The sequence below is a fragment of the Gopherus evgoodei genome, chromosome 5 (assembly GCF_007399415.2).
Source record: "Gopherus evgoodei ecotype Sinaloan lineage chromosome 5, rGopEvg1_v1.p, whole genome shotgun sequence".
NCBI lineage: Eukaryota > Metazoa > Chordata > Testudines > Testudinidae > Gopherus > Gopherus evgoodei.
In genome coordinates this window covers 101,018,419-101,090,507 of record NC_044326.1, presented here as the reverse complement: position 1 = coordinate 101,090,507, position 72,089 = coordinate 101,018,419, and the positions used below count along the sequence as shown (strand labels likewise).

The 72,089-nt window shown below is 38.5% G+C and overlaps 1 protein-coding gene across 1 annotated transcript; it reads right to left on the bottom strand.

Moving 5' to 3' along the window:
* Positions 1 to 13,996: 13,996 nt before the first annotated feature.
* ANKRD50 (ankyrin repeat domain 50) lies at positions 13,997 to 63,297 on the bottom strand. Its single transcript, XM_030564194.1, is given in 9 exon segments — positions 13,997 to 14,748; positions 19,024 to 20,186; positions 20,189 to 22,573; positions 37,969 to 38,198; positions 60,835 to 60,910; positions 60,913 to 61,194; positions 61,197 to 61,223; positions 61,226 to 62,054; positions 63,175 to 63,297. Coding segments are annotated over 7 exon segments (4,323 nt in total). The 5' UTR covers positions 61,389 to 62,054; positions 63,175 to 63,297; the 3' UTR covers positions 13,997 to 14,748; positions 19,024 to 19,026.
* Between the last annotated feature and the right edge of the window lie 8,792 nt (positions 63,298 to 72,089).

The following is a 72,089-nucleotide window of genomic DNA, read 5'->3' as shown; positions in this document are numbered from 1 at the left end:
TTGGAAATAGGAATTACCTTTCCCTTAAAGCTGATTTTCAACAAGGTATATGTAGAACAGTTTAATATCCACAGCATGGAACATCATTATAAAATATGAATGAATAGCTTAGCATCGCATAGACAAGCAATACAATTAGTGCATTTGCTTAAATGTAGGAGAAAGTGACTCATTTGCACAAACCTATTCACAACTGTACATATTAAATGGGAGAGGCAATATAAATTAGTGTAAATCTAGAGCATCCCCACTGATTTCAGTTAAGATTTTTTGCAGAAGTGAGAGTAAAATTTGGTCCATTGTATTTGTTTCTTTCAAACAGAATTATCTATTGTTAAAATCAAAAGTAATTCTTTTACATTTCCCAGAAACTCCAGTTTCCCAGAAACTCCAGCAACAAACTGTGGCTGAAATACATAGCTTTAGAAGCCTTTCTGACTCTGCACTGAGCATAATATCATCTGAGCGACTAAACATTTTTATCCCTAGACAACTTATGAGTCACGTAAGCAGCTGTATAAGCAGCTATAAATAGTTGGAACCATACACAGTCCAAATTACATTATAGTCCATTGGTCCAGAATCACCTGAGAAACTGCTTTGTAGTTTGGATGCTGGGGGATAGTGAAGGAAGCTTTGTTCAATTTTGTATTTGCTAGAACTCTGCACTCTTTAAATATTGCAACAAACGTAGGGCAGAGTTTACACTTTAAAATATTATTGTGACTGTAGATGGTTGTTAAAGAATGTGTTGACTGGCACAATGCTGAACATGGTTCAGCAGTCAGCATAGACCAGGATAAAGAGATTAGGGTTTGATCACAATTAGCTGACACAATGGTGAACATGATTTGACCTACCATGGTAGCATTTAATTTCAAAAAGGGGAACTACACATAAATGAGGAAGTTAGTTAAATTAAAATTAAAAGGAACAGTCATGAGAGTGAAATGCCTGAAAACTGCGTAGAACCAATTTTAAAACACCACAATAGAGGCTCAAACTAAACGAACACCCCAAATTAAAAAAAAAAAAGTAAGAGGGCAAAAAATGCCATTGTAATTAAACAGCAGAGTAAAAGAGGCAGTTAGAGGCAAAAAGATGTCCTTTAAAAATTGTCAAGTATCAGAGGGGTAGCTGTGTTAGTCTGGATCTGTAAAAGCAGCAAAGAGTCCTATGGCACCTTATAGACTAACACATATTGGAGCATGAGCTTTCATGGGTGAATCCGAAGAAATGTGTATTCATTCACCAAAGCTCATGCACCAATATGTCGGTTAGTCTATAAGGTGCCACAGGACTCTTTGCTGCTTTAAAAATTGGAAGTCAAACTGTAATGAGGAATACAGAAAGGAGCACAAACTCTGGAAAGTCAAATGGAAAAGTATAATTAGGCAGGCCAAAAAAGAATTTGATGAGCAACTAGCAAAAGACACAAAAACTAACCATAACTTTTTTTTAAGTACATCAGAAGCAGGAAACCTGACAAACAATCACTACAATCACTGGACAACCAAGGGATTAAAAAGTACTCAAAGAAATTAAGACCACTATGGACAAGCTAAATGAATTCTTTGCATCGGTCTTCACTGAAGAGAATATGAGAGAGATTCCCACATCTGAGCCATTCTTTTAAGGTGATAAATCTGAGGAACTTCTCCAGACTGAGGTGTCAATAGAGGAAGTTTTGGAACAAACTGATAAATTAAAAAGTAATATCACGAGGACCAGTCAGTATTCGCCCAAGAGTTCTGAAGGAACTCTAATATGAAATTGCAGAACTACTAACTGTGTCAACCTGTGGAACTCATTTCCAGGGGATGTTGTGAAGGCCAAAAGTATAACTGTGTTAAAAAATAGAATTAGATAAATTCATGGAGGATAGGTCCATCAATGGCTGTTAGCCAAGATGGTCAGGGACACAATCCCATGCGCTGGGGTTCCTAAGCCACACACCCTGGCATGAAGTGGTTTCCATTATATACAGTGTTTACAGTTTGGTTCAGTGGCTCTCAGCACCCCAACGATACAAATTGTTCCAGCAGCTCTGTCTCAGACTGGATGACAGGGGGTGGATCACTTGATAATTGCCCTGTTCTGTACATTCCCTCTGATGCATCGGGCACCTGGCAATGTTGGAAGACAGGATACTGGGCTAGATGGATCATTGGTCTGTCCCAGTATGGCCATTCTTATATCCTGGTTTTCACCAACTGCAAAGCCACATTCAGCATTGCATCAGTTAACCTGAATATTCACAACAGCTTCCAGCTATGGCAAACTACTGCAGTGTAAACCAAGCCTAATAGGGCCGAATCACCAAGTGAAAATAGAGTTTATTCAGCTTTGACCTGGAGTCTAGGTCAAAGTGGTAGCAATCTGCCAGAGCAGGCTCTTATTTCATGTAGTTAAGAAAGCCTACAAGGAGGGTGGAACCAGTGGGGAACATCACTGTGAATACTGACTGAGTGAGAACTGCAGGGTTTTACCCTATAATTATGTTGCAAGATCGAAATACAACACAAATTTAGTGCAGTACCACAGCAGGGACTAACTGATGATTACAGCCTGAGCATATTTCTTCTTTTATGAACAATATCTTTTGTTTCTTTAAACCTGGTTAGAGTATATGTCGGTCAGCATAAAATAGAAGGATAAAATTTAAGGAAATTGAAGTCAGCTTCTCATCTTTCACTGAATACGTGAGTCATTGACTTTCATGGTAGAGAAGCGTGAATGCTAAAGCAGTGTGTACAGTCTCAAGTAGAATGATTATCCAAACACAGAAAGGACTCCGACGTTATCTGTCACATAGCTAACAGTTATTATAATTGTTTCTGGACTGGAGAGGAAAATATTGCAATTATAGTGGAGTACCAGTTTTGTAACTTGTAAAACTATACCATGAATAACAACCAATAATAAAACAATTTGATCAGTAAACTGCTGATAAATGATTGACAAAGTTAATGAACATGGATGCACTGTTCCAAAACAGTAAGCAGAAAATGGAATAGGTAATGGAAGTGGTTAAAGTGATTTGTACACTTTCTGTGTCCCTTTTTGGACAAATACTTTGAACATCATTAGTTACTACAACACAAATTAAGATAAATCAATGGTCATGTGTTGAGCTTGGATGCTTAAAAAGCCCAGTTTGCATTGATATGGATATTTTTGCTCTGTAGAATAGTCAGCTTATTCTACATTTTCAAGATTTTTTATCTTTCGCCAATCACTGATGGGGTTATTTAGTAACAGTTAGCTAAGAGTATTCAGTCATTCTACATTTGGATTGTCTTAAAGTAAACTAATCTCTGACTTCACAGTAAACATGACTTTGAACAGATATTTCAGGATTAAATGGCATAGAAAATGAGTAGATGTATTGTTAGCTTTCTCCTAAACAACATAATTACAGAGGGAGAATTCTGCCAAAAGTTGATAACTAGGTACCTCAAAAAGAAAGCAGAGACAGGCTCCATGCTAATCACAGTACACACCTCTTGCTGGAAACTAACCTTTCTTGTGAGCCACAGATACATGGATCAGATCTAGACAAACTAAAAAGTTGGCTCAAAGTCTATATAGAATATAGTCAGTGTTTCTTTGTAAGTAACTTTAAACTGCTGCTTTTCACATCAACTGTAGCAATGCCACAAAACATAGCATAATTTAGCAGTCCTGATTCATTGCCCAGCTCCAGGCCCTTTACACCTCTGATGGCGTTCATGGGTTGTAAACTGGCTGCATGCATCTCATACCTCAGGAATGCCTCCAATTTACAGGGCTGCCTTAGGAAGCACAGGGCTGCTGGAATAACTCTCAGCTGCACCCCCTCCTCGCTGCAGTCCTGAGTAGAGGTGGTATACTGGGAGCATAACCAGGGAAGATGTGGGGGGCTGGAGTGCTAATGCACTGCAGCTATTTTTAGCTACAGAGTTACTTTAGTGTTGCTGTAGCTGAATGTGGCTTAGAGCAAGCAAGAGGCTGCTCTAAAGTGTACTGAGAGTCTAGCCAGTCTGCCCAAGGAAGCACAATGTATAATCTTAAACTAACAAAAGCATGGATGACAGTCCATATTCCAGAGGAATAGTTGCAACCATCTGGCCATTGCTGCTACCTGATCTTACAGTAGTGGTTGGGAATCCTACCAGATTGCTTATATTATAACTCTGAACAACAAATGGTGCAGATCTACCCTGAATTGAAGAGACAATATCCACTACCCTGAAACTAAGCCAGCTAGCTCTTATCCATGCCTCAGTCTCACACTGATACTGACTGAAGTAATTGACTCCTTTGGGTGGGTCAGCCAACATGGAGGCATAAACTTGTGTGTCATCAACATATTAAGGCACCTCAGCATTCCAAACAGCACCATATATACATTGAACTAGAGGAGGCAAGATGGAAGAGCACTCACACATTAAGCAACTACTTTGAAAATCTGGCCTTCAATATTATTTTACTGGATGCCACATAGTATAAATAATTTAAAATATCAAAGCCACATGCTAATCATTTACCAATATATATTCAATACGATGTGCAGAATTTTAGTTACATGACTTTCATTATAAGTAACGAGAGCTTCACATGTGAAATTACATGCAGTGCTTTGAAAGTGGATTAATAACTTGTATGTGTTTTAAGTATCCTCTGATTTGGGTTAGGCAGTGAGTTCTCCTAGTGTCAATTGTTGAGTAAAAGACAAAAGTATTGGTCATGGTTGAAACTTTTGACAGGAAAAAAAATCTGGGACAAAGTTTGCTCCCAATTACAGTGGTTCCTCTCTATTGAAGTCAATGGATAGAACTGGAATAATTTGGCCATATGATGGACATTTATCAGACAAAATGATTCTTCTTGAATTGGAAGGCTGGAAGAGTGAGGAATGATTTGAATTTGGCAATATTTCAGCCTTGGGGAGTCTTATTTTTAAAGGAATAAACAGACTGCCGGGAACATCAAGCTTAAAACATTTTGACACTAGCTGGCAACTGCCAATCGTCATTAAAGTCATTTACAAAAAAATTAAACAGCTTAGAGTAAAATGGAAACATACTGAAAAAACCAATGACATTGTTTACATAGAGCAGATATTTGCTTTCAAAAATGTGGCTTGGTGAATCTAAGGCACAGGAAATGAAGAACAGCATGAATCTGTCAGACTCTTTTCCTCTTAATCCAGCTGCTAATATATTGTACATACTTTATAGAGTGGAGTGGCCCTTCTCTATTTGCCTCTGTGAACCACTTTTTCATTTAGAATTGTTACTGCATAGCAGTTGCATATGCTGTAGAAGTTTGTTCGTTATTTTCTGTTTACTGGTGAATAAAAAGTGAATCGAGCAGAACTGGCAACTGTCTCCGTTCCTTCATAGCAAATACTGTGACACTCCCATTCACAAACTCTTATTCCGTGTAAGAGCAGGGCGGCCACAAGCTCCAAATGATCTCATGATCTGTGCTTTTGAAGTACATTTGATATCTCCCCTAGAGAATGGGTTGTGGCTAGGCTTTAAATTGGATCATACTGCTCAAACCAGTTTTTATAAAAGATAGTGAAACTTGTCTTAAGTGACTGCCCAAGGAACTAATAAAACCTTAATAGATCTGTTGTTCTAATAAAACTAGAGGAGACAAATTGTCATATGAGATACAAGATGTCTACATATATAATAAGAATATTTTACATAAACTCAGGAACTGTACAATAGATTATTTCAATATGGCAAACTTTAGAAATGTTAGAGGGACATCTTTAGCTTTCTTAATTATTGCTTGAGATCAGATGCATTCCTTTCACATTGGCCTGGCTGAAGTTTGGCAATCTTCTTCCTTCTGCTAACCCTGCTAATGGTTTGGCAGATTTGAAAGTGTATCTGAATACTGAATTGCAGACAATTTTCTAACATAGGTTTTTTGTGCCTGACTAGGTTGGATAGAGAGTCATCTGCATTTTTGCTACCAGGCACAATTTCAAATAAGTCTCCAGTTTCTTAACCTCTTTTATTTTGCAATATTTGCACTCACATTTTTCCCTTTGGAAACATCTAGGTTTGGCAGAGTGTGCACTTGTATGACCTCTCTTCAGTGTTGTGCTGACCAGCATTTGAAAATTTAGTGGCTCATATACTAATTAAGTTTTGATGTATAAATTGCCCTCCCTTGGTTTGGTTTGTTGGGTTGTCTGGCTCTGATGTGAAGTCATTGTCCCCTGATGTCTGGCAAGTAAGGACAATTAAATATGCATTTCTTTCTCTTGGGAGTGTTTTTTGTCTCTTTGCTAAAAGGACTCAGTTGTTCCTAACTTTCTGGGTACATAAGACTCTGCAGTACTCATGCATTTTCTTGTTTGCTGTAAAACAAGTTTTCACTGAATATGTTTGGAAGTTCTTTGTTTCAAGGAGCATTTTCCCCCTTTCTATACTGATAATATTAATATAAATTACCCTAAATGCATGCCATGGCAAACATGATTGCTTAAACACATGCAGTTGGGACTTAATTGCCAGAGGATCTTGATATCAAAACACCTGTTAATAATAATAAAAGCCTTTTATGGCTAAGTCACTTCTCTGATCTGATGCAGGTCAGTGGTGACCAAAAGTAGTAGTCATCAGCATCATCATTTGACAGCTGTTTAGCAGCCTTTATATAATGAGCTGGCAGTTTCAAGCCAGTTCCTAGTGAACAGACAAAATAAAAATCACCACCATAATTATCATAAGTCCTAGCTGAACAATATTCATTGAGACAGGTTTCAGAGAGGTAGCCATATTAGTCTGTATCAGTAGAGATGAGGAGTCCTTGTGGCTACAACCCATTTCATCCATGCATCTGATGAAGTGGGTTATAGCCCACGAAAGCTTATGCTCAAATAAATTTGTTAGTCTCTAAGGTGCCACAAGGACTCCTCATTGTTTTTAATATTTATTGAGGGTCAGATGCTGCCACCCTTACTGCAAATAGAACCTTACTGTTAGTAGCCCTATTGAAATCCATGTGACCATTTGAGAAGCAAGATACTACTTAACATAAATAAGAATAGCCCTGAGTAACTTAATTTCACATCTTAAAAAAATTATTAGATGAATCATTTTAAAAACTATTTCAAACAGGTCTGAATCTCCAGAGGTTACAGGGAATGAACTACATTTCCTCCACCCAGAAAAGAGTAACAAGACAGAGTGGGAGGTTTGCACTCTTATCTTCACTGAATATATTCTGTGGACAAAATGACTTAATTTACATTTGCTATCAATTATGTATCTATCACTGGCATTAACATTCATTTTTATGATAATCACTTCTGGAGAGGGCAGATAGTGAATTGAACAAAAGTAAAATTAAATAAATAAATAACTTCTTCCTTTTAATCATGCCTGTTCTTTAACGGTTCATCACACTCTTTCTCTACTGTTTACAGATAAGAATAAGTGGAAGGACACACAAATCTCCCTGCAGAGACTCTTGCCCTGTCCTATGTCTGAAAAACTTCAGATCTCAAGATTCATTATCCTATATAAAATCTTGTCTCTCATATTGTGACTCTGTCTTAACTGACAGTATCAAACATTAAATACAGATAATTAAGTCTACACAAAGTTAGACATCTAATCAAGATGAGGGAACTATTAGAAATTACCAGGACAGGAACTCCACATATTATTTTGATTTCTATTGCATTAATAACAAAATATAAGAAAGAAATGGCACAAAAATGAAGGTTGAGATGCACAGTTCATATCATTTGCCATATAGTTTTGAAAAACCCAAACACTGGGGAGGGGGGCAATGCTGTTATAGTATAAAACTGCATTAAAATGGATGTAAAGAGGTCTTTATGTAACTGAGAATCAGGCCCTATTATGTATAAATGAAGGTTACTTACTTGTAACCAAGATTCTTCACACTGGACTATGCACATTCAGCATATGTGGCAACAGGTGCCGTTGAACAGCACAGCCTTCTACTAGCAATGCCTGATTAATCACTCAAGCACCCCTGTCTGCCTTGCCCTCCATGTCCAAAAACATTCTGAGGGTATGGCTATATAAGAGAGTGCAGCCCCTTCCAGCGCTAATGCTGAACCATGAGTAGATGAGACTCTGCAGAAGAGGGGAAGGAGAGCAGGAAATACGAATATGCTGAGTCCATCTGAAAAAAACCTTGGTTAGAGGTAAGTAACCATTTCTTCCAGTGTCCTCAGCATATTCCCAGTCTTGGGGTAGTTTAGTCAGTAATATAAAGAGATTGGATGGAGGGTAAGGAGTCCTAACTGAACAAAAATTGAAGAGATGATATCCCAAATGTAGCATCAGACTTAGCTGTAGTATTTAACACATAATGTTCAGTAAAACATGAATTCCATGTGGCCACTTTGCAAATCTCACTGAATAGAACCTGTTTTAGACATAGTCGTGGCCACTATTCTAGTGGAGTATGCTGTCAACATAACAGGGAGTGATTGTGAGGGATAATAAGCTTCTATTATACATAGTTTGACTCACCTAAATAACTTTTGTGCTGAAATGGAATTCCCTTTACAGTATCCACACATGAGACAAATCTAAAATCCTTAGTCCTAACTAAATTGATAACAATCTTTTAAAGTCCAAACAATGTAGTTTTGCTTCATACTTATCTGAATGCCCTTTGGGAAAGAACACTGGTAGAGTAATGGATTGGTTAACATAAAAGTCCAAAATTACTTTTAATATAAACTTTGAGTGAGGATGAAGTACCAGTACTTTGTCTTTATGAAGAACTGTAAATTGGGGGGAATCAACCATCCAGGCATGAAGTTCACTAGCCCTCCTCGCTTATGTTTTTCTATGATGAAAGCCGTCTAATTGAAAGGTGAAACAGAACAATCAGATAATGGTTCAAATGGAGGCGATATAATTTGTGAAAGCGCAACGTTTAATTTCCAGGCTGGAACAGGCTTCGCTTTTGGAGGATACAGATTTAGTAAACCTTTCATAAATCTCTTAACAATCTGATGAGAGAATACTGATTTACCATCTACAGAATTTACCTCTAGGGTTTAAAGTAAGCACAAACTATTGGCTGAAGTTCTTTGACCTGTGTTATGTGAGAAGTCAGACTTCTTGCCTTAATAACAATAATAAAAAAAAAATCTATGAATTGACACCATTTGCCAATAGAGGAGTAGTATCTCAGATCTAACCAATGGTCCAGCTAGATTAGTTTCCTGTCTAACAGGGGCAAGATGTAGCTGCAGAGGAACCTCCACAAGGGACAATCATGCAGTAACATACCTTTGCCAGTAGTTTCCACAGGCATAGCATAGCACTTCTTCATAAGTGTGCTGCTTTGAGGGATAGTCTCTAGTTTGTGATAATAGATGAGACTCTAATGTACTAGATAACTCTTGACACAAAAAGTAGTTACAGTACTTTTTGAAGGTGAGTTTAATGAGGTATTTCTTTCCCCTTCCTCCCCCCCGTGATGTAGTCGAAAGGAGGTCAGCATTTCCCACTTCTAACCAGCATCACTTTAGGTTATGTCTAAAGGTAGCTGCAGCTCTTGTAGACATACCAGAGCTAGCTTTGATCTGGCGAGATCAAGGCTAGCTAACAAAAGGAGCAGAAAATAGGCTCATCTACCCAGCTGGGGAGTCTCATTCAAGCATAGAGTTGGCATAGCCAGCTCCTACAACAGGCTGGAGGCATTGGTGGAAAGGAGGAATCTAGCATACCTGGAGCATATTGTGGAAGGCACATTATAGTGGCACGGTTGGAGCAACTGGAGAAGTTTAGAGCAGCCCCCAGGAGAGTGCAGACACAGAACATGCAGAAAATCAGCAAAATGGTTGCACTTACATCTCTTGTAGAGAAGGGAGGGAAGGAACAACCATTAGCACAGACAGGAAGTAACTTCAGAAGCACTCTGCACCCTTTTAACTTGCAAAGCTCCATTTGCAGGACACAAAGCTTAACTGAGTACAGAAGACAAAAAAGGAATAGTGCAAGAATTTTTGGAAGTTTAATTTCTGTAGGCATAAAATGTACCTCAGTTTCAAGATTCAGCTTGTCTATTGTAAACTTACAATAATAAAAGTGAAAGGTCTTTCTGGGATGTAAATAATTAAACCTTCATGATTAAGGTTGATATGATTACACAGAATTTTTGAGAATCCTTTAATAAAACTATTGGCACACTAGTAGGATTTTTTCAGTCTACCTTATTTCTGACACTGTAAATTTTCTACAGTGGAGACAGTTCCAATCTAGATCAATGCCAACTTCTTACTGCTATTTGGCACTGGTGAGGCCACATCTGGAGTATTACATCCAGTTTTGGGGCCCCACTACAGAAAGAATGTGGACAAATTGGAGAAAGTCCAGCGGAAGGCAACAAAAATGATTAGGGGGTTGAGACACATGATTTATGAGGAGAGGCTGAGGGAACTGGACTTATTAGTCTGCAGGAGATAAGAGTCAGGGGGGATTTGATTGCAGCCTTCAACTACCTGAAGGGGGTGGAGGGGTTTCAAAGAGGACGGAGTTAGGCTGTTCTCAGTGGTGGCAGATGACAGATCAAGCAACAATGGTTTCAAGTTGCAGTGGGGGAGGTCTAGTTGGGTATTAGGAAACACTATTTTACTAGGAGGGTGGTGAAGCACTGGAATGGGTTACTAGGAGGTGGTGGAATCTCCTTCCTTAGTGGTTTTTAAGGCCCAGCTTGACTGGGATGATTTAGTTGGGGTTGGTCCTGCTTTGATCAGGGAGTTAGACTAGATGACCTCCTGAAGTCTCTTCCAACCTTAATCTTCTATGATTCTATTATTCTCACAGGCCTTCAGTTGTAAAAGCTTTGCTTAGTTTACTCTGCCAACTAGTCCCAAACTGCCTTTTGGAAAAATGCATGTAACTCACAAGTGAAATTGGTCCCGAAGAGTGTATAGAAGATTTGAAGCATTAGTTTATCTGACTTTACATATTCCTCAAAATCAGAGATTAAAACAGGTGTTCAATAATTTGTTTAAATATGATTATGGAAGAAAATGTGTGACTGTGGAACATCATAGTCTTTAGAGATTATTCACAAGAAATACTTTGCTGTCTTTGTAAAAAATAGCCACAATGCATATGCTGTTATTCCTTGGCATAAAGAGCATACAAAAGTGGGTCAATGGTTAGAGGAAATGCACAGAAATAGTATACAAAAGGTAAATGAAGAACTTCTTACAGTAATTATATTGCCCTTCTGCCCCCATTCCTACAAAGGACTTTGCTAAGTTTGGACCTATAATCATTGTTCCGATAGATCTCAAAACACATCTCCAGACTTAACTGCTTGTAGTTGACTTGAAATGGATGTGCAATCACTTGAATGAAAAAAATGGGTAGTAACCTGTTCTGTAACTGTTATTTGAGATGTGTTGCACATATTCATTCCATCCTTCTTCCCCTTTATATTGGCATCTGTCCCGTAAGAAGGAACTGAAGGTGATCCAAGGTGGCTCCACCCTTTATAACATTGTGTAGCAGCATGAGATTGCTGAGGATGCATATATACCTAAGGGATACACTTAGGAAAAAAAATCTCTGACTCTAGTGTGCTGGGCATGCACCACATCTGAACAAAAATGGACATGGACAATGTGTCTCGAAGGACAAGTTACAGAACAGACTAATAACTTTTTTATTCCTGCTAGTTTCAAGGCCTTGAAAGAATGTGAAATATTAAATCTGAAGTCAGTGGAAGCTGCTGAGAACTCAGCAGTTTTGAAATAGCAGGACATAAACAGGTGTCTAAATATGAACTTAGGAGCTAAACTTCAGACATCCCAGTTTTGAAAATGTTGGCCTAAAATGCTTATGACCTTTTAAAATCATATTCTAATTTCCGTTAGGTTTTATTAGAAACTTAACAAATGCTAGTCAAGTATTCCTAATTTTTCAGAACCTTTTCCTGAAATGTCGCAAGAAAGAGTTGTAAAATAAAACAGATTGCTGCTGAAAAGCAAATATATTTATTATGCACTTTCATATACATAGGGTTTTTCGCTTAATATAATACAAGGAATAAAATAATTTTACAATGTGAAATTCATTCAATGTACATTATAGGCTATATACAACCCAATCCAGGAAAAAAAAACAAAAAAACAAAACAAAACAGTTATCTTCAAACCAAGTTAACTGAACAGATCAGATGGAGGATATTAAGAATAACACACATTTGCATAGCAGAGTAATGAGGGAAACAGACGTTTTTAAATCAATGGTAATACTTTCAATACTGATCACAAGGAGTACAAAAGGGCATCACTGTACCTCAATACTTTTTTAGGTCTGACAAATTTCAATACTTTTCTCTTTGAAGACTTTCTCCACAAGTATATGGTACTGTTAATGTTCACAAGACAGTCCTTTCTCTAGCTTTCCCATCATGAATTTGTGATCACTTCTGGAGATGGTTGTTGGAGAGACTACGTGAAATGTGAGGAGGAGGAGGAGATAGCACTAGTCGCATAGTGGCTTATGAACAACAAAATCTGAAACAGAGAAAGATTTGACAAGCTAAATTCTGGTCTGAGTTACAAGTGTGCAACCCCACTGACTTCTGTGTGATTGTAGAGACAGCAGGACATCACTCAACATTTTAAAAGTCCAATTGAATTGCTTATATTTGGGGGATATTAGTTTTACTTTCTTAGCCATGGTACAGACCACATAAGGTGTAATATTAAAATCACACACAAAACCAACGGGGAATGTCTCACACACCCTCATCAAAGTGGATATTTTAACAGAGTAGTTCATGCAATATTCCAAAGCAATACTGAAAAGCTATAGGAACTGTTATTTTGATTCAGAAAGTAACCTTTCAACAGGTCGTCTTTCAGTTGATTATATGTGGGGTTTACCCACCAACTGTTTCACATGTAAATAGTATTTATACAAAAACTTGAAGCTGTCTGGAAACTGTAGCCCATTGTGAAATGGGCCCTCTGACCCAATGTGCACTTTGTAACAAACAAAAAACAATAAAATTAAATAAATATAATCCCAACGACAATCAAGTAGTAGAAAATGTAAGCCTTCAGGGATATCTTTCTACAGAACAAAACATACACCCAATAAAAAGAGAAAGTTGTGTTCTTGCACAGTATTGCAAATGCACTATACTTAAGGTTCATAACAAGTTTGCTGAAACTTTCTGGTACTCTCTTTTTACTGAACCATTAACATTCTTAAGCTATTCTGCAAGAGTTTCATTATGTTTATTTGATATATATCCCACAGGGACAAGAAATTAAATACTCAAAACATTCACTTCAGAATTATCAATATTGCTATGGTGTAAATTCTAACATTACATTTTACTACAGATCATATGCCTATGAAAGATCTTCTTTTTACATTTGATAATGAGTGAATAAGAAGGAGGTGCTTTAATTAAAAAAATCAATTTTAATTATGTTCTGATGACTATTCACCATAGTAGTAAGCTATCAAGATCTTCAGTGACTGGAATATACAATGTATATGCATCCAAGGGCCATTTATCTAAATTTATAAATACATTACCATCATAACTTTGGATCACACTATTCAGGGAATGAACAGAATTGCTATATGAGAAAAGTTGAATTCAAGTCTTTAGAGGAATACTTTAGATAATAAAAGTTAACGTTTCTACATGAGTCAGACTATATAACAGTGAATGGTGCAATATACTTTGTAGTTTCAGGTGTTAATCAGTTCTATGACTCATGAGTGATAGAGTTAGAGTTGTGCATGTTCATCCCTTGTAATTGGAGAAAATTTCCATAGTGGACACTGTTACAAACAATAGACCTGTTTTTGCTTGCTTGCACAAATATTACACAGATGTAAATTCACTTACTTTAATGGAGTTATTCCTGAGTTCTTACGGAGGCATAAATGAAAGCAGAATCAGGCCTTACATTTTAGCACATTGTATTTAAGCACCTAATATTGATTTTTTTTTGGTCATACTAGACTATTTACTATGGGCTAAGTTTTGCCTGTGGATGCATATGCATAGCTCCTATCGTTTTCAGTGGTACCCAGTCTGTACATCCAGATATCAAGCTGTAATTGTAGAAATTAGATTTTATTACAAAAAATCCCAGAGGTGTGGTGTATGGTTATAATCTTGCATCACTACCATTGAACGGAGTAGTTTTACAGACAGAACATACAAGTACTGTAAATTCATCAAATACTATTACCAGATTTGTTTTTCTTGAGAGAACTTTTGAAATACACAGGAAAATGACCATACATTACAGCAATGCAAATAGGGTATAAACTGAATGTTTAGTTTCTTTTGCCACAAGAAAATAAAATAAATACAAAAAGCACTGTCCTCCCATATATAGTTCATTGTGGCACATGCACATTTATCAAGCCTTTTGGAATAGGATATCAAAAATCCTTGCTCTTACAATTTTTCAGATGTTGTCAGGGAAACACAGCATATATTCTGCAATTAAGAAAAAAGTGTTTATTCTGTGTATTATGTACAAAGTACACAAATAAACTTCTGAAGCGCAGAGAGTTACACTGAGAAGGCAGCCTTAAAATTTAGGCACATTACAGTAATTAAGGTAATTGTACTGCAGTAATCACATTCTTAGTTTTCTAGATGGACTACCAAGCATTATATGCTTTCATCCCTGGCAGCTGATTAAACCATTCCAGGCAGAAACTCTTCTGTTCATAGCATCATGGAATTGGCCTAAAAGTGCAAAATTAAAAAGTTAAATTCGTGAATATTCCATATACATACAGCATATATAGAAAGACAACTATACACAGTTTCTAACTAAAGATATTTAGAAATATGAGTCCTGAAATAAAGATTTCTTTAAAAACAAAAATACACAATTGCATTCACTATCCATCCTGGCTCCAATACCTACAGAACTTTTGAAAATATTGCCCAAAAAGGCAACAAGTGGTGAGAGCTGGAGTTCCATTCCTGGAAATCCTTGGAGATTAGATTGGCAATGAGTTTCTCCATGATGAAGCAATATTTCTAACACGATGTTCCATAGGTAATTCACTCAAAATAATCAAGATTAATCTGTGAAATATTTTCAGGGAAGGCACTGAGATGAACTTCAAGAAGTATTCGATCTCTGTTTTGTTGGTTAGTGGATTTTTTTTTTTTAATTGGGATGTGGCAAAGATATAGAGAAGACATCAAAGTAAAAGATACTTTTGAGGCTGCACCATGTAGGTAACTGTCACCACAACAAATGATATGCAAGTTTACATTTAAAACATAATTGTAAAAAAGGATTAAAAAGAATGCAAAAGCTACTCTTTGGTCATATTTCACTGTAACACTATGCAGGTTGGCAGGTGTTAAATTGGAAAAGAGCTAATGAATAGAGTCAACATGTAGTTATAAAATTATACATGGGGGTATTTCCATAAACTTTTCTTATATTTTAATTGCATTTAAGTCAGACAATTCTAAAGAGTTAGCAAATTGAATGATTTTATCTATGCTCCTGCACAGTTTTGTTCTGGTGGACTCCTTGACATAGCTTCCACAGTTCCATCATGTTGTTTGAATTTCATTTCACTTAATTATTGTTCAAAAGACAGTGTTTGGGGTGCTCACATTATAAAAGAGTTATGAAACGAAGAGACTGATTATGCAGTATGTTAACCTTATAAAATATTATATGGAGCAGGAGTAAAATTTTCAAAAACACAAAAGTGCCTTAGGAACCTAAGTCCCATTTTCAAAAAGGACTAGCACACTTTGTAAAAGCAGCAAAGAGTCCTTGGCACCTTATAGACTAACAGACGTTTGGAGCATGAGCTTTCGTGGGTGAATACCCACTTCGTCAGATGCATGTAGTGGAAATTTTCAGGGGCAGGTATATATATGCAGGCAAGCTAGAGATAATGAGGTAGTTCAATCAGGGAGGATGAGGCCCTGTTCTAGCAGTTGAGGTGTGAAAACCAAGGGCGGAGAAACTGGTTCTGTAATTGGCAAGCCATTCTGGACAATCACTACGGAAAGGATAAACGGACACAAATCAGATATTAGGAATGGCAATATACAAAAACCTGTAGGAGAACACTTCAACCTTCCTGGCCACACTACAGCAGACCTTAAGGTGGCCATCCTGCAGCAAAAAAACTTCAGGACCAGACTTCAAAGGGAAACTGCTGAGCTTCAGTTCATCTGCAAATTTGACACCATCAGCTCAGGATTAAACAAAAACTGTGAATGGCTTGCCAATTACAGAACCAGTTTCTCCTCCCTTGGTTTTCACACCTCAACTGCTAGAACAGGGCCTCATCCTCCCTGATTGAACTACCTCATTATCTCTAGCTTGCCTGCATATATATACCTGCCCCTGGAAATTTCCACTACATGCATCTGACAAAGTGGGTATTCACCCACGAAAGCTCATGCTCCAAAATGTCTGTTAGTCTATAAGGTGCCACAGGACTCTTCGCTGCTTTTACATATCCAGACTAACACGGCTACCCCTCTGATGCTTAGCACACTTTGGAGTCTAAGTCCTGCTGACTACTAATGAGAGTTAGGCTCCTAAGTGACGCAGGAAAATTATACCCCAAGACATCTACTAGAAACAAGGTGGCAACTATAGTTGCTATATAATTTAAGATAGTTTACTAAAAATAGTAATACTAAAGTTTTATATATAGAGGCAAGCTCTGAATGGCCCTTGTCTGAACCATCATGTTGTTTTTAACTGGTTAGCATTAGAGTTGCATCAAACATTTGGGGAAGCAGCTTAGGATTTTGTATAATACTTTGGGTTTCTTCCCTTTACAATAAACCTCAGGAACTAAACTTGTAGCCTAGGAATAGTAGGAAGGGACACACGTCAGTGAAAATGACTTCTACATTCCAAGGCAGCCTGGGATAAAACCCTCTTCTTTCTTTTGCTAGAGCAAGATGTATGAATGTCTAACTATCAGATGATTGATACAAAACTAATAAGCAACTGTTCACAAAAAAAATCCTTGTTGACTTGCTGCAAGACTAAGCCAGCTAACAAGAACATTTTTTTTCTAAGAAGGAACAATCTGGTCTGTCAAATTCTAATATTAATATAAACAAAAGAAATATGATGGGAAATAAGCAATGTATACGAAGCTTTTGCATTTCAGGAAGATGCTGCTTCTCTGAAACTCAAATGTTTATTGGGATCATTATTAATAAAGTCACTATCTTAACAAAAACTCAAACTTCATCAGGATGTTGCGAGTATAAGGGTTGGAGGAGAGTGAATTAACTATAACTAACTCCTGGATAATTTCTGTAAAAAAACTATTGAAAGCTGCAGAATTTCTGGTTGAAAATGTATTATGTAGAGAGTGAGAAACCAAAATTAATTTCATTTGGAGTCTTAAATTATACTTAAGAACTTCTGTATGAATACACAATTCCCACACTCAGAAAACTGGTCCCATAAACCAATCCTACAATGAGATGCATGAAGGCCATTCAGAATCCCATATCCTTTAAAAGGGCATTGTTCTGTACTTCTTTCACTGCAGGATATAGGCCACATTAAATATTTCAATTTAAAGTTGTAGAGAACTTATTCCTGTAACTTGAAAGAATATTTTACAGTTTCTTGAAGAGTGTATATTGTGACCGACCCAGACCAGTGGGGTACAGGAGTCTGGTAGAAGGCAAATATACTGGCCACTGGATGAACAATTTTCTGTTCCCTGAGTAATCAGAGCAGGGGCTGCCCTAGAGCAATCAGGAACCTGCTAGAACCAATTAAGATAGGCAAACTAATCAAGATACTTAGTTTAAAAAAGGACCTCCCATCAGTTAGTAGGTGGGTGTGCAAGGAGCAGGGAGTGAGGTGTGTGATGCTGCTGGAGTGAAGAGTTCAAGCATGATCAGGCTTCAGGAGGAAGATCCTGCAGTAAGGATAAAGAAGGTGCTGGAGAAGGCCCTGAGGAAGTAATCCAGGGAGTTGTCGCTGTCACGCAGCTGACACAGGGAACATTATAGACAGCTGCTATCCACAGGGCCTTGGGCTGGAAACCTGTGTAGAGGGTGGGCCCGGGTTCCCCCCAACTCTTGATTGGACACAGGAGGAGCTGACCTGGTCTGTGAGAAACACCAGAAGAGAAGGTCTAAATCGGAAAGGGATCTTCCCTTTCCCCGACCCATTAGTTGGGATACAGACTATGGGGATTGTTCTCCATTTCCCCCATGCTGGCCAGTGACAAGGTTAGCTGAGTGGAAGGCAGGTTTGAGCCACCAGCAAAAGTGGCCAACCTGAGGGCTGCCGTGAATCTCTGAGGCAAGCAAATCCACCTATAAGCATAGGACCCACCAAGGCAGAGGAGGAACTGTGTCACAGTATGTAAACAAATGAATTTCAGCATAGCACTTAAAATATAGCAAGGTATTTTAATGTTAGCCTTTCAACTGAAAATAATGCTGTGAATTATGTATGTATGAAACATGATACACATTCAGCTACTTATCAAAAGTACTGGAGCAACACCTTGCCTTTAGCTTTATATCAATTTCCAAGAAAGTGTACTGATCATCCAATTGTTTTACGCTGATGTTTTGAAAAACATTTTATAATGTAGAAATCCAATTTGACACTTCACAATTTTGATTAAAAATTCATGATTTAAAAAAAATTACACGAGTTATATTTTATTTATTTAAAATGCACATATTTTGTCTATGGGTTGTCTATGTGGTGCATTACTGTGTACCAGCTAAGATGCAAATTCTAGTGAATACCAGTGTATTATACGCTGTCCATGTGGACCCTGCAGGCGTGCATTAAAAGCTCCCCAGTGTGCAGTGACATAATACTATTTGGGACTATGTCAACATGCACTAAGGAATTTTTAGTGTGTGCAAGCGGGGTCTACATGGCCCGTTCAATATAATGTGTGCACTAGAACTTACACCCCAGCTGATGCACACTAATGCACCATGCAGAAAAGCCCTATGTGATGATAAGCAGTTTACCTATTACAGTGGTGTTTCCTTCTTGTAGTTGAAGCTTGGGTCAGTTCCCTCAAGCTGAAGTTTTAAGGCTTGCTTAAGGCTTAGTTCTGTCTCTGCAGGAGGATAGCCTTCCAAAACTTCCTGAAGTCCTCTCTCCTGTCCTGTTCGTGGGACGGAAACCCTACCAAGAAAAACCTGATTGCTTTGAAGATGATAATTTGGGTTTGTCATTATTCCATTTCGCTTCTTCTGTTCCCCACTCTGTTGGTGAATTAGGAACTGTTGCTGAGGTCGACAAACTTCTTGCTGAGATGGAGGGACCAAAATTTTGCACTGTGGCTCTGCTGGCATTGATTTAAGTGGCACACTGGTTCCAGATTTGGCAACAGGTATTCGTTTATCAAACTGAGTCATTTCATATTCTAAAACTTGTGGTTGAGAGGAGCTGCTCTGCTTGATTTTTTTCCCAGCAGATCCAGATTTGCTGGAGTTTTCTGTTTTCCCCCCTTTGTTTGCTTTAGTTGATTTCAAACTAGGTTTTATTTGGCTCCATTCAAATTCACTACTTGGTGAATTATGATTCTGACTTAAGGAATGAGTTGTGGAAGAAGGAGAAACAATGGACTGCCTGCTTCTGCTACGAGGCAGTGAATGCTGCTGTATTTGTTCGGTAAATGACATACTATGGAAACTATCAATAGGCACTGTCTGGGCAGTTGCTGTAGATGACGTAGTACGCAGAGAAGAGTTTTTGGAACTTTTCAGAGAGTTGTTTGATAAAGACGACTTCTGGCGGTCCACTGTAGAATCTGGAGATTCTGAGGGAGAACTAAAAGCATGAGCAGGCCCATTAGACAAACCACGCATAGTAGGCTGCATATCTCCTCCACCAGTGCTCCCTGAACTATTTGATTTTATTGTTAATGACTGTAGTTTTGAAGAGACTGACTGCAAGGGTTTTTGCTCCATTGTGTGGACTGGTGATGGAGTGCAGCCATTTAGACTAGATGCACCATATTTTTCCAGTAATTTAATAATCTGAGAATGTCCATTTTTTGCTGCAACACGCATAGCAGTACGTCCAAATTGATCTGCATGATTTGGATCAGCACCATGCTCCAGTAATATCTGCACAACATCAATGTGTCCTTCCTGTGCTGCAATGCAGAGCGCAGTAGCACCTGATTACAGGTGTGGTCAACTAAGGCTCCATGCTCAATCAAAAGCCGAACTACTTTCACATGGCCTTGCCAAGCAGCAGACTGCAAAGCGGATCGCTTCTCATTGTCTGCAGCATTCACATCAGCATGGTATGTTATCAGTATCTGCACCATCTCCAAATGGCCCTGCCAGCAGGAAACATGGAGTGCTGTCCTTCCTTCTGCATCGCTTGCTTCTACGTTTGCACCGTTTTCTAAAAAATACTCAGCCATTGTAAGCTGGTTTTCTAATGCCAAGATGTAAAGTGTTGGCCGGCCATCAGCATCTTTGTAGTTTACATCTGCTCCATGGCTGAAAAGTAGTTCAACTATATCTCTATGACCTTCTAAAGCAGCAACTCGGAGAGAATTTCTCCCATCATAGCCTCTCTGATCAATGTTAGATTTATTTTCCAGTAATATCTGTACACAATCATAGTGACCTTCTTGTGCAGCCAGTATGAAAGGTATACGTCCATCATTATCAATTTCATTTGTTCTGGCACCTTGTTCTATAAGTGCTTCACATATCAACCTGTGACCTTCAAAAGCTGCCATGTGCAAAGGTGTCCATCCTGCATCATCTCTATGATTTTCATCTAGACCTCTGTCCAGCAGAGTCCGTACTACTTCAACATTACCTTGGGCAGAGGCTATACTAAGAACTGTTCGCCCTTCACTATCAATGCTGTCCACAGCAGCACCCCAAAATAAAAGAGTATTTACAACTGAAGCATGGCCCATAGAGGCTGCTGCCAGAAGGGGTGTACGACCATTATTGTCAGTGTGATCCACATCAGCTCCTCCTTCTAGAAGTAAGTCAACTACATCTACATGCCCTTCGTAGGCAGCTACCAGTAGCGGAGTCATACCATCTTTGTCACAATGATCTACTTCAGCACCACGGTCAATTAAAAGGCTAACCACTGAAGCATGCCCCTTACTAGCAGGTACACAAAGTGCAGCAACAGACAGAGCAGTCCTTCCATCCACATCCTCATGATTTACCTCTGCACCATGGTCAAGGAGGTGCTCCACAATCTCTTTATGTCCCATGTATGCTGCCGCAATCAAAGCCGTTCTACCTTCATTATCAGCTTTGTTGACTTCAGCTCCATGTTGTAGCAGATTCAGCACTATATCTTCATGTCCTCCCCATGCCGCTGCTCTCAAGGCTGTCCGACTGTCAGCATCTGCACAATCCACTTTGACTCCAGCATAGAGGAGTGCAGAAACCACCTCGGTGTGTCCACCCCAAGCTGCAGATCGTAGTGCTGTCCAGCCATCATGATCAGTGTGATTTACATTAGCCCCACATCCAATCAAACAATTGACAACCTTGGTATGTCCTTGTCGAGCAGCTAAAGTAAGTGCTGTCTGCCCATGAGTATCTTCTATTTCTAAATCTGCTCCTCTAGAAACAAGTAAGTTAACAACATCAAGATTGCCACTATATGCAGCATTAGCTAACAATGTTCTCCCATTTGAATCACACTGATTTACTGATGCTCCATTATCTAACAGGGTCCGAATGGAATCTTCTCTTTCAAGAGCTTGTCGTACAATGCAAGATGTACGGTCATCTTCACTGTTGACATGAGCACCAGCTTTTACTAGCAGCTGTAGTACTTCCTGCTCTTTTGGGATTAAAGTGGACAAAGAGTCTTTGACTGGTGTGCCATTCCATATCATCCACAAAGCCAACTCAGAAGTCTCTAACTGCAAATTTGAATTAATTAGATGCAATGCAAATTCTTGGGCCTCTAATGGTGTCAAATCCTTTGCTCGACAAGTGTAACTCATTGCTAACATTCTGTGTCCCTCTGCTGCATTACATAAATATTTCTGTGTACAGTGCTTTACATCCAGCAACCATTCTGCAAAACTGTAATGAAACAAAATTTTAGTATTTCCTAGCCCATCAACAAGAACTTTTGACAGAACATCTAGTTTGCGTTGAAAGTCTTCCATAGTCAATGTCATGTTTTTGGTCCAGACTGCATGATACAATTCTGTTGTAGTCAATGGCCTACAAGCTGCAAGAATTACATTCAGAATGGGCTGGACCTTTGCAAACTGTTTTCTGACAAAAAGCCTCTGACAAAGCCAGAGATATAGGCCATTTAGTGTTCCAGGAATGTCACGGATCTCTCTTAGCATGATAAAGTTTTCCACAACTCCATCTAGGACACGTTCTAGATATAAAAAGCAACCACTGCTTTTGATGTGAAGCTGGTTAAGCATTTCTGCAGTTTCTTTTGTGAGATGTTGTCTCAGTGCTTCTTCTTGATCTAAACGATGGAGAATATACTGCTGCACATCTTTCACGATATATGCCTTTCGGAGATCATCTAGGCTTATTTTTCGAAAACCTATTTAAAAGAGAAAAGATAAAGGTCAACGAACAATTCTGCGGTTTAGTTTTCTACTAGTTTTGGTTGTTCAATATTACAAAAGAAAAAGAAGGCTTTTGGAGAGGAAGTTTGGGAAACAGGAGAAATGATGTATGTATCAACACAGCATATCTGAAATTCAGTGACATATAGCTAATAGTAGCTGAGAACTGTGCTATAATATATAAAGCTGCATAATTTTTCAAATTCAACAAAAAAGAGAAATGTACATTAATGAATAAAGCTGAACTGGACCATGGGACAGGGATTGTGACACTGTCAGACAATGCCAAGCACACTGACAGCACATAAATAAATAATTAGAAATAGTAAAAAACTGATCTGCACCCTTAACATATCCCGTTCTATATTAGGAATATGAGAAATTTAGGAACAGTTGTTTGTGTTTGTTTGTTTGATGGACCATCTAGCCCAACAGCTCAGACTTTTTATTTTGGTTCATCTTAACTCCACTCCCTGCTTTTTAAGAACTCTCTTTAATTCATTTGAGAGCTGAACTCTAATCTTAGCTTCACAATCATCTACACAATAATTTTAATATATTTATTATCCTTTGTGTGACAGAGTTCTGCCCAAATTTCCATTTACTCAAACTTTCTTAACTTTCAGATTATGACATTTAATTTTCAACCTCTTAGAAGTCTATAATTAATAGTGATTAATCTCTTTCAAAATTTGGGGACTTTCTATTAGGTTGGCTTGAGGCCGCTTTTTGAACAAGAAAGACTTTATTTAATTTAGATTCTTTAGACCTGTTCACTTCCCCTCTCCTCCCCCAACCTACACTGAAAGCAAAAAACTATGATACCACAATGACTTTGACTTAAGCAAATGAGTAGCCTTACTAAAGTCAAGGGGTACTCAGAGTATACAAAAGTCAACAGATACAATGATGAATTCACATTATATGAGGATGATGAAATAATTTCCAGTTCACTAACTGAGGAGGATGTTACACTTCATTTACTAAGGATAATCATTTAAAAATCAGTAAGACTGGATAATTTGCACCCAAGAGTCCTAAAAAGAGTTGGCCGAGGAAATTTCTGGCCCACTGATATTTTTAATAAATCTTGGTGTAATAGGGAAATCTTGGTGTAACGTGCCAATATTAAAAAAGGTAAGCATGATGACCCAGATTATAATAAACCTGATTTCATTTTTTGATGAAATTACAAATGTAGCTGATAAAGGTAACTGCGTAGGTATAATATGCATACATTTTTGATTTAGCACCACACAAAACATTATGATTAAAATAAAATAAGTACTCTGGAGTACTGACAGAGCACATGTGAAATAGATTAAAAACTAGCCATTTGACAGATATCAAAAAATTGTCGTCAATGGGGAATCATCATCAAATGAAGTGTTTCTAGTGGGGTTCTACAGGGATCAATACTAAGCCCAATCCTATTCAATATTTTCATCAATGATCTGCACGTAAATCTAACATCAGTGTTGATAAAATTTGCAGATGACAGACTGGTGGATTGGTAAGTAATGATGTCAGTCATACAGAGTGATTGAATCACTTGGTAACTTGGGCTCATTCAAAGAAAATACATGTGAAAAAGATATCCCTTGAGCAATACAAGTTACATTATCCTAAGCACTGTTCACACCACTGCTATGTTGGCAGGAGAGCATCTCCTACCGACATAGCTTCCGCCTCTCGTAGAGGTGGAGTAATTATGCATCTTCACCACATGCACTACAGCTGTGCCAATATAGCACTGTAATATAGACTTTCCATGAGAGACTTAAATCTGTTTAATTAATCAAAAGAAGAATGAGAGTGACTCAATTACAGTCCGAAAGTACCAAGTTCTAAAGGGCTCTTTAATCTAGTGGATGAAGGCATGACAAGAATCAATGGCAGTAAACTGAAGCCAAACAAATTTCAATTAGAAATCAGGTCTTTTAATTTTTTTATTTTTTTTTTAAAACAGTGATAGCGATAACCATTGAAACAAACTACTATGGGATTCCCCACCTTTTGATATCTTCAGATCAAGATGATGTCTTTTTGGAAGATATAGTTTAGTCAAAAACAAATTACTGAGCTCATACTGGGTGAAATTTAATGGTCTCTGATATACAGCAGGTCAGATGAGGCCTTAAAAACTCTATGAAGCTATGACTATTCCTGTGTTTAAATCTTTGCAGGCCCAGGGATCTGACATGATGACCTGTGTGTAAGTGTAAAAGTACAAGTAGGATCTAAAAAAGTACCTAACACAATAACAATATTATTACTTATTTATCTTCCTCATTTAAAACATAGTAAGCTGTTTGCCTTTTTAAAAATTACTAAAAACTGGGGTGAAGATTTCAGTACTTCCCCACTATTTTGTATTACCTAAATAACCTTGTTCTTTAAACTGCTGACTGATTTCTGTATCTAGCAAAAATAAAATTTCAACAGAAGTACTAAAAACCTCTATAAAAAGGATGATTAATCTGAATCTTAAATTATCCAGGCAGGTAAGAACAATTATAATTACTAGTATTGCCCTCTGAAAATTAAAATTTTAATATATTCTAACGCTGAGAGTTGAATACACTGTACATTTCAGAAAGAATTAAGCATATCATTTTAATATTTTACTCAATTCTTGTTTGAAATTAATGCAGCTATTTCAATTTGGAATAACGTTACAGTTATATACTGTAGAAAAAGATAATTCACTCACATTAGAGGAAATTATGGTTAACAACAAATGCATAATGATGGAGAATTTCCAAGTTAAAAATAAATACAATTTACTGCTGGTAGTGTGATCACCTTAATCTCCTTTAACAGCCTTCAAAATATTGAAAGTGAACACTGTCAGAGATATATTTAACTATCTTTTTAATCCTGTAAATTGTACAGTATATGATTCTGCAAATGAAGGTTGTAATGTAGATCAATTTCCAACTTTTTCAGTAGTACAACAAACCAGGTTTCCTCAATGTCATGTCGTCCCTTTGTTTTCTTCTCTGTTCTTAAGAGGAAGAAGGGAAATCATTATACATACAAGAATGCTATACTTGGAAATGTGTTAAAACTGTACTCTTGGAAGTTTTAGTAGGCTGCTGATTCCCAGAACATAGCAGACATAGAAAGTAGTGTATAAAAAAATTCAGTTACATGTAGCACACAACTGGTCTCTGTCATTTGAAACATCAGTCTTGACAGTGCCAAGTTTTGTATTTGCCACAGATCGTTTTTTTCTAACAATAAAACATAACAAATGCTTGCATACCACTTTTCTGGAAGTACAGAACTCTAAAAGTCACAGAAACAGCAATTTAAGTTGCTGAGTAAAAAATAAAAAATAGTTTAGGCCACAATTGTACCTCACTATTCCAGTGAGGGACAGTAACCTCATCCATCCACAATAACAACATGCACACATTTTATAGAGTCAGCTAATCTGCCTTAAAAACTTTTTTTTGGAAACCAAAAGTGGTCATCAAACCACAAATTGTCTTGGGGGAGAAGCAATCCTGTGGTAACCAGTTCAATCCAGTTTTGACCATTATTCCACAGAGCTAATAGTCTGAAGTAATACAATTAAAAATGGCATTGTTTGGATCTATGTTTGTGTTTAACATGACTTCCAGATCTAAATACTCAGTTGACAAATTTTGTTCTAGCTGCAAATTCAACCTGGATTCTAAGACTTAAGATGGATTCTCTCCTTTTCAAAACAGCCTCACTAAAGTTTCTGCATCCCATATTAGGCCCTCTGTGGTACCTATGCAACCCCAATTACCTTCATTGGGGCTGCATAAATAATACTGACTAGATTTTAGTGAACAAGTCTGTTAATATTGCTGAAGAAAAATGTAGTCTAGCTTAGGGATCCAGTTTCATTCCTTTTGGAGCTTAGGACTGGACCTAACTACACACACTGACATGAGATGCAGCTATTTCTAGAGTGGAGGGTGGCAGCAAGCCAGCACACAGCATGCATCATCACAGTGCTATAGTGATGGACAGATATTCTGGCTCAAGTAATCAGACGAAAACCTTGATAAAGGACCCACAATATCTTTCACCTCCAAAAAAAACAGCAGAAAGGATCCTCCAACTTCCACCCCATTTTTTTAAGGTGTCATATGAAAGCAGACAGCAGAATACTTAAATTAATGGCCTTGAAAGGATGATGGACTGAGCTGTCTCTGTCAGGATCTTAACCCCATACTTCCATAGACATATAGGTATTTTAAATTGAAACTCAGACTATGACATCCTCTTTATCATGTATAAATGCCATTCTGAAAAATAACTGAAAAAAGTTAGAGTTCAAAGCCAGGAGAAACCACCAGATCATCTAGTCTGACGTCCTAACATCACAGGACACCAGCACCCACACACTAAAACTAACAACTAAAATTAGGCCAAAGTATTACAGCCAACAGGAAACTAGTCTATTATATGTCACAGGCAGAGAACAGGAAGGACAGGGGTGCAACCAGTGCCAGAGTCTCCTGCAATGGCAGCAAAACGATTAAATTAAATATGCCCAGATAATCCCAGCAAGTGACTAGCACTCCATGATGCAGAGGAAGGTGAAAAAATCCTATAGTCACAGCCAATTTGACTTGTGGGAGAATTCCTTCCCAACCCTACATATGGAAATCAGTTAGACCTCAGCATGAAAGCAAGAGCCATCCAACTGAGAGAACACACTTGGAGCCACCTCAGAGCACTGACCCACCCCATCCAGTGTCCCATCTCCAGCCATGGGCATCTCTGATGCTTCAGAGGAAAAAGAAAATAAAACCCACCAGAATACATGCGGGGGTGAGGGGGAAGAAGAGGAAATCCCTTCTTGATCCCTACAGGCGACCAGCTGAAGCTTTGAAGTATGAGCTTTTTGTAACACAAGACATAAAGCAGAAGGGACCACTATCATCATGAGCCACTCCATCATACAATCCCATTCATAATTTGTTCAGCTCTCTGAAAACTAATTATGTTGCTTGTCCCACAACTTCTACTGGGAGGCTGTTTCAGAACCTGACTCCTCTGATCGTCAGACAATTTCTTGTCACTTCCATCATGAATTTGCTCACAGCCAATTTATATCCATTTGTTTCCTGTGCCAACAGTAAGCTTTAATTTAAGTAGCTCTTCCACCCCTCCTTGCCCTGGTATTTACCTCTCTCAAATGTCTTTATAAAGCACAATCACATCCACTCTCAGCATTCTTTTTGCTGAGCTCTTCTAGTCTTGTCTCAAACTAAATGCTCTCCATTTCCCTTTGTAATAAGCTTTATACACAAAAAATTAGAATTACAAGAATTGAGATTCTAAAATTTACATTGCTAGCTCAGACTGAAGGACTAAATTAAACAAAGTTGTGATATTTTCTAAACATTTATCTAAAAGGAAGACATTTTACGTGTCTAAACAAAAATCCTACAAACTTGCTTTCCAACCACATCTGACACAATAAGCCACTTTCATTAGGCTGTCATGGATGAAAAGCATTAAAACATTATGAAAAAGCTCATTTTGTTTCAGATACACTTCCATTACCTTCTTGAGCTCAGCAAAACAGGAGAGCAGCAGACACAACTTACGGTCCCACGACCCTGCTTTTGCATTGTTCAGATTTTTCTTACAACACATAATTTTCTGTCTAATATGGATTTCCCTGATTTAGTAAGTTCCCTGGCAGCTCTCTAAACAGTTCAGTTACAAATTTAATTCTTGGCATCCAACTGAGGTCTTGGGTCATTAAAAAAATAAAATAAAAAGGGATCTTTGCTATAGAGATACTTTAAGAGTAAAAGGACCCCTTTTGAACCTTAGTACAACGAATATATGTTCTGAACAAATTGTGTTAAATACCCTATTTTATCCTCTCAAATATTTATCTTAATCATTTTATTAAATACAAATTTAAACTAAACATATATGTGTGTTCATGTATCTCTCTCTCTCTATATATATATATATGCACACACACACACGCATATATATTTCTTTCACTTAACTGAAAGCATTTTAAATATTTATGATGAAAGAGAAATACAATATTTTAGCTATGAATAATTTACACTGCTGATCTAAAAAGGATTTCAGTTAGGGATTTATATGAACTTTTATGCATAACCTCCTCATAAGGAGCTGTGTGATTCATAGAAAATCATCCACCTGAAAACTGAAAAAACGCATTTCACTTTTTTTCCCTAACCATGTGCAGCACACTGTACATTCCATCACACTCTTTCCAGACACACCTGCAATATCAAAATATGACAATGAGTTAGAGCAGCCTCAACTTTGAATTCTGTTGCTTTCATAACCCTGCATCACTGCATAAATATTTATTTATTCCTTAAAACTTCATAAGGAGAACACAGGCTCTTTAGAACATCTTACCTCCCCCAACCTGTAAGAACTATTAATTGCTTGCATAAAATAATATTAGGGAGTTTTTACAAATGCATACAGAACTTCATGTTAGTTAATATATTATATTCCATGAGATCAACCTGTGCAATGTTAATCAGAGAAGTGCAAGAAGAGGAGGGGAACATCAAAAAGCTAATTAAAAATCTACCCACTGGCGGGCACTGTCCCCAATTTTAGCCTCCAAACCTAAAAGTAAAAGTTTAAAAATTTTAGTATAAGAGTACGAAAACTTCACAATTATACAGATATGAGACAAAAGACGTCTTCTAATCAAACTGTATAATTTCACACAGTGAAATCCACTACTTGTGAAGCCTTTTCTATAACATGAAAACTATTTAAAAAGTACTTCTTTAACCTCTAATACGAACTGTAGGATAACAGATTTCCTTCTCATTAAGGAATTTCTCTTGATATCTATATAATAAGATAGTAATATTGGGTGTCATTCTAAAGCCTATACTATCTGCAGAGTCAGTATCATGCGATGGAAGCATAGATGAGGGCTCTTTTTATTCATAATATCACCATCTTCAGTCATTAGTGGGATTAGTGGTCTGTTACCATCCAACTTTTCTGTTTACACCCATTTTGATTTTATAACTTACACCAGTGAGACAGCAAGGAGACAGCAAGCATCTATGCCCATGATGAGTCCTAGACCATCATGATAGCAGAGCAATTGCCACACTTATTCTATAGCTAATTTTGCATGCTACAGTTTTATTCGTTGTATGAGGAAGTCTGCACAGATGGAGAATTACTTGACTCAACTGCCACAGTTCTTCAAAACAATGCACACAACACAATAACTCAAACACATAGAGCACCTCACTGCAGCACCTACCCATCATTTGCTCACCTGTACAAATCCACACAACTCTCCCACTACAGCACAACCCAGGCACCAGTCAACACAACCACCCACATAACACAATCAGCAAACATAACCCCAAACATCACTCAGAAGCCTACAACGCCTGTTGAATAAGTGTGAAGCAATAAAAACTGCTACAAGCATGACTGAGAGCTTTTTGTTTAGAACAGCACCAGGTTCAACCACCATTGAGATTCATGGCCTGTTACCATCTAATTTTTTTACTTCTTAGGCTTTTTAAAAAAACACCCAAAAAACAGGAATTTAGGAGTTACATCCATGCAACAGCATGGGCTTTCAGTTGCTTTTATCAATTTTCTTTTTGATGTGGATGCCTGAAAGAGGAAATTTCAGCTCCACAAGGGACAATCGATTTTATTAGTAGAATTTAGGAGTAGGATAGACAAAGTAGTTAAGAGTCAGAAATAAGTTGGAATTTTTAAATTCAGTAAAACCCGATGATAATTTTTACCATATTTCTCCTTAATTGTTAAGCACCTTTTCATTTCCTAATTTTAGCCAGGATCACAACTGGAAGGACTAAAATACTGGAAGACAGGCTATTCTCAACATCCTACCCAACCAGAACCAGGAAGTAGTAGAAAATGTATTAGAAAGACTATGCTCCCTAGATTTCTAGCCCAGAAGGTGTTCAGATAAACTTCAGAATTTTTTAATCATGACCCAAACATCTGAACCAAATTCTGGATAAACTAAAGAGCAAACAATCTTGCAGTATTCCAGAGGAGGCAGAAACTTTGCATGAACCACAGCGGTGGAAAGGAAGGGGTGGATTCAGATTTGTTTTAGAAAGAGAAGCCTGCAGAGATGTTTGGGCCACTAACTGCGCCTTAGATACCAAGGATCTTAGCTCCTCCCTCTGATCTAATGGAAGCTTCTCAATGCATGGCAACATCTTGCCCAGTTCAAATCTCTGTCGTTTAAGAATATTGCCCAGTAATAGTAAATACGCATCTGGAGACCAGCTGAGGAACAGATCTTCCTGCCAAATAAATCAAGCTTTTTAGGTTTCTTTTTTCCCTAGGAGTCATCTTGGGAGGCCTATGTTGCTTGGATCTTTCATGTTAGTAACATTACTTGTAAAATTAATTCCATTCAAATTCCATGAAATTTAATACTTTGCCATTTACACTGTTGTGAATTTTCTAAAAAATAAAAATAATTATTCCCATGACCCTAGCTATAAAACATGCTTTCCAATCTTCTACTCTTTCTTGCATCTTTTCTCTGAAACCTCTCCAATGTATCACTAACCTTCCTGAATTGTGGACACCAGAACTAGACACAGTATTCCAGGAGCAGTTACACCAGCGCCACATACAGATGTTAAAAATCTCTTACACCTACTTGAGATTCCCCTGCTTATGCATCCAAGGATTGCACTGGCCTTTTTGGCCACAGTGTTGCACTAAGAGCTCATAGTCAGCTAATTAACCACAATGACCCCCAAATCTTTTTCAGTATCACTGCTTCCCAAGTGAGTCTGTAAATTGGCTTACATTATTTTTTTTCTAGATGTAAAACTTTATACTTGGCTGAATTAAAACATATTATTGATTGCTTGTGCTCAGGTTACCAAGTGATCCAGATCACTATGTATCAGTGAACTGTCCTCAGTATTATTTACCATTCCCCCAATTTTTGTCTCATCTGCAAACTTTATCAGTAATGATTTTATGTTCTCTTTTAGGTCATTAATAAAAATATTAAACAGTATAGGGCCAAGAAACAATCCATGCAAGACCCAGCTAGAAATACTTGCTCAGTGATGATTCCCCAATTATATTCAGAATTATCAGCCAATGTTTAATTAACTGTGTGTCATGTCAATTTTGTATCGTTTTCATTCTTTAAGCAAACTATTAAGTGGTACCGAGTCAAATGCCATACAGAAGTCTATTACATCAACACCATTACCATTATCAACCAAATTTATAATCTCAAAGAAATAAAGTTAGGCATAATCTATTTTCCATAAACCCATGTTAATAGGCAATAATAATTATATAATACTCCTTTATTTCTTTATTAATTGAGTCTTGTATCAGCCATTCCATTATCTCACCCTGGATCGATATCAGACTAACAGGCTTATTACTACCTGGGTCATCTCATTTACCTTTTAAAATATTAGTACAACATTAGCTGTGAAACCTCCCTAGTGTTCCATAAGTTACTGAAAATCAAAATCAAAGCTCTAGAGAACTTCTTGGCTAACTTCTTTGACACTTCTGAATTCAAGTTATTTGCAGCAGCTGATTTTAAAATGTCTAACTTTAGTAGCTGCTGTTTAACATCCTGGGATGGAAAAAAGTGTTTCATTATCATCAGATCATATGAATACATCATCTGTTCCTTCACCCTCAAATACAGAACAGACATATTTATTAAACTCTTCTGCCTCTTATGCATTATTATTGATAATTCTACCATTTCTATCTAGTTATGGACCAATACCATGGTAAGGATTCTTTTTGGTCCTAATGTATTTAAAAAACTTGTTCTTATTGTTCTTAACTCTAGCCAAAGATTTCTCCTTGAGTCAGTTTTCTAAAATTCCAAGCTTTCTTATAATTTCTAAATGATTTTATGTATTCTAATTTATAAAACCCAGAACCGCAATGGTACTGGAGTTTGGGAGAGATGGAGGAGAGGGAACAGAAGACTGTCATTATTTGAGCCATTTCAACAATATACGTATAGAAACAGGGTCCACATTTCTTTGAATTCATATAATTGCTCTCCATGACAATAAGTTATTCTTCCTTTGTCTGCTAACTCAGAAAGGTCTGAAAACCATTACACTATTCTGAATATAATATGTGTTTGTTATCTAACAAATAATGTTAACAAAAAGCCAATTTGTATTTTAAAAAAGTGTTGATCTCAATACTGGAAAAAAAATGTTTAATCTAGTAAAACATGAATAATTATGCTATAGTTATCTTCCAACTGTCACAACTGTGATCTAAACATAGGGATAGTTGTTTTCTACCTGTAGTCTAAAAACAAAAATTGAGTAAATACATACCTAAAAATCTGGCCCTTTGAAACAACAGTTAGCAACTTATTTGTAAGCAGAAATATTAAAAAATTAAATGGCAAAGTAAAAGGTCATGAAAATTAAATTTTAAATATGGGTAAGTATCGGCTTCTCAATGCCAAGTATCTTTAAATAAAACTGCTTTGTTTTAAAATACCTAAAGCTATTAAGTCTATTAAGTAGCTGAAAACCTATGGTATTGCATAGGTGTGGTTCATAAAGTCACACGTAAAAAAAGGCCAAACATGGCTAAAACTTAAAAATTGGATGGTAACAGACTGCCAATCCAAGTGATGATTGAAGCTGGTGATAGTCTCAACAACAAAAAAAAAGCTTTCCATTGCTTCTCACTGACTCAGACATTTTAGACTTCAGAGTGACATACAGTGACAGTCCTGGAATCTTATATAGATATCATGGATTAATTACTTGCCAAATGCCACATTTATAAACCCTAATAAACCCTAAGCAGTTTATTCTTAGAAGGCCAACCACCATATTTTTATCAGTTAGAGGATTTTTTCCTTTAAAATGATGTTAGCACTTATCAGATGAAGTGCTTTTTTTGCTTTGGAAAGTAAACACAAAAAAAATATGTTTAGCCTTTCATGGTCTATGCACTGAGCACATTAGAAATACCTAAAAACATTCTACAGAATCTATAAAGGAATGCGAAAAATTCCTAACAACTCCTAGCAAGTATAGGGAAAAGACTTCTGCCATTCACTTGCTCAGTATTTAGATATTTATAATTAGACTATAGGGGAGGTGCACATGAGAGGTGATGAGCATTATGGGAGTGGGGAGAATGAATGGGAAAAAGCAGAATGTTGAGTATATGAGAAGGGGGAGCAGCCATGTGAGGAAAGCTACTGGTGGCATGCACAAGAGAAGGAGGCAGGGGAACATTGCCTCTTCCCTGACTTTTCCAATCAGTGAACTGACATTGGCTCCCCATGGAAGGGAGTCACTGTGACGGCAGGTCAGTTATGTGGATCTGCTAATGCTCCCTCTCTTCCAAGGTCCCATATTCTTTTTCACTTCTCAAGCCTCTACTTCAGTCCACTTTCCCTCAATTTCCCTTGCCCCATATGACTCAGCATAGCTACTTCCACACATTTATGCCTCTCAAAGTTCCACTCATGTCCAACATCTGCATCCTTATGGCCCCTTGCCCACACACTTGCTCACTCCTCACTTCCCATGTCCCCAACCCAAACGCATCTTCTCCAGAAATTTTTTGAGCCAGAACAGCCATATACCAATCTACTGCCTCTCCTTTACGCACCAGTTTTTGGTGTCCCCAAGCCCCGTGGATTCACCATGTCCACTTATTGATGATATCCCCACCCACAACCTCCCCAGTCCATTGCCAATACCACTTAATCATCTATCACTACTGTGAGGTTGAAGATAGATAGAACCCTTTGTTCAAATTTCTAAATTCCATCAATTCTCATTGGTGCTGCTTCCTATTACTCAAGAGGGATCTGAAACCCACCACTCTAGCTTGGTAGATCTGAAGGTAGATAAAATAGCCTAAGGCCTAATTCTCCCTCACTTGGGGCTACCTCTGAGGTAGAGTAGAACAGAACATGTACATGGGTAGGAGAATTGTGAAACAAAATAAGAACAGAAATACTAGTAGTTGGAGACTAAGGTCAAAAACTTCAAATGTGCTTGCTCATGAAACTATATTTCCAATTTAAACATGTAAATACTACTATGACCATGCACAAGTTGGGGTTTAAGCACACAACCTGGACATATATTCAGCATAAGAGTGTTTGCATGCACACTTTGTGGATAGCCAATTGGATAAAATTTTTAGTGAAGTGATGTAGGGATAAATCTAATGTACAAAATGTTGCAAAATCAAAAATGGGTTAGTTCCATTGTTTTTTGTTTCACCTTTGTCTTTCCCTATATGCACAAACACACATTCACAATACACAGACCAGGTGAAAGAAAAATGTCCAAGGGAATACTCAATTTCAAAACTGTTTTTTTAATTATCTGAGTGACCTACAGGTTAACAACTTCCCCTGAATGTTGAGAAGGCTGCAAGAGACTAAAGCACACTAAGTAAGACAAACAATATCTTCTGTAAAGTTCTAAAACATCATACCATTGGGGAAAAATTAGCATTAGGTAATTGTTTATTTCAAACAACATACTAAGCTGAGCACTGAACAAATTAGCAAACAAAATTTAACAGACAAAAGACAGATAGAAGCAGGTATGGCAACCTGGTGAGGTTATTTCTTTGAGACAAATGAGAAATTCAGACTACAAAGGTAAGCAGGGAGTTTGATCTGTGCTACAACAATTAGAAAAAACATCTCAGAAAATGTTTTCCAAGACAGAGAGCCTGTAAGAAAGTTAAAATATATCATGTGACATTTCAGTTTCCTAGATACTCAGTTAGAATATTACACGAATTGAATACACGAATTCAGAAGAATTGAATGAAATTCTGAAGAAAAGGTGAGTGAGAGAGTTTAAATAACCTATGAGAGACAAAACGGGGTTTAAATAACCCAGAGAGACAAAACGGGAGAGGTAATATCTTTATTGGATCAACTTCAGTTAGTGAGTGAGGACAAGCTTTTGACCCACACAGAGATCTTTTTCAGATCTGGGAACAAGGTACACCCAGCTGAACAATCTTTCCAGCTGGCATTTTGTTGTGATGCTCAGAGTACCCTTCTCAACACCTGAAGAAGAGCCTACTATTAAAATATTTGTTCTCTATGTAGGTTTTTGGACTTCCTATTCATGAAGTACAAGTTGGTGGTTGTGCTGGAGAAAAAGTTTCTTGGATTGGAGAGGCAAGCAAAGATGCTACTGAGAATCAAAGAAGCTGAGGACTTCCTAAACAGCCAGGTTTGGGAAATATCAGTATACCAGGTTCAAGGAAAAATGGAACTGGTGAGACAGAGAGGAGTCCTGGTAGTTTGTAACCATCAGAGGCAAAAGATCATGGCAGCATTCTACGTGGATGGAGATGGACAAAAAAGAGCAAGCAGTGGCCACCAGAGAAAGAAGAACCAGGAGGAATGACACACAGCTAGAAGTTTCCAATCAATAGCATGTCCTCAACATGACAACTGTGGAAGACACCTCTCAAGAGCCAGCTGGTCTAAGGGAATGGAGAGATGCACAGGACACAACTATAAATGGCAGTTTGGCTATACCTGTATGAAAATCAAGCTTGAGCACAGATCTCCAACATCCATTGGTTTTGTGAAACATTGGTCCACCTTCTATGGGGAGAAGGAACTGTATAGTTTAGACGGCTTCCACTTCATTAGTAGGGGAAACATTTTCCTTGGGACCAGACTGACTAGAATAGTTAGGAAGGCATTACATTAATAACAAAAGAGGAGTGTAAAAGGATGGAAGATATAAGCATTCATTTAGCACTAAATCGAGATCCTGAAAACAAAAATCAAGGAACGAAATTCTTTAACTGCCTATAATCCAACACTAGAGTAACAAACAAGAGGAACTGGATTAGTTCTTTATGACCCTAAATTCAACCTAGTTGTTACTACCATCCCCCTCCTGCCCACACCAGTCCCTACATGAACACTGAGTGCTGCAGTGAGTATGATAAATCCTCTAACTACTGACAAACTGGACAATTTACCAAGAGTTATAATATTCTACTCTGGTGGAGATACAACCTTCTCCAAATATACTCAGATTCATTTCAAGTGTTCAGTTATGTTGGGTTTCACTTTCTCTGGCTATATGTAATAGCCAGAGATGCCAGAGAAGAAAAGATTTTAATGGTTCACATAGAGTTGCAACATTTCAAGCTAACTTCCTTATTATGTTATTCATCAAACCACCCTCTGAGGAAATGAGAAGCTAATTCATTCAAATGAAATTTATTTCAAAGCTTATATGTTAGTTCTGCTGATTTTTCTTGTCAGGATCTCCATCTGGAAATATACTCTGAAGACAACAGAAAAGCAATTTTTCAGGACTAATCTGCAACATGATGTGATTCAAAAGAATGGAAATAAAATTGCTCTGAAGGTAGTTTTTCTCTGCTTTTTTGATAATGGCTAAATATCTAAGGAGCCATGGTTTGAAAAACTATTCCCATGCATACACCCAAAGAAACTCTAAGAAGCCACCCAAAGCTTCTCTTAATTTTAGTTCTCATATTCTCCCAAATACCATTTTCATGTCTGCCACTGATTAATACAGTACTTGATTTCAAAATGCAGTTATCACATTGTCCCTTGGCTACTGCGAAAACTAGTAACGTTATCAGAGATTTGGGGCTATATTCCATAATCACATTTTCATTCCAATTGTTGCCTTAAACACACACAGGCTTTATACGCAGGCCTGGAATCAAGTCTTGGTGCTTCTCTTTATTAAACTTCAAGAAACTCCCAGTAACAATAGCATCACACTGATGAAAGGGTCTTATGACACAGCAAGGACTGGATGAACAAGTTGTAGGAGATTCTTTACTGTATAACCTTTGCCAAAAATACACTCCCAAGACCTAATTCTGCATTCAGTTAAACCCATGCACTTAGCTTGCACAGTTTAGCTCCTGCTTTCTCAAATAACATGACATCTTGATGTTAGATGAAAAAAATCTCTGAGACTCTTGAAGTCTGTGTGTGTAGGGGAAGGTATATGAGGGGGGGACATATACTATACATGTCACACTTGCAAAATCATGACATAGCTTTTTAAGACCAGAAAAAGATGAAAGAAAGCTCTGTGCCAACCTTACCTGGCAGATCTAATTTACCATTTACTACATATTAACTAGTGATCAGCACTATAGAAAACCCCACAACAGGAATATATGTTTAGGATTGTCAAGGTTTTTAACTCTTTGGCAACAAATTTAGAGCAATTAAAATGTACACTTTGCACTTTCAACCATCAGTAAGGTTCCTGTAAAATTATGTTTGTTACAGCGCATAGGTAGCTAATAATTCACAATTGCTTGTACTCACCTGTAAACATTTTTGTAACGGTTTTACTCTGCTTGCGAGCAGAGCAGAGGAGGAGCAACCATGGAGGGAAGAACTCGTAGTGATCAGCTAAAAGCTCTGCAATAGTTCCTGATATGCCTGTAGAAGTCTGTTCACCTTCTGCAACATTACAACCCTCATCAATCGAATCTACAAGCAGAAAGAGGCTCTGCTGGGGGGGCTTCATCCCCAAAAGAGGAAGCAGAATGCACCTGTAAGAATTATTAAACAAACAAAAAAAAAAATCAATATTCTAAATATATTGGGCAACACACCAGTTACTATAATAGTCATTCATGTCAAAGTGACAACCTTTTAAAAGTACACTACCATTTTTAAAACTATCTGAGGAAAGCATTTTAGATGGTCACTTTTAATAGAGAATATGCTGAGGTAAACTAAGGTTTTTATTAAATAAAAGTAATCTGATCAATTAGTGATGTTCATCTTGACTAAGCCGTCCTAGTTTTCTGGCAACATCAGTAAATTACAATTTTATGAAAAGCATATATATTCTTCAAGAACCCTTACAAGAATTTTAGCTTACAAACTATGTGTTTTCTGTTCAAAGTTTATAAAGTTCACTAACATTGTGTATCAATTAACATTAAGTACTATTTATCACAAACTACTAGTTAGTGATGATGGTGAAAAGTCTCAAATAAGAAAAAAAAAGCATACCTGAGTCTTCAAAGTTGTCAGTGTTATATACTTTACAAAAAGTTTAGTTTTATAAAGAACCCTGATTCTATATTTGTATTTCATGCTGTCAAGGCTAAAAATAATTTAACCCAGGGGTGCTATAGTCATTTTGGTGGTGCAATTCCTTGGGATAATGAAACTGTAGTTTTTTCATTCCTACTCAAGTGGCAAAGATCCCAAGGTTGTGCAACTGAATTCACAACAATGATCCTTGAGTGTGCAAGGGTCCACATTAGTGGATCCAACTGTAGCATTCAAGCCTAAATATATTGTAAATAATAAATACTCTAAAAACATCTACGGCAATCTGATTTAAATGTATTTAACATTGTTCTCATACTGAGTAGCATTATTAAAAAAAAGTATACCTTCACTTTAAAACACAGTCTAACCTTGCATTTATGTGTATTTGTTTATAGTCAATAGTACACAAACTATACTTCACAATTGCTAGAATGTAACTATTTATTCAGCACTTCCATTGTACATCAAAAAAAAATAGGGTAAAAATTTCCAAATCACCTGAATGATATAGGAGCTTCAGATCCATTGATTATCAACAGAACTTTAGCACTGAAGTGCCTAAACTGCTTTTGAAAATTTTACCCAGAAGTCTTTTGACAATTCAGTTTTACAGTGAAAAAAATCTGAATAGGATGCTGAGATAGCTCTGTGATGGGATAGGATCATGTAAGTACTGAGATCAATTAGATATTTACATATTTTTGCAGGTTAGCTCTTTTGGTACATCCCCAAGGTAAATAAGTCATTACTATTATAAGTCCAGTTTTAAAAAGGCAGACCTTTAAATTTGTTTTACTAAATGAATTTAACTTTTAAACATTTTAACTAAAATTTTATGATTAGTTGCCACGTGGTCAAATTAAAGTATAGCAAACTCTAGCCTACTAATGGGGAAATACTGCCCTCTTTTCAGATGTGAAGGTTCTCCCTTGGTAGTACTGAAGTGGTTTTCCTCTTGGTAAAGTATGGCTGGGAGAGGAGAGGGATGAGAAAAAGAGTAAAAAGAGAGGCTGTGAAAGAAGCATCAGTTCCTGCACAGTGTGGTAGCACTTTCCTCCAGATTTCAATGTGTGATAGTGCACTGCACTACCAAAAATACTCCTAAGGAAAAGCAAGAAGTACAAGATTATACAGTACACACCTTTTTCTCTCATACTTTCAGTGCATTTAACATTAAATTAACTTTTAATTCTCTCCTACCTTTTTTCAGATTCCCAGCAACTATGTGGAACAATTTATTTAACCCTTCCTATCCTCCAAAACTCAGCTGCCCTTTCAGAAGCAGTTAGTTACCCAAATGTTACTTCCAAATAAATAACTTTTGAATATGTTGGAAGCATTAAACAGCCACCAATTTACAGAAAAGAAAATGAAAGTAGCTAGAAGATGAAAATTATTGCTTTAAGGGATGCCACACCCCCGGAGAAAGAAGACAGCTACACATATTCTACTGCCTCTCCCCTGTCAGTTATTTATGTATGTTTCATTGATGGATGAATCAATCACTGGATCTTTTTCTATCAAAACAAATTTTCTTTTCATGTAGTTCTCTGTGTGAAGTTAATTTTACATTTCAAAGTAATGTGCCATATTTAAAATTAATTGATAGTGATAGCTCCAATTTTTAAGTGATAAAAAAAACCCCTTCTAATGCCAAGCTACATTAAAAAAAAATGCAAGTGATCTTTTCAAGACACAGTATGAAGTGTATCTGGGTTTATTGTGGTTTCCATTTTAATATTCATTTATTGTGAACACAACTAAATAGAATTATCAAGTTTCATGTTTGGGGGGAAGTCTTCACTTATTTTGTTCGATAAACATTATTTTATTTCTGAATCTTAACCTAATTTAAATTTCACCAGAAAAAAAAGTGATGCATTACAGTATGAGATACAACCAGTCCTCCAAAGTTAAAGGAGCACAGCAGGAGAAGAGTAAGTAGTAAAGGAACCATTTATTACCCTCTCTTTTCAAATGAGTTTACAAACCACTTGCTAACCTCCTGTTCTATCAGTTTGATGACCTCAGGCCTATGCAACAGATTCTTCAATCAGACAGCTATTCACAGTGAAAAGATGCCTGAAAAACAGGCTTTAACAATTTATTCTGTTTTCAAGAGGAATGAATTGTGATTCTTCATCCCTTCTTGTTTCAGGTCAACGCAGACACAGTAATATGTCTGGAAGAAAGAAAATGTATAATTGTACAAAAGCGACCTAAGAAGAGTTTTGGCAGTGGAAAAATATAATCCCTAGACATTTCACTCATACACACACACTTTCAACACAGAGGTGCTGTAAGATGGTGGCTGAATTTTCAGAGAACATTCGTGAATGCAATACTCAGATTTCAGAAACTATTCATTTTCACTTCTATATAACTTACGCGTTTGAAAAAAAATAAGTGCATATTGAAAATTCATTAATTCAATGCAGAATTAATACAAACTTCTCAAAATCTAGTGTGCAAATATATATAATTATTAGGGCTGTTGATTAATCGCAGTTAACATATGTGATTAACTCAAAAAAATTAATCACAGTTTTAATCGCACTGTTAATAGAATACAATTGAAATTTATTACATATTTTGGATGTTTTTCTACATTTTAATATAGATTGTATTCTGTGTTGTAATTGAAATCCAAGTGTATATTATTATTACAAATATTTTCATTGTAAAAATGATAATAGTATTTTTCAATTCACCTCATACAAGTACTGTAATGTAATCTCTATCGTGAAAGTGCAATTTACAAATGTAGATTTTTTTGTTAGATAACTGCACTCAAAACCAAAACAATGGAAAAGTTCAAAGCCTACAAGTCCACTCAGTTCTACTTCTTGTTCAGACAATTGCTAAGACAAACAAGTTTGCTTACATTTACAGGAGATAATGCTGCCCTTTTCTTATTTACAATGTCACCAGAAAGCGAGAACAGGCATTTGCATGGCACTTTTGTAGCTGGCATTGCAAGGTATTTACGTGCCAAATATGCTGGACACTCACATGCTCCTTCATGCTTTGGCCACCATTCCAGAGGACATGCTTCCATGATGACGACGCTCATTAAAAAAAAATTGTTAATGAAATTGGTGACTGAACTCCTTGGGGGAGAATTGTATGTCCTCTGCTCTTTTTTACCCACATTCTGCCATATATTTCATGTTATAGTAATCTCGGATGATGATGCAGCACGTGTTGTTTATTTTAAAAACATTTCACTGCAGATTTGACAATATGCAAAGAAGGTACCAATGTGAGATTTCTAAAGATAGCTAACAGCACTCAACCCAAGGTTTAAGAATCTGAAGTGCCTTCCAAAATCTGAGAGGGATGAGGTGTGGAGCATGCTTTCAGAATTCTTAAAAAAGCAACACTCTGACGGGGAAACTACAGAACCTGAACCACCAAAAAACTTTAATCCCAGTGGTTAGAGACCTCACCAAGGACGTAGGGTTCAAATCCATTTGTGTCTGTCTTCTACCTCTCAAGAAAGTGTCTAAACAACTGGGTTATAGGTAAGCCTGGTGTTGTCAGTAGCTACTGGTGTGGTGCTCTGCTCTTGTTCGATGATGATAGCAGTCGGCTGCGTGCGTGTTCCCTCTATGTGCTGCTCCGGCTCTGTGCAGGTAGCTGACACAGCAAACCCCGAGAGAACCCCCAAAGACCACAGACTCTAGTAAGATATGAAGGAACCCAAGCCAGGTTTATTGTCAAATGAAGCATAGTAATAGTTTCCTATAGACTCTACAGGACATGCTATGAATATGTGCCCCCGGCAATGGACACAGCTCAGTCAGTGGCAGGACACTCCACTGCCCTCTAGGATGGGCAAAGATGTGCACTCCAGGTCCTACTTTTATAGTTAGAGGACAGATTACTCATCCCTACTGAGGTACAGCCCCTTGGCTCACTAGGGTGCTGTCTCCCCTTTGATCATGTTGTTCCAGACAAACAGATTTATCCACCATGCTGTCCTGTCTTTAAGATGCACCTGCCTGTTCCTTGTTATGTCTATGGAGTGTCCTTGTACTGGGCTGTCCAGGTGCCATCTTGGCACAAGTTCCTCTTGTTAGGACTTATATGTGTGAACACACCTTCTTCTAACAACCCTCTTCTTGCCAACTTCTGTGAGTGAGGCCTGCCTCTGGCTCACAGCCCAGCTTTTGCTTAACAATGCCTGGAAGTACTTTGGTTCAGGCTTCAGGCCTCAGACTAGGCCTCTGACACAAGAGTTTATATTTCAGGGCCTCATCTTACTACACCTGGCAGAGTTTCATTTATTAATTATTAAAATAATGTCAGATATCTGCTTTTAAGTCCCCCCCCCATTTTTATATATAATCTATTAACATTTTCTTAGTTGCACAGAATTATGGAGGATCAGACAATATTATTTAACGACAGCAAATTCTGAGATTCAATGATGACAAAGTTTTTTAACTTTTTGAAACACATTTTCAACATCACAGGTCAAAATATACAAAATAAGTATCTTTAATTCAAACTATAAGTTCTCAAGTAGCATTTTTCTTTCTTTGCTATTTGTAAATTTTGATCATCATCTATGGAAATATTTTTCGATCAGTTTGTATGTGTGCAATGATATCAACATTTAGATAAAAATCTAATCCCACCAAACCTAGTTATAAGGTATTCTGCGGTGGGTCTCTCTCAATCTGTCCTGTTGCACTTTGTACAAATAATTAATATTCATCGGAACAGGGACTTGAATTTGGGTCTCCCACATTCTAGGTGAATGACTCTATAGCCAGTAGTTAGGGTAGTCTCACTTTCCCTAGTCCAATGAGTATTTAATTATTTATACAACATGGAACAGTGGATTTGGGTTAGGTACCTAAACACTGGGAGAGTTCACAGCTGGGAATCTTGTGCAGGGTTAGGCACTCAGCAACTTTTGACTTTCCTCATCATTTCCTACTGGCTCACTTAGATTCTCCTCTGCTCAGCTTGCTGGCTTCTGTGAATCCCACTCTTAGGTGTCAAACACTTTTCATATCTGAGGAAGCTAATTTAGGACTAAGGATTCCACTAGGCAGTAAGGTGCCTAAACTTGGCTATTGTAATGCTAGGCTTAAATTCCCTTAGTGGATCTAGGCCCCAAAAATCACTAAGCACATACCAGCTAAAGTTACAAAGCAAAACTTTGTGTTTGGCTGCTGGTATACAACCCCCTCAACATACATGCAATATAGCTATAAAACAAAGCAAGGTTTGTAATTTCTTGTGGACTGTAGGCCACTGAGCGGGAAATCTCTCCGTATGCATTTATTTTAGCTATGGTTATAATTGTGGCTTTGGAGGTTTCTCTCAGCAATTATTTTGTTTTTGCACTGGTAAAATCCCACTGCTACATCTGCTGTAGGCAAAAACTACAAATAAGTTAAATGACAATATTTAACTTATTCAGAGATATGCCAAATATCCAGTTAGCCTGAAGGAAAGCACAATACATAAGAACACAGGAATGGTCATACTGGGTCAAATCAATGGGTCACCTAGTCAAGTATCCTGTCTTCCAACAGTGCCAGATGCTTCAGAGGGAATGAACAGAACAGGGCAATTATTAAGAGATCCATCCCCTGTCATCCAATCTCAGCTTCTGGCAGTCAGAGGTTTAGGGACACTCAAAGCATGAGGTTGCATCCCTGACCATCTTGCCTAATAGCCCCTGATGGACCTGTACTCCGGGAATTTATCTAATTCTTTTTTGAACCTAGTTATACTTTTGGACTTCACAACATCCCCTGGAAACAAGGTCCACAGTTTCACTGTGTGTTTGAAGAAGTAATTCCTCATGTTTGTTTTAAACTGCTGCCTATTGCACTGGGTGACCCCTTCCTTGTTCCTGAGTTATGTGAAGGGATAAACAACACTTCCCAGTTCACTTTTTCCACACCCTTGATGATTTTATAGACTTTACTCATCTTTTTTTGTAAGATGAAGTGGCCCAGTCCTTTTAATCTCTCTTCATAGGAAAGCTATTCCATACCCCTCATCAATTTTGTTATCCGTTTCTGTACTTTTTCCCCATATATTACTTTTTCCCATATATCCTTTTTGAGATTGTGCAGTACTGGTTGCCCAGTCTTCAAGGTATGGGCATGCCATGGATTCATATAGCAGCATTATGATATTTTTGGTCTTATTATCTATCCCTTTCCTAATGGTTCATAACATTTTATTAGCTTTTTTGACTGATGCTGCATATTGAACAGATGTTTTCAGAAAACTATCCATGATGACTCCAAGATCACTTTCTTGAGAGGTAACAGCTAATCTAGAATCCATCATTTTGTATATAGAGTTGGCATGGTTTGCAATATGCATTACTTTTCACTTAACACTGAATTTCATCTGCCGTTTTCCTGCCCAGAGACCCAGTTTTGTGAGATCCTCCTGTAGTTTTTCCCAGTCATCTTTGGACTTCTTGAGTAATTTTGTATCATCTGCAAATTTTGCCACCTCACTGTTTACCCACTTTTCCAGATCATTTACGAATATGTTGAAGAGCACTGGTCCCAGTACAGATCCTTTTGAAACCCCACTGTTTACCTCTCTCCACTGACCATTTATTCCTACCATCTTTTAACTAGTTACTGATCCACGAGAGGACCCTCCCTCTTAGCTTCTGACTGCTTACTTTGCTTTCAAGCCTTTAGTGTCAGACACTCTGAAAGGTTTTCTGAAAATCCAGGTACACTATTTCCATTGGATTACCTTTCCCATGTGCTTGTTGACCCTTTCAAAGAACTCTAATAGATTGGTGAAGCATGATTTCCTTTTTTAAAAGCTGTGTTGATTCTTCCCCAAACACGTTGTGTTCATCTATGTGTCTGGATCATTCTCTTCTTCACTATGGTTTCACCTAATTTGCCTGATGTTGAAGTTAGATTTACGGAGCCTTTTAAAAAAAATTGGCATTAAATTAGTATGCTCCACTCATCTAGTACAGAGGCTGATTCACAAATCAGAGTTTGTAGTTCTACAACATCGTATCTGAGTTCCTTCAGAACACTTGGTTGAATACCATTTTGTCCTGGTGACTTATTACTGTTTGATTTATCCATTTGTTTCAAATCCTCCTCTACTGACACCTCAATCTGGGACAGTTCCTCAGATCTGCCACTTAAAAGGATGGCTCAGGTATGGATATCTCCCCCACATCCTCTGCAGTGAAGACTGATGCAAAGAATTCATTTAGCTTCTCTGCAAATGCCTTGCCTGCCTGGAGTGCTCTTCTGTACAGTGCCTCACAAAATGAGGCCCCATTCTCACTTGTCCTGTAGGCCATAACAAAAACACCATTAATGATTGAGATAACTTTGAGTGATGATTTCTAGAAGCATAGCATAAAATTTAGGAGAGCTCACAGGAAGCAGAATTTAGGGGAATATATGCTTTCTTGTAGTGGTAAGGCCATAGGGAGTATTTTGCAAGTGACCAGATTATATTTACAAAAGTAGGAAAAGAAGACAACTATAGTAACCAAACTGTAGCTGAAAATTCTTTCTTCATGCCAATTAGAGGACTGGAGTAGGTTGCTTATTTCTTATATCTACAAGCAGGACATGTTTGCTTTATGTTGGATGTGTAATATGATCACTTTATGTAACCTGTCACTTTGATTTCCAGCCCCTCCTTTTTCCTAAATATTCCAGAGACACTGATTTTGTGGCACAAATTAAGATCTATACATCAGATGACTAAAACAGTTTACACTAAATGATCATTACCTTTTCTTTCCTGGTTGTTTTCAACTAGCTTCTAAATATCCCCTTGAATCTCTCATGCTGGGTAATTAGGATTAACTAGATTTTTGAAAAACCTCACAGTTAAAAAGAATGTTTTAATGTTTATTAGAAAGCAATCAAGTAAACATGAACAACAGAGCATTTTTGTTCCATGGACTTAATTAGTTATTTTTAAAAGATCATATGATTGTAACTAGTTAATGGGTTGGTTGCCAGTCACTGTGTTCTGTGTTCCTCCCAGTTTCCTAATATGGGAACTGGAACAACAATAACCTCTTTGGAAAACACTTTGAAATTGATAAAAGGCACTATAAAAAGAATGAGGTATTATTAAAAAGAAGTTGCTCTCATTTTGATGTACAATAGAATGTATAAAACTGCAGAATTAGTTTTATACCAATTTGGTAACAAAATAAATAAATAATAAAATAAATTAATGGAGATATCCTATCTCCTAGAACTGGAAAGGACCGTGAAAGTTCATTGAGTCCAGCCCCCCGCCTTCACTAACAGGACCAAGTACTAATTTTGCCCCAGATCCCTTGGTGGCCCCTTCAAGGACTGAATTCACAACCCTAGGTTTAGCAGGCCAATGCTCAAACCACTGAGCTATCCCTCCCCTCAATGCATTGCAAAATTAAACAACTTGGTCTTTTTATTCACCTGCAGTAATTAGCCAGCTCCCTTAGCCATACAGAATCAATCTTCATTCACAGTCAATAGAGTGGCTTCAATGACCAACGTTAGTTGAACATACTAACATTAAACTGAACCCAAGTTCCCACAACTGTATGCATTCTAGACTGGACACTTTACCAACGTGTGGAACATAACAAGCAAGTGACAAAACTGACTAGACTGAATTTATATACTGCCCAGACAATCAGCAGAGACTGACTTCTGCATAGATGATCATAAATATTGACTTTCAAAGCAAATATTAACCACAGAAAAGGCAAGGAGAGGGGAGGCTGAGGAGCTGGGGCACTGAACTATTAGAAGAATACACTCGACAATGTGACTCGACAGATATATTCTGAGTTTATATTCTAGGTAATTACACTTCTGATTGTTCTGTAATCATGTAATAAAAGGCACTACACCTCCACCTCAGTATAACGCTACTCGATATAACATGAATTTGGATATAAAGTGCTAAAGCAGCACTCCAGGGTGGGGTGGGGGGGGCACGGTTGCACACACTGGTGGATTAAAGCAAGTTTGATATAACGCAGTTTCACCTATAATGCAGTAAGATTTTTTGGCTCCCGAGGACAGCATTATATCGAGGTAGAGATGTATATCACACTGCATATGCACAAAGTGACTCAGTAATGGTACAGCAGGTTAACAAGCTTGGTTTAATGTTAGATTAGTCTCTTCAATATATTTGATCTCAGGAGAAAAAATACAATAGGGAGCTATGGAGACTATTTCTATGTGACATGAGATTCTTGAACCATCTTGGTACAGCAGCCTACGTGTACACCACCATATGTCTAATTACATATCTTCCAGGATTTTCAGTGTTCATGCTAGACAATAAAATGAAGCTTTTGAGAAGTCCAGTTCCACAAATACTAGGTTAACATGAAAGAGTTCTGCTGGAATTCATCTTGTAACTGGCTGTATACTTGGGGTAGGATATTCCCTCTTTTGTTGCATTACCATGTGTTTTTTCCCTCATTTACTGAGTCAAAACGATAGCTTTAAGTCAGGGGTCAGTAACCTCTTGCACACGGTTTGCCAGGGTAAGCACCCTGGCAGGCCGGACCAGTTTGTTTATCTACTGTATCAGCAGGTTCGGCCAATCGCAGCTCCCACTGGCCAATGGGGGCAATGGGAAGTGGCCCAAGCGAAGGATGTGCTGGCCGCGCCTTCCCGCCTTCCCCATTGGGGCGAAACACAGCCAATGGGAGCTGCGATCAGCTGTCAACACGGCAGGTAAACAAAACTGTCCTGGCCCGCCAGGGTGCTTACCCTGGCGAGTCATGTGCCAGATGTTGCCGACCTCTGCTTTAAATCTTTAAATTTCAGTAGCCCGTAGCTGCTGGGAAGTATATTCCATTCTCTCTTTGCTCTAATACAGTCTGTGTGGTTATTTTATCTTTCTCTCCATTCTATTTCTAAGGGATATAGTTCCTCACGTGAGGCTTTATTAATTTCCCATATATCCTTGTATAGTATCTCTATGGTCCACTCATTTATTTTAAAAACATTTTGTAAGACCATCACCATGTATGTCTGATACTATCTCGCCGCACACTTAACTTTGGTATTTATTCTATAGTTTATTTAGTAAGATCCATTTTTAGCATTATCTGTAATAGAATAGGGTAACTGATAGCTGTTATATTGTACTACCACTTGATTTTTTTAACCTGGTATCATATAAAGGAACAAATGAGTTATAAATGGGGTGTCTTCTGGCACCAAAGACAGAGACTTTTTTTTGTTTGTTTTAAGAAAAAAGTAAATAAATCAGGAAAATGTCAGCATAAAATATATTTGGGATTAGTCAATCGAATTAATGCAGATGTTACAGAATTTTCTGTAGTTCATGATTTTTGGAAAATCACAGTTCCATTTTTGTGGGGTGAGGGGTGGAAGAGAAGGCTCAAACAGGAAGTAGCAGCATAGTAAGATACTGTTACTAATGGAGTTGATTTTAAAATTGCTGCATACTGCTAGGTATGCAATCGGTTAATGAAATGGTTTGAATAGTTTACCTGATACTGACTAGCCCAAGGACAGAGCTAGTCTGAAATATACCTGTACCACCATTGCCACTCCTCATGCCTAAGATAATGTCCCCTGCAATTTTAAGGCAATTCACTGGGGAAAAAAAAAAAGTTTCTTGCTTGCCCAGGGTTTAAAATGCCAGTCATTTTAAGTTTCTTATGATTAAAAATTATATAGCAGTGGAGGTGAAAGCTAGTATCTTTTTGAGTTTGATGAGAATACAAACTTTCACCAGCTGCACACGACATCTGATTTACTCATGAGTAGACCCTATCCTGCTGTCTCCTGGGACACTTTGTCAAGCTACACAGGAGAAGGATGTGGTTTCTAGGTATTTATATCATGCTCATCACCAATTATAAAATATCAAAAATATAAAACAAGGAAGGGATGTACAAGGAACACATCAATAGAACAATCTTTGGACTGCAACTCTTCCTGTGTGGCCCCACTATTTCCTCTCTTGCTCTCCCTCTAGTACATCCACAATGCAACTGCCAAAATCTTCTTGCTTGACCTATACATAGAACACAGTTAACCTCCCCCTTTCTGACAATACCTAGTGGCCCCATTGGGCCCATCAAATCACATATTAAAGTAAACAGATTCCTGTCCTTGCTTTCAAGGTGTGGCACATCTACATGCTAGCAGCTCTCTCTGGTCATTTCATCACATCCTGCCTGCCCCACCTTGAAAGCAAAGGATAGCATCCTAAGGCCTTCTTCCATTCCACCCATACCATGAATTATCTTAGTGTAGTGTGATAGGATCCCACCCTCTTTAAAAACTCACTTTTTATACCACCTTCAAAGGCCACCTCCCATGCAAACATCCCCATCACCACCCCAACTTTTTATTTAAAAAATATGTAAATTATCATCATTCTCTAGGCCTCTTAATCTAAAAGACAAATGGAAAAAGAGAATAAATTCTTCAAGCAGGAAATCTCTTTATGGATGTTACATAGCGTCATTAATTTAAAGTGAATTAATAGCTACTACTACCTCACAGGACATGGCAGATTTATCAGTCTTCTTGATACATGGCCATTCCAGGGATTAACATCTATTCCAGGACAAGACCTAGGTCCTCTTCAGAGTATTGCTCCACTTCTGCTTTCCGCAATAAATCAGTGGTTCTCAAACTTTTGTACTGTAACCTCTTTTACACAGCAAGTCTCCGAGTGTGATTCCTCCTTATAAATTAAACTTATTTATATTTAACACCAATATAAATGCTGGAGGTGAAATGGGTTGGGGGGTGGGGGGAAGAGGCTGACAGCTTGTGACCCCTCACATAACCTCAAGACCCCCTGACAGATCACAACCCCCGTTCTCAATGTTAGTTTCTGTCCGAGTTCTAGGAGTGTGTGTTGACATACTCAATTTCTGCTAGTTCACAGAGGCTTGTTCCAAATCTTTTGTGTGGTTTAAAAAAAAGAAAGAATTTGAACACTGAGTCACCTATCAGACAACTAATTAAAAAAGTAACTCAAACGCTGCCACAAATCCTGGCTGTGGGGGAAAAAAATTAAACCCAGACAACTAGTTAAGTAGGGCCATCTTAAAGCAAGTAGACAGAAATTCATTGTAAGAATACTAGGCTTGTTTTTTATGTTTCCAGTTAAGCGTGAAAAAATTGATTACATGAAAGAGGTTTCAAAACACTAAAATATATACTAGTCTGTTCTAGTCTAGTCTGCAGGAGCTGTTAGGCTTGTGAAATACTTCACAGGAAAAGCTGGAAGAATTAAGATTGCACTAGGTGGATGAAAGACTAAACATTAATGTCTATTAAAATACAAGATGAGAAAGGTCCATAATTTGTTATAATTAAAATTCCCTAAGGGAAACTATCTCAGAGCAATTCAAACTGAATAGGTTAAAATCTTAAATGGTATTATGTTCCATGTGTTCACAATGATTCCATACATATTAAAGAGACGAATTTAACTTACCCTTATAACACTATTATTACACGACCCACCTATTACAGAGGTTCCATAACAGAAAAGCTTCTAGAGAAATGTCACCAAGTATTTAAACTTAATACTTAACTTTCTAATATTCTAGAGCATCAAGCTGGAGAGGGAGAACATGGAAGTACAGTATTCGTTACACAAGACACTGTTATTAATTGTGATAAGTAAAAACTTAATAGGCAGCCCAGAATAGTCATATTTTGGTTTACATCTTTTCAAAATGGAGTATGATACCTATCACAAAGTAGCCAGGGGTTTCATTACAGTTAAATGGGGAAATGATGCATAGCAAAAAAAAAAGAAGAAGAAGAAGAAGAAGAATTTTCCCTATGAAATGTCCAATTTTACAACAGAAAGTTAAAAAAGGTTCAATCAGAACTACCATTTGAGTAGTCAATTTCCCTTTAATCTTATGTGCTGGTTCCTTGCAGTGAAATAATTATTTCTTCACCTCTGTGTTGGAGCTATCTTCAGTCTGTGTCTTGACCCTTGCGTTATTTTGAGCTTTCAATAACATCTACTTTAGAATAATGTTACTGCATAATTAAAGCTAGGGGTCAAATGCTACATTCTTTAGTGCAAAACTCAGGAAGTGAGTTACTAGATCATGTAACTACATATTAATTTCTAATTTAGTCCAGTTAGGTAAGCACAGAGAAGAATGGTATTCATGATAGTCTACTTCAAACTGTTGCAGATAGTAAAAAGTCAACAAAAATTTAAGACAGCTAGTGATTTAACACAATGTATAGCATTTATATACTGTAGCCTTCAAAGTATAATAACCCACATAGGATACAGTTACAGTTTAGTTTTATGGGCTTATTTTATTTTGCTTTGTTCCTTACTTCTCTCACTGAGGCTCTTGGTCAGTTTTGGGGTTTTAGCTAGATCTCAAAAGATCTTTTGATCTTGTAGGTAATAGCACAGTCTACTGTAAACAGAGAAGGTGGTCCTATGTTTTAACAGTATACAGAGCCCTCAAAAACTATTTAATGCCTAGGAAGAGATTAAATATTTGCTACGTTTAAGCTTCTTCAGTCAAAAAAAATCTGCACTGTTTCCAAAGTCTTGTTGTAGATAGCTTATTTTAAAAGTTCAAGTTTATCATATCCACTTGATGCTGAAGGTGGATGTTCTTGGCATAGCATTTCATAGCCAGGAATCAAGAGTTCAAAGCAAAATATTCTTTTTTTTTTTTTGTATGGCTGACTCTTTGGTACTGGAGTTAGATAAGAGAATATCAGTTTTAAGTATTGTTACATGAAAATCAGGCAGACAGATTAAAGGACTTGAATGTTTACATACAAAACATGTATGCAACATGTGGATTTTTATACCTTCTTTTTAAAAAGTGGCCTTTTATATTTGCCTATTACGTGTTCAGAGCTTTCCTAAACAGCAGTAGAATGAAATCAGTCAGGTCAGTTTCATTGCTGCTATTTAGAACCCAAAGGACTCAGCAAGGCTGACAAGAACCATGACCATTTCACTCTGCTGCTGCTTGGGAAGCTATGATCACAGCAGACACTGTCTAGAGCTATTCACAGGGAAAGAGGATCCAAAACAAACAGAAGCCAAGGGATGATTGTGGTAGTGTCTTCCAGCAGCCAGGAACTGGGAGGAGGGCGAAGGATGTAGTGGACTCTCACTGCAACAGGCAGGGACTCAAGTAAGAGAAGACAGGGTATGACGAGTCAGGTTATCTGACTTTTTCAGAGGAAAATACAAAAGATGACTGAGCAAACTGCAGACAGAACACTGACGGAAAAATCAACACCCTCCTACTTTACAGCAGCCTAGCTTTAGGCTACTGCAGGGGTTCTTAAACTGGAGGTCACAAGCTGTCACCCTCCAGCCCAAACCCACTTTGCCTCCAGCATTTCTAATGGTGTTAAATATGAATTAAAAACACTTTATATAAGAGGGGTCACACTCAGAGGCTCACTATGTGAAAGGGGTCATCAGTACAAAAGTTTGAGATCCACTGGGCTACTGCAACTGTCCAGAGACTAGATCTAGTTTGTTACCACAGTCAGTCTCTCTTATCAGCCTCTGGCTAATACACATCTGGTAATTTTTTCCAGCCTTGATGGCTGTGTGGTCTTTCACTAAACTTAGCTCTATGAAAAAGGAAAAGCTTGAACACCCATGTACCATGCCCTCGCTTTTCACTCTCAGAGTAAGACCTTTCTCACAGCTATCATTCTGAACTTATGGACATCAGTGAGACTGTCAAAGATAGTGTCCACTTCATACTGCTGCCAGCTGCAAATAGAGCAGGTAAACAGCATGAAGTGGACAGCACTGTAGTTATGCATTAGGGAGGTGGGGAGGGGTAAAATAGCAAAGGCTCATTCTACTCCCCTTTAAAGCAGCCAGGATCATCTGTAGACAACACTCTTGCCTCAGCAGCTAGTGATGTAGAGGTTCATAGTTTCAGACACTCACTGGTCAGAGTTCAACAGCAAGAACCACATATGGCAGCAGTCATTCAAAAGGGAACTGGCTGTTGCCTCAATGGTGATGATCTACCACAACCAGTATTTTAAAAATTGAACAGTAAGCACCATCAATATATTTCCACCATGCTAGCAAGGTGCCTCACAAATAAAATTTAAGAAAATACAGTCCAAACAATGAAACATACTAATTAACTACTCGATAAAGTCTGTGTAATTCCTGAACATTCAAATTACTATTATAAAAAGAACAGCTTCTTCATAGTTCTCATTTGACTAGTCATACTAAAATATTAACACACTTAAGCCAATAAATAAAATAAAAAAATAAATAAATGCAAAGCCTTTTCCTCTTAAATGTGACTATGCTCAGACAATGAACAGTAAAAAAAAAAAAAAAAATAGGATTATGGTGGTGTGGTGTATATTTATGGTCTCTCAGAAGACTTCCACATCACTTCTGCTCACTAAATAAGCAGATATTTTTTCTAACTGCAAGACCTGTAAAATTCAATGTGAAAGCAAAGCACGTTCTCAACACTTAAAGGGAGTAAAGGCCATCCTGAAATTGGAACTTTTTTGACAATACAGCAGCCAGAAAAAAATCCAGTTCATTCCCTGATAGCACTGCAGAGTCAATATTGCTGGGGCGGGAGGGGGAGAAGGCTAGTAAACTTTTGTCTGCAAAGAAGCTGACAGAATACACAGACTGAGTAAAAAGAACAGGAGTACTTGTGGCACCTTAGAGACTAACAAATTTATTTCAGCCCCAGTCCTTTACACATTGTTTTTCAAACACACACCAGTCATTCAAGTGAACACTGCTACTAATGTAAGTAAAGTTACTCAGTCATCCTGTAAATTTACATGCACGTAAGTTTTTATATGGCAACTTCTGAATGTATGATTTACTGCTGCCCAAAGCGATGTACTCCAGTACTACATAAGCTTTCACTTCCAACTCTGACACCCAAAAGCAATATATAGCCCAACTTCAAACTTGCAGCTAATGAAAAATTTTCAGTGACCTCCTCCTATGCTTTTATATAAAGCAGATCAGCATACGTGATTGTGCATTCCATGCTCTTGAAGTTCTAGTGCTTTAAAACCACTGACACTGTTAAGGTTCTGCATTAGAATGCAAGTTTGACAAAACAGGAATATATACACCTCTACCTCGATATAACACTCTCCTCGGAGCCAAAAATCTTACCGCATTATAGGTGAAAACGCATTATATCGAACTGGCTTTGATACACTGGAGTGCGCAGCCCCGACCCCCAGAGCACCGCTTTACGGTATTATATCCAAATTCGTGTTACATCAGATCACATTATATTGAGGTAGAGGTCTATATATAGCCTTTAAATATATGTTGGAAATGGAAGTGAAAGCCTTACAGAACTCTAGAATATGGGAAGATGACGAGGAATGTAGACGTCTCTCCCTTTAACATTATTTTCATGCCTATGAATGTTTTGGGTGGATGGGGTATATCCTGCTGCAACCTTAACTGTCACTAAATGTAGTTCTGTTTATTAATTTCCTTATTTTGCCTTTAAAAACTAAATACAACTTTGCTATATCTCATTGGATAACACCCCAGAATCAGAAGAGCTGCACCTCCATGGGAATTAGTTGGAGAATCTGCGATGCTGAAATTGCTCCTGTGAAAACCCTCCTGAAGAGGAAGAGCTGTGGCATGTCACACATAGGTCGTGCTTCCATAACTTTTTATCCCTATTTAAAAGCAAGTGTACAAAGAAAGACCCTCTATGTTTAGCACAGATGACAACCTATCTGCTACAGGAACTTCCATGAAGAATTCCATGTAACATCAGACTCAGAGAAGCTCTTCCTTTTCCTTCTCATATTCTGGGGTTCATGGCCTTAGTCAATAATAAGGGTAGTTAACTGCCTGGGAATTTAAAAAGTTGAAAGATTTGAGTTCCTGTTGTCCTCTTTCCCAGCTAAGGGAAATTTCTCCTGAGCTATAAGGGTAGTTGATGAGTTTCTCTCCCCCTGCTCACCTTCAATTCTACCCTAAATGAAAATTCAGCAGGCTTGCTTTAATGCAATTATTTTCCATCGTGGTAAAAATGTTACAGAATACACTATAGGCAAACACTACTTCCATATAATGGATATTCTAGAAAACAGCATATGAGGAGCAAATAATATGGCCAAAGGACAGATCCCAAAGTATTTGAAATTTCTTTTAAAAGGGGTACAAAGGAAAGTAAGGGACCAGGAGAATTGCCAGAGAAGGAGATACATGAACCATCTGTATCAATAGTTTCAAACCACCACGCACAATTCAAATAGCACTCCAAGTTTATATTTTGTTTTGATTTTTGCCATTCAATGTTTTGGTTTTTTTTAAAAAGAGATAAGCTCCCATTAAACACAACTGTAATCTGTGTTGCAGCTAACCACTGCACTATAACGTCCAATAAATAACTACTCAATTAGGGAAATCAGAATTGAAAATATTGTTTACTAATCCACATAGCATGGTGATAGGTGCATTTTAAATACCTGCACCTTAGTGCTCAGGGAAAGTATCATTAACAGCAGTGGAGTCTGGTCCTATACTCGTAATGCAGGCACAGCAGTCACCCAGAAGTACAGGCTTGCCCACTACCCACCTTGCCATATACCTCAATTGCCTGAACTAGAATGACAATATTGAATGGTTAGGGAACAACTATCTTCCAACATTGGCTGAGATGGTCAAGTAAATAAGTTAATTTATGCCAGTTAAGGTAGAAGGCTGCATAGCGTGGAACATATGAGAACTGAGACTACTGAATCTTGCCCTGTCACAGCCACCATATAGTAAGTAGTAAAGTCTTCTAAACTTATTTGAATTTAAGATACCTAGAGGGGAAATATTTCATTAAGATGAATCTTCTAGACTAAGTTCCCATTGACTTCAATTTTCACCCCAGGCCTTTTTATATTCCCTATAATATTAAGCACTCATTTTTTTTTAATGTCCCTCCTTCCCTCCTCCCTTTCAGTTTATTAGTTTCTGGTCCCTTTTACTTCCACCTTTACTCTATTTTCTTTTCATTTAAACTGTGCACTGCACCTTAAATCCACAAAGAATAAGGGTTTTACCTTGTTTCAGGAGCAAGGGAATCCAAGGAAGATTAAATCTGTACCTGAGTTGCTCCTTTGTATAAAAACTTAGTGGGTATCAGCAAGCAGAATCTGTCACTGTCATAATGCTCCTGCTGGCACCAAGTTGGAAAAGATGTGTGTGCAGAAAGAGCTAGGCATGTTATTCTGCTGAATTGGAGGAGTTCTGTGTGAAGGATAAGGAAATAGGATAAAAGGAGAGGCAGACTCTTGCTTCTTCTTGTCCTGCTTTCCTCCCTCCATCACTGGATCTATATACTCTGAGCCCTCAGCAGTAGAAAAGGGGCAATTGCATTTGTTTCACTGTTAGTGTTGAAGCAAGCTCACTAGTGAAGCACCATGTACAGAAGTGTGATCTGAGAGGACAGGGAGGCAAAAGCACAGACTTGGGAGGGAGACAGTAAAAAGAGGACTGGGAGAATCCAATACAAGTAGGAAGGACTGAGTCTAACAGGGAGAGATAGTGATTTAGGACCATGTTCCGTCTTCACGCTCCCTTGGCCAATTGGACTATTTTCAATCATTTCACATTTAAACTTTGAAGACACAAATAAACAGTCTATATATTTTGAGAGTTTATATAGTTTCAAACTTTAAAAATTCGGGATCAACCTAATATGAAAAACCACCATACCAAATTAGGGCTTTACAAGTAATTTAAATAACCAATATAATTTTCAAGAAAATTAATACTGTCAAGTAACATACCTTTGAAGATTAAGGGTAATTTTTTATTAATACTTGCCCATGTTTTTCAACACTGGATGCTTTAAAGTTATGCTCAAATCCATACTGAGGCCAGGTCTACAATATAAGTTTCTGCTGGGATACTTAGGTCAGTCAGGGATATGAAGAGGTGGCATGTTTCTCTCCTGGGAGTAATTTTATTATACCAGTACAAAGTGCAGGTCTGCCAGTATAGCTGCATCAATATTAGAAGCACTTCATAAGTACAGTATAACACACTAACTAAACCAGCAGAGTGTTCCAAGGTAGACATGAACTAAGTTACATAAAGTGGTCCAATTTTCAAGCTTCTATGATTTAGTCATAATGGTGTGTCTAAAAACATATGAACCTAACTTCAGGTACTCATTCCAAAAAAAAACTCTTGGCCATTGTTAAAGCATCAGAGTCCTGTGCATCTTATAGACTAACAGACATATTGGAGCATGAGCTTTCATGGGTGAATACACGCATTCCGACGAAGTGGGTATTCACCCACAAAAGCTCATGCTCCAATACGTCTGTTAGTCTATAAGATGCCACAGGACTCTTTGCTGCTTTTTAACAGATACCAGACTAACACGGCTACCTTCTGATACTTGCTATTGTTGTATTCTCTTATTTTAACTTCAGGACTTCTAATAAGTACAGATTTGGTTTAAGTAAAAGCATGCTTCATCTGACATTTTCTGCAATTAAATTAAATCTAAAGCTTTCATCCTTGCAGAGTCTTTTGAATCTAGAACATCTAAAAGGAAACAGCAACGAGTGAAGGTAAGACAGACAAGAATCTAAAGCAAGAACTTCAGCTGCAACTGTGTTCATTCACAAACTATTTTGTGACAGAAAAAGTGTGCTTATCAAGAGGAGTTCCCAAAAGCAGTACTACTAGCAGCAATTCCTTCTTTTAGTTTTACATCCAGTGACTGTCATTTATCAGGAGGTCTGCTCAAGTTTTCCACATTCTTGATCTCATTTCTCTTTGAATTTGTTCCTAAAACAGGATGCACAATTCAAAGATTATAAACAGGTGGCAGAAAGAAGGTAAATATATTAAACAATGAATTAGTTTACTTGATTTTACTTTTTATGAAGAAAAGGCATTTTAAAATATGAATAAGTTTTAAAAGCCTCATTTTTCTGGGTTGCAATTAATTTTTTATGCAAAGTGAACAGTATAAAGCATATCCCAAGACTGCTGAAAACATGCATGCTTAGCACATAAACATTTCACATTGTCATGTCCTATTAAACAGTATTCACTATGAAGTTTTATTTTTCAATTGTGTCAAACAGTAAGTTGCTCCTAAATTAATCTTCACAGGGAACCTAAAATATTAGAGAAGAAAAATTTTCTAAGTCAATAGGCAAGTAGAGTTACAAAATAAACTTGTTTAGATTTATAAAACAAAATATTTTCCATTTCTAGGCTATGAACTTGCAACAGGTTCTGCATGGAACTCACTGATTCTGCCCATCAGGGGCTAGTGCTGGTGCCTGATTTAAAGATAGATATTGGTCACTTTCACTTCTGGTGACTGCAAACAGAGAAATGGAATTATACTACTAGCACTGGGAGTACTAAGCTGAAGCATGGATGTGAGAATTTAAGATTGTAAAGGTACTGAAAAACAAGGTTAAAAAGACAAGAGAGATTAGGAGCTGTATATGCTTAGAACTTTGCAAATTAAGTAATTAAACTGGCCTGAATATTTTCATGGTCTATTTTAAACTTTGGGGGAGTGGGGGTAGGGGTATGTGTGTGTGTGTGGAAGAAGGCATGATCAACTTAATGCTTCTGAAAAACGTTGGTTTGAAAGCACTGGAGACCTAAAATCTTATCTATCCACAGGGCAAAAACAGAACAGGTATGCTTCCCTCATTCCACTTTGCCAATGTGATCAGGTACTGTTCTTCAGTCTCAGTGGCGGTTTAGCTAACCCATCTGATAAGACTGAAAGGAAAAATTCTTATGGTGATATTCATAATGTGGACATTAATCCACTTAGACTTCAAAGACCACTACAAAGTTCACAGAGGCTACCTGAGAGCCATGACTTAGCTACTATTGACTTGGGAAAGTTTCAAACCAATGACTTAGTGGTAAAAATGCCAGTATTCCACTACAAATACTGTATTGAGTCACTATCTTTACTTAGTTTTTTTCCCTTCATTTTAATTGTTTAGATGAAATTAACCTCTTTTGCAGCTAGACCTCCCCTCCAAGGATATACACTCCTAAAGATCTTTGTGTAAGTTGCTTTACAACACTATGATTATTAATGTTCCTGCTGTGGATAAAAAGCTTTCAACAGCATCAAAGAGTCCTGTGGCACCTTATAGACTAATAGACATTTTGGAGCATGAGCTTTTGTGGGTGAATATTCACTTCATCGGATGCATCCGACAAAGTGAGTATTCACCCACGAAAACTCATGCGCCAAAATGTCTATTAGTCTATAAGGTGCCACAGGACTCTTTGATGCTTTTACAGATCCAGACTAACACGCTACCCCTCTGATACTTTCCACAGCATGTTGAACACATTTTTGTATTGCAAGAGGCACCGATAGCAGAAATGAATACTGCATTGCTGAGCTAGTGATTTCTCTCAGTTACTCAATTTCTATGATTTTCCAAAAAAAATTAAAGCCCCACCCCTTAAAAAGTTACTTCTACACAGAGTATGGATTCCCTAGTTTTTTTAAATACCTACTGAATAGTTATGATTCTGTCTCCCCTTATACTGTGAAAGAGTGATAATTCCGTAAGTAGTTATGTGAATTTAGTGCAATCCATGCATATGTAAGTGGGATAGATTCATTTTGGCTTAACATTTTCCTACATGATCTTGTGAGACACAGGCCAGGATCTAATGCAAGATGGCAATTCTTAAAGTCTACCTAGTCCACTATCCTGACAGTGGCGAGTACCAGATACTGCAGAGTTCTTGTAACTCCTCTGAAGTATGGAGATGTGGGATAATCTACCGCCCACCCCTCATAGACTTTAGTATTTATTATCTGAGGCCCTATCCCTTCAAAAATATTAATTATAGCTCTGGATATTTTTATATCCATAACTATATTTTGAAATGAAGATTTATGTGAGCTGTGGGAACAGGAAGTTACATTTTTTTCCATGACAATTTTGGAAGTTATGGGAGCAAACCATGGGATCAACAAGCATGATGCGACAAGAAAAAGCATATTTTTTCCTGTCTGTAAGTGCTTTAGGCTCTTTGGATGAAAGGCACTATAAAAACACAACATGGTTTTCTTTTTACCTTTTAAATGCTTCAGCAGGATTTCTCTCACATTCCCCAGGTTGAAAGAGACTTTGAACTGCAGGATCTCTTAGTTGTCTTCATATCCCTGGATGAGTCCACTGCGGCAGATCTGGGTAACTAAACCTCTAATAAACCCTCCCACACACAGTGTGTCAGAGTCTTGAGCCCTGCAGAAGTGGAAAGCTAGAGCTTGGCGATGCAAACCTCTTTGTAGGCTTGCAGGTGAGCTTGGCCACAATAATTCAGTACTGAGGGCTGTCTTCCCACTACCAGGCCTCCTACTAACAACACACACCCAGGCAGTTCCTTTCCCCGAGACAACACCAGCATTATTCCCAGAATTTGCTACAAGAGATGGTTGTTGGCAGCAGTGTTGCTGCAGTTAGCTTTTCCTGAAGGCAGTGCTGAAGCTTGTGGAAAACCCACTCCCTACAGTAAAACTGCTTCCCTGCAGCAAACATCGTTTGAGCCATTTTGTAGACCTTGTCCTTGGGATTCGTCATAAGCATCAATACACCTTCAACATCTAAAGTCTGGATATAAGGATCCATCTGCCACAGGGTGACGATATGAGTTAACCCTTCTTGTAAAAGAATAGCCTCTTTATAAGACAATCAGACTCATTCCATTCAGATGCTTTATCATGATCAGAGTGTAGCGTGTTCAACTGCTTATGCAATGAAGCGACGCTTGGTATCAAAGGCTCAATAATATTTCTCACATGGTTCAAAAAGTAACAATTCCATGACTACAGCTGTAGTTTAAACAGCTGTGCACGTTCCCAGAGTACAGAGGAGACAATGCATCTAGAGAAATAAAGTTTTTTTTCAGTATGTACTAGATGCCTCTCAATTCAAAACATTAATCTCTCCGGATTCACATCGAAAAAACCTGTCCACAGTAAAATATAGCTTCCGGGGATCTACAACAAAAGAAAATTTTTCTTCAAAAAGTAAAATTTATATTGCGAACATGCAGCTCTGTACCACTTGTTGTGAAGTGGTCTGCACAAATACTAAACATTGCAGGCTTCACACATCTGGGCAAGCACCAGGAAAGTGCTTCAAATTGTGATCTCTTATGTAGCAGAGCTGATGGGAAAATGTTAACACCTCCTTAATGTAGGACAAGTGCTTTCTTCCAGATCCTGAATTCTTCCTCAACTCATTCTCAGAGATCTCAATTGCAAGATTTCAAAATAAAGTTCTTCTCTAGACCTATAAATAAAGAACAAGACAATGATTGTAACTCCAGATGCAAATATCACATCACGATTTTCCATACATCTGCTAAAACCAAGAATTCATATATTCCTCATTTGTGCCAATTTCTGAAAGTCTTAAAGTTAGTCTCAAACTTACTGAGGAGAAATAATTTTAGTCAAGATTCTTGTATTTCTGTTATGGGTGTGAGCTTCAGTCAGCCACATTCACATCCTTTGATTGGTTTAAATTTACCTCAAAATCATAGAAGGAAAGTAGCCTCCCACTAATCCTAAGAAGGAGACACATGCACCCTATTATCCTGAACATCCTTCCTTACCAACATTTTCTTGTTACTTGCTTTTTTCTACTGCCAGGTGCATTTTTACACACCAGTGCTGTCCACAGCTCTCTTTACACACTTCTTTGTTCATTATTTGTATGCATTAGGGCACACAGCAGCCTCTTGGAGTCCCATTTTAATACATCCACCATTAACACCCTATTGTTTATTTTTATGGAGCACATTTCTGTTATCTGTACTATCCCCCTGGCTGGGTTCAGTCTTCGTTCTTTTTTTTGATTCTTCGCTTTAGGTCCCAGTGCGGGATTTACATTTCAGCTGACACAGAGGCAGGACTAAAAAGTCACTTCACCAGGTCCTACTGGTCGAGCTACATTTTTACACCAGCACTGTCGAAATGAGCAGCTGTGAGCGCTTCCCCATCTGCTTCTCATACACACCACACTGGAGACACACGCCCTGTCCCTCCCCCCGGCCCCACGCAGCAGAGCCCACAGCGCCCGGCACAAAGATCCCAGCCAGCAGCAGCCCCGCGCCCCTCCTCCTTCCCGGGTGTGTGCAGCTTTTCCAAGCCCCTGGGCCCTCTGAAACTCCCCGGCCGGCCCCTATCCCGGGCTCGCACCGCTCAACGCCTCCTCCCTCCCCCGTCCCTGTCGCCCTGTCGGGGGCAGCCGCCCGGCTCGAGCAGCAGACACAGGCTCAGCCCCCGCTCGCTCTGTCGCAGGCTCGGACGAAAGCAGCGGCGCCGACTGCAGCAGCAGCAGGAGCAGCCGCCGCCAGGCTCCCCCAGCCCGGCTACTGGGAAAGCGGCCTCCGCAGCTGCTCGGTTACCTTCCCCGGCCACCTCCGCTCCCCGCCGGCCCCTGCTCCCGAACGGCGCGACTCTGCCCAGTCCCCTGCCTGGCTCTCGCTCCCGAGCTCCGAAGTCCGTGACTGTCTCAGCCCGTCTGGTCTGCTCGGCTGCTCCCCGCCCCGCCACAGCCCCTGCGCTCGGGGCCACGCCCCTTCTCCTCTCGGCCACGCCTCTTCCCCCTCCTCTCGGCGGCACCGACTCCGCCACCCGCGCGTGCGGGGACGGTTGGGGAGGGGGCGTGGTGGGACAGATGCTGCATGACATCTGGGAAAAGAAATAGTTCGCGGCGCAGGGAGATGAGTTGCGTAGTGTATCACCTTCCACTGCCTCATCACACCCGCCCCCCCCGCCGGGGGCATTGTCCTGCAGCGTGCGTCGCCTTCCCTCCGCCCCCTACTATCGGCAACAGCCAGGGAGCTCAGTTCCGCCCCCTATCGCGTGATCGCAGGGGTAGCAGCAACTCGTCGGACACCCCGGTGGCAGGTGGGGCTGGCTCCCCCCATGCACCCAGCGGCGGTTCACAGGCGGCAGCCCTTCGCCTCAGCAGTCGTTCCCGCCCGACAGCTCTTGCGTGGCCGGCACCTGCTGCTGGGGGAGGGGGAATTACAGGAGTCCCCCCTCGCACCAGCCCTTTATTTGTGGGGAGGGTCACAGCCTCATTTTACAGTTAGTAAATACCAAATGTGGCTCCCCTGCACTGCTATTGCTGAAATTTTGCAAGAGAAATATTCATGCACCTGAGCAGGCACTGCATGAGGAAAGCCCGCACCCGCAGCACTTTAATGGGCCCTACATTGTTAAGTCACAAGGAGCACCCCACCTTCAGGCCTGCTGACCCTGCCGGCACCATCACCAGGATTTTGTGTAGTGGCACAGGGTTTAATAAAGGCTCCACCTGCCACCCTGCACTGCCTTCCACAGGTATATGTGCTGGAGGTGTTCCTGCACCCCCTGGCTTGAAGTGGTTTCCATTACATACAGAGTTTACAGTTTGGTTCAATGGCTCTCAGCACCCCTGCTATACAAATTCTTCCAGCATCCCTACCCATGGGAGGTGTGGCAGGCTAGAAAGCCTCCTAAAGCTAGCTTTGCTTAGAGCCCCTTCTCTTGTCCAGCTGAAGAGGCCCTGCAGGTGGCAGCCGCTCAGAGTTGGAGGCTCTGCTCCCTGTGCCTGTTCTCAGTCTGTTTACATGGATCTACAAACCACTACCCAAAACTGTTAGTTGCCAGAAACACACAGTTCACAGCAAAATACAAAAAAAAAGATTAAACAGAAAGCTCAAAAAACAGCAATTCTAACCACAGAGATGCAGAAATAATGCATTTAGATTTGCTATTTCTCTTGAATTCCTTTTTGTTTAATTAAACTCATACCTGATAAGCTCACTCGCTCCTGCCACTCCATTGCCTTTTCTCATTTTGCACTGAGTTGTCCCATTTCAGACACCAAATTTCATTTCGCTGACAGAAAGTGCAGCCTTGCCAAGCCAACTCTCACAAATTACTTGCAGTAATGTGATTTTGGACAGTTTTCCCTTGCTGCTCATGATTCATTTAAGCCAAAATCATAGCTTTTCCAAGTCTGCTGCTGCTAGGAGGGATGATATGCTGTCATTCAGCAGAGCCAAAGACACACTTTATAGGGCGTGGAAGATTACCACCTGCTCACCACACTCTCTGTCTCATTCACAGGGCACAGTAAGGGGAGTCAGAGCAAGAGAAAAGCACTACTGCCAGCCTCCTATATAGGGGCAGAAGATGACTTGCCATCTGGAGTCGCTCTAAGGAGTGAGGATAAGGCAGTGCAACACACTTCCAAGGACATTTCTTCCGTGCTTCAGGCTGAACATGCCACAAAGCAGGACAGTGACAAAAAAGAGGAGTAATGAGGGAATAGGGTGACAAGGAGTAAATCAACCATGGAGAGAACAGGAGGTATTGATTACAGGGGACAGAGGTACTACAGAAGAAGCTGGTAGAGTGACAAAAGGGAGGAGAGAAAGAGCTCTTTCCTCCTCGTTCAGGACAGGTGGGGTTCAGGAAAGAAAGGAAGTGCCTCTCACACCAGCAGAAAGGAAGGGAGTGTGGAACTCAGTCCCCCATTTTTGTGTATAATTTCAGATTGAATTTTCAACATGATGCACACACAATTTGGATATAGAGAGAAGGGGGCTGCATTTCACCACCAAGTTCAAAAATAGACAAGCATGTTATGTTTGCTCCATCATGATTTTCTGACCTCTTGTAGTTGGTTGCATTGTTTATGGGAGGTTTTCCAGTGTTTTCAGTGGATTGCGGATCAAATCCTATACCAGTGGTCCCCAACCTTTTCCGGGTGGCGGGCACCAGACGACAAGCCACCAAGGACCGTGGCTGGTGGACAAACATCCACCAAGAAGTGGCAACATCAGGAGGCGGCGCCACCGAAAAGCCACCAAAAATCAGCGGTATTTCGGCAGTGACGCCTCTTGATGATGCCACTTATCGGTGGCATTTCAGCAGATGCTTGTCCGACGGCCAGTACGCAGGCGCACATAGATGCCCCGGCAGGTGCCATAGCGCCTGCGGGCACCACGTTGGGGACCCCTGCCCTATACAATCACCACACATAGTACTAGTATGCACCTGTGACTTTTCCCATGTCAGGATAGGGTAGTATATGCAGACATCCAAATCCACTTAGCATTGCAATGGTCAGCACCTCACTATCTAACTTGTAGGCACCTAGAAAATCATTGGAATAACATTGGTATCCACAAAGCCTGAGTTAGACAGTTAAGCTCCCTATTCAATGCATGGGGAGAGGCACCTAAGAATGGGATTCACAAAAGCCAGCACAGCAACTGAGGAGCTGCCTAAACTAGCCACTGAGAGATACTGATAAGAAGCATTGTAAGTCCCACCCCCTTAGGAAATTTGGTGCCTAAGTCTAGGCTACAAGGAGGCTCCGATCTCTGCTTGTGATCCACACTTTGGAAGCCTTCTCCTAAGCTGTTTCTTGAAAGGAATGAGTTAGGCACCTGTTTAACACTACACAAAATGGCCATGAGGAGGAAGAGGACCTCCCTTTTAAACTTTAGCCCAGTGGTTTGGATACTCACCCTGGATAGGAGACCCTAGTTCAATATCTGCTTTTCCTAATATGGAGAAGGGATTTGAACAGGGGTTTGTTTCCCACCTATCGGGTGAATACTCTAACCACTGGACTGTACAGTGATTTTTACTCATTCTAGCCCAATTAATATTTAATTAAATTAAAGTCAAATGGCTTCAACAAGAGAGAGAGACCAACATTAGAATATCCTGTAGTCCAGTGGTTAGAGCATTCACCTGAGACATGGGCCACACCCACTCAGATCCTTTCTTTACATCAAGCAGAGAAGGGAATTGAACAAGGGTCTTTGTGGGTGAGTACCCTAACCATTGGGCTAAAGGTTATAAGGGAGGCCTTCCAGCCCACCACTGGCCATTTTGTATGGAGATAGATATGCATGGAGCACAGCAAGTGGCTTAGGCCCCATGGGAAAAGACAGGTGTTGCAATGCCTATCTACCCCCCAACTTTGTGGATTGTGCTGGGACTTAGGTATGAGATAGACCTCTGGAGAGAACAGCGTGCTTGTTCAGAGGCAGACATTTAAGCACCCACAGAACTCTTACAGCAGAAATTTAGGAGCTGAGTGAATTTAGGGTTCAGCTGCAGATGAGCAGGGTATTTTGTAGGTGGTGCCTAAATCTGGGACTTAGGTGCCTAGCATTGGGGTTTAAGTACAGAAGTCCCTTGGTGTATCTGGTCCAAAAAGATGTTTTGGTTTTCCGTAAGTGAGTAGCTTAGAAGAAACAAATAACTATCTGTCAATAACAGTTGAGAATTCTCAATTATGAGTGACTGATACTTGTAAAAATGACAGTTGCAGTTAAGAGAAGTAGGTAGAGTGTAGTGGACAAAAGAATGTTACTGATTGCTATAATGACAGTAAGTGCAACACATTACCAAAGATGCCATGGGATCAATATCACAAGGTGTCAAATGCAATCTCTGCATTGCTGTTGTAGCCATGTTGGTCCTACTAGAAAGACAAGGTGGTTGAGGTAATATTTTTTTTTGGACCAACTTTTGTTGGTGAGAGAGACAAGCTTTTGAGCTGCACAGCTCTTCTTCAGGTCTGGGAAAGGTACTAAGGGTTTGTCTACACTGGGACTTTACAGCGCTGCAAGTTTCTCACTCAGGGGTGTGAAAAAACACCCCCCAGAGTACAGCAAGTTTCAGTGCTGTAAAGCATCTGTGTAAACAGTGCACCAGCGCTGGGAGCCATGCCCCTTGTAGAGGTGGTTTTTTAGAGCGCTGGGAGTGCTCTCTCCCAGCGCTCTGCTGTGACTACACAAGCCACATGTAGACTAGCCCTAAGAGTATTACAGCTAAATACAAGATAGAACAGATAGTTTAGCATAAGTTGTTAGTGCATATGCTAAGGGATCAGTCAACATGAGGTGGCTAATGAACATTATAGGACAAAAAAGGAGGGGAATTAGTGGGTTACAGATTGTTGTAATAAGCCATTAATCCAGTGTCTTTATTAAGACCATGATTTTTTAATGTCTAACAAAGTAATGAATTTAAGCTCCCAGGGTCGTATTTTGAAAGTGTTGTGCATGTTTCCTTTTGAGGGTGAGGACTGATAGGTCAGATATATAGTCATTGCTTTATGAACAGTGTTCACCCACTGGTGATGTGGTGGTTTTGTCTTTTATCATTTTCCTGTGTGAGTTCATTCAAGAGGATGTAGTGATGGTCTGGTTTCACCCACAGAAGAGCTATTTATGGTCTTGTACAGTATTTAGCTGATTTCCTTTCCCAGACGTGAAGAAGAGCTCTGTGTAGCTTGAAAGCTTGTCTCTCTCATCAACAGAAGTTGGTCCATTACCTCACCCACCTTTTCTCTCTAAAATCCAGTCTAGTCATTTTCACGTATTTAAACTTTCTTTCTGTAACGACTGGAATACATGGTAGTAGTTTTAAAGAGCCTCACAGGTTTCTACTATGTATTGTAAAACTTTCAAAATATGGTGATTAATATACAAAATTACATGCTTAATGAGAAATACTAAGGTGGGCCTGGGATATGGCCATCTATTTAAGCATATAGTTACATTTTCAATTTAGCACTTTTCATTTCTGTACTTTTACAAGTATAATTGATTTTGCATGGTAATTATAGCTTTGTTAAAAATGGTGTCATGATTGGTTTTGTTTCTTGGACAGATCAAATTTTTGAGGAAGAAGATGAATTGTCTGGTGCAAAAATAAGGGATATATAACTAAGAATATTAGGATGAACGCAGGGGAAAGCAAACGTAATCTGAGTACCAGACTATTAACAGAAAACATCTTTTAAACTGTGTGATGGTTTTCTCAAAGGGAGTGATAGAACTACATCATTTGAAATATCTACTGTGGCAAACTATGTTCCCGCAAAGGAATGGACTTAATAGTGCTTTTCAATATCTGTTTTCTATGATTCCTTTATACTAGGCCCCAGTTCAGTGAGGATGGGCAGTTCCCCTAATTTCAATGGGACTATTCGTGTGTTTAATTTTAAGCATATGCTTAAATACCTTACTGAATCAGGGGCATTAGTGAATAAGGGGGAAGCAGCTGCCTGAACTCAGTGCTTAATTTGTGCCAGGACTGGGCCTTGGCACTTCTAGGTTCAGCAGTTCATAACCCCGGTACCTCTAGGCTTGCTGCATCAGTTATGAAAGTAAAAAAAAAATGTTGGCGTCCCAGCACCTCTTTCATTACAAATTAAGCACTGCCTGAACTGAATTATTTCTTCTAGGTCGCAGATTATTTTGTACATGCAGTTAAGAGGATTTTAAAGACTCTTCACTCAATTGCATGTTCAGTTAGGCAGGTAGTTGTGTAAGGAAAACAAATTCCTTTCATACAATAAGTATTACAAAAGTAATTTTTTTCAGAATTATTCTGTAAGACTCTGCACTAAGGTTTTATCAATTCGTGGGAAAAATGAGGAGGGAAAAATAACAATCAGACAAGATAAGTGTTTTACACAGGTAGTTTCATTGCCAGGTAATCACAATACATAGGGTTCTAAAGAGGGCTGTCTCTTTAAGGGCCAAATACAAGAGGAACTTTCTCCATTTTTCACAGCCCATACTTCGAGACAAAATGTGATTTACTCTAGCCAAGCCCCGAAAGAAAATAATTCTTTATAATGCTACTTCTCAGTTGCAGGCCTGATGTGAACTTACAGAAACAGATATCCCAGTTTTCCACTAGAACCGTGTTCCCCAAACTTGCATAGGGAAAGCCCCTGGCGGGCCGGGCCGGTTTGTTTACCGTGGGAGCCGCGATCGGCCGAACTTGTGGACGTGGCAGGTAAACAAATTGGCCCAGCCAGCCAGGGTCCTTATCTTGGCAAACCGCGTGCCAAAGGTTGCCAACCCTTGCTATAGAATATCGAAAAAATCCATTGACCTTGAGGATTTGCTGCAAAATCTATCTACTTGCTCTGACTTCGTGAAGATCTAAGGAGTGTCTTTGGGAAGGGATATATTTTATTTTTAATAATTGACCAGCTGGCCCCCTCCTTTTTTTTTTTTTTTGCATGTAGGTTTAGCTGTGTGGCTAGAATTTGATTTTTGTATGAATTGTTATTCTAAGCTGTATATCACTTTGTAATTTGTCACTACCAAAAAGAATCAAATAAAATGTTAATGAAAAAAAGATAAAAAAAGCATAGCTATGAAGGTTTCAGCAATTCATATGAACACGGAGCTGCCATGATATCCATTTTCTGTCCAATCCAGCCTAGGTCCTTAAACTTTGATGTGTACCCAGAAGTTCGTATATTTCATCTTCCCTTCCTGGCCAGAGTAACATATCTAATATATGTGTGATATAAATTATAATATTACTTGTTCCATTTAATAACCGTTGGCAATACACAAGGCAAGTCAAAATTAGCAATAAAGTGTAATATTCTGAAAACAGGTGTTGCTGTTGATAACTAGTTCTGTTAAATGAAAATGTACGAGGAACTACAAAGAATTTAAATGCCATTAAATGATGGTATGAAAATACACATGGAGTGGAAAAGAAAATCAGTCAGCAGTAAGCCTTAAGAGAAAACTAAATCAAGAAAGTGACCTTTCATGTGAGTTGGACGAGAAATATATTCAATATAATTCACAGACTGCATATGACAAGGATAATCAGATGCTTAAGCATAAGGAATAATACTTATGTGAATGCTGAAAATGACTACAATAAGAGAAGAAATTATGTTAATGTAAAATCTTATATAAGTTTAGGAAAATCTAAAATAAAAGATTGTTTATTTTCCACTAATATCAATGTGTAAAGTACACAGTGTGCATCCAGATAATTTTTTGTGCCTATGAACAGCTGACAATCTTACTGGTTTCACTGTAATGTGTATGTTCTGGGGTTTATAGAGCAACACTCAGATAATCGAGTTCTATTCCCAGTTCTGCCATTGACGTTGTTTGACCTTGGGCAAGTCATGTAACCTTTCTATGCCTCAGTTTACCCATCTGTAAAATGAGAATAATTCTCTTTCTTTTTCCCATCTCCTGCCTACCATGTTTGTTTACTTGTTTATTGCAAACTAGAGTGAGATTTATCAGTATGCTCTGGCTGCTTTGTGCAACTCCAGTAGCACAAAGCAGCCATAAATTTGGTCATGGGAGAGAGTGCATAGCAGTCAGAGTATACCAGTAAATCTGGCATTCAGTTTTTAATTTATTCTGTTGTGCCAAAAATACATAAGGGTCTTCAGACACAGTATTTGAACTTACAAATGTGGCTCTAATACTATAGCTACTCATGTACATTCATGTGAGAAATCCCATTGACGTACAATACTGAATCAATGTAACTCATTCTGTCTCATGCATTTTGTGGTATTTGTGAATTCATACATTCCAAATCCTTCAATCCTTACTCAGACAAATCTACCAAATCCCGAGAGATACTGATCACCCACTGTGCACTGAGGTTCTTGAGAACTGCGGGTGTTCTGCTGGTCCTGCAAAATGATTGCAAGATTTAGTATTCAATTTGGATTGTGCTTTATATGCAGACTTTACTTACATTGGGATCAATATGTTCCTTTCGAAGTTAACACGACATTTACTAGTATTTTTACTGGGTGCAAGATACTAGATCTATAAAATGAAAATTTAATTTATCTTTAATCTAATTTTCCAAGGTCATTAATAATATTGTGTGAAATCCTGTACTACACTTAATAATCTTTACTCAACTGTGGTGTTGTAAAGAGGACTTAAAGGTAACTTAAATTAGCAACTGGGGATCCTCCTTATTTAGGGAAATCCCCACGTGGCATAAAGACAGTATAGCCAGCTCTGCATGAACCATTCCTGAGCACAAACCACTGGATGTACAGGGACGTATCAGAAGCAGAAGGGAGTATGGCCAGAGTGCTCTATACTCCTGTGATTCTTGCTGGTATAACGTCCTTTAAGGAGTCATTACAAGCTTACCTTGGACCTTGACTTCCCTTAGGATTGGGTATGCAGAAAGACAGCACACAACTACCTATCCATCATATATGTTGAGCTGCACTTGAAAATCAAGCCCATTGCTGGCACAGTTATATTTATTATAGAGGCAAAAACAAAAAACAAAAACCCTTCCGCCACCACAATTGAGACAATTCCAAGAAATTACAATATTAGTCAGTTATTTCATATAATCCAGACTGATTATTGTGCTACTGTTAAAAAACTGAATTACTATTATCAAAATATTGATAATTGACAGTTCACCTAACCTTGATTGAATTTTGATATACCATGGTTTGATGAAATTATTAATGGAAAAACAT